The sequence below is a fragment of the Phaseolus vulgaris genome, chromosome 9 (genome assembly GCF_051622355.1).
Source record: "Phaseolus vulgaris cultivar YP4 chromosome 9, ASM5162235v1, whole genome shotgun sequence".
Taxonomy (NCBI): domain Eukaryota; kingdom Viridiplantae; phylum Streptophyta; class Magnoliopsida; order Fabales; family Fabaceae; genus Phaseolus; species Phaseolus vulgaris.
The window spans coordinates 38,504,510-38,575,707 of record NC_143506.1 but is presented as its reverse complement, the minus strand read 5'-3'; the positions used below and the strand labels follow the sequence as shown (position 1 = coordinate 38,575,707).

The 71,198-nt window shown below is 30.4% G+C and overlaps 10 protein-coding genes and 1 long non-coding RNA gene across 13 annotated transcripts in view; 6 read left to right on the top strand and 5 right to left on the bottom strand.

Annotated features, from left to right (window-relative positions):
• Positions 1-463, bottom strand: part of LOC137822657 (isoflavone 2'-hydroxylase) — a 1,966-nt gene extending 1,503 nt beyond the window's left edge. Inside the window, exon 1 of the mRNA XM_068627601.1 lies at positions 1-463. This exon is cut by the window's left edge and continues 635 nt beyond it. Coding sequence (XP_068483702.1) covers positions 1-250 — 250 coding nt within the window. The 5' untranslated portion in view covers positions 251-463.
• Positions 464-14,655: 14,192 nt separating this feature from the next.
• Positions 14,656-15,252, top strand: LOC150025307 (uncharacterized). The gene has a single exon (XM_090295719.1). It carries the CDS (start codon positions 14,656-14,658, stop codon positions 15,250-15,252), a length of 597 nt encoding a protein of 198 aa, XP_090151845.1.
• A 5,400-nt stretch (positions 15,253-20,652) lies between these two features.
• LOC137822654 (isoflavone 2'-hydroxylase) lies at positions 20,653-22,733 on the top strand. The gene is made up of 2 exons (XM_068627598.1): positions 20,653-21,865; positions 21,951-22,733. The coding sequence occupies exons 1-2, from the start codon at positions 20,963-20,965 to the stop codon at positions 22,557-22,559; spliced, it is 1,512 nt and encodes a 503-aa protein (XP_068483699.1). The 5' UTR covers positions 20,653-20,962; the 3' UTR covers positions 22,560-22,733.
• Positions 22,734-24,325: 1,592 nt separating this feature from the next.
• Positions 24,326-25,180, top strand: LOC137822656 (uncharacterized). The gene is made up of 2 exons (XR_011082955.2): positions 24,326-24,828; positions 24,911-25,180. It is a non-coding gene; the product is annotated as an uncharacterized LOC137822656 (long non-coding RNA).
• A 352-nt stretch (positions 25,181-25,532) lies between these two features.
• Positions 25,533-29,111, bottom strand: LOC137822655 (serine carboxypeptidase-like). Its single transcript, XM_068627600.2, has 9 exons — positions 28,778-29,111; positions 27,741-27,909; positions 27,459-27,578; positions 27,026-27,169; positions 26,777-26,927; positions 26,580-26,668; positions 26,236-26,497; positions 25,854-25,987; positions 25,533-25,771 (listed from the first exon to the last, which is right to left on the bottom strand). Exons 1-9 carry the CDS (start codon positions 29,098-29,100, stop codon positions 25,667-25,669), a joined length of 1,497 nt encoding a protein of 498 aa, XP_068483701.2. The 5' UTR covers positions 29,101-29,111; the 3' UTR covers positions 25,533-25,666.
• Positions 29,112-39,496: 10,385 nt separating this feature from the next.
• VSR7 (VACUOLAR SORTING RECEPTOR 7) lies at positions 39,497-45,793 on the top strand. Its single transcript, XM_068624197.2, has 13 exons — positions 39,497-40,228; positions 41,098-41,790; positions 41,873-41,961; positions 42,118-42,187; positions 42,902-42,985; positions 43,098-43,174; positions 43,303-43,384; positions 44,208-44,290; positions 44,408-44,471; positions 44,582-44,710; positions 44,845-44,948; positions 45,060-45,174; positions 45,417-45,793. Exons 1-12 carry the CDS (start codon positions 39,934-39,936, stop codon positions 45,171-45,173), a joined length of 1,884 nt encoding a protein of 627 aa, XP_068480298.1. The 5' UTR covers positions 39,497-39,933; the 3' UTR covers position 45,174; positions 45,417-45,793.
• Positions 45,794-46,619: 826 nt separating this feature from the next.
• Positions 46,620-49,204, bottom strand: EMB1025 (Pentatricopeptide repeat (PPR) superfamily protein). The gene has a single exon (XM_068624196.2). The coding sequence runs from the start codon at positions 49,044-49,046 to the stop codon at positions 47,109-47,111; it is 1,938 nt and encodes a 645-aa protein (XP_068480297.1). The 5' UTR covers positions 49,047-49,204; the 3' UTR covers positions 46,620-47,108.
• Positions 49,205-49,752: 548 nt separating this feature from the next.
• LOC137822609 (cationic amino acid transporter 5) lies at positions 49,753-51,752 on the bottom strand. The gene has a single exon (XM_068627517.2). It carries the CDS (start codon positions 51,623-51,625, stop codon positions 49,853-49,855), a length of 1,773 nt encoding a protein of 590 aa, XP_068483618.1. The 5' UTR covers positions 51,626-51,752; the 3' UTR covers positions 49,753-49,852.
• Positions 51,753-54,026: 2,274 nt separating this feature from the next.
• Positions 54,027-62,963, top strand: PTAC14 (plastid transcriptionally active 14). Of its 3 annotated transcripts, none has more exons than XR_016515626.1 (14): positions 54,058-54,222; positions 54,305-54,463; positions 55,646-55,783; positions 56,008-56,133; positions 56,323-56,451; positions 57,142-57,231; positions 57,314-57,464; positions 58,313-58,422; positions 59,696-59,767; positions 60,385-60,531; positions 61,253-61,358; positions 61,459-61,656; positions 62,251-62,293; positions 62,390-62,963. XR_016515626.1 is itself a non-coding variant. In XM_068625877.1 (13 exons), the coding sequence occupies exons 1-13, from the start codon at positions 54,169-54,171 to the stop codon at positions 62,466-62,468; spliced, it is 1,455 nt and encodes a 484-aa protein (XP_068481978.1). In that variant the 5' UTR covers positions 54,027-54,168; the 3' UTR covers positions 62,469-62,963. The 3 variants fall into 3 exon arrangements, 1 of the variants encoding a protein (XP_068481978.1); XR_016515627.1 differs by having other exon boundaries at positions 60,641-61,358; XM_068625877.1 differs by lacking the exon at positions 60,385-60,531 and having other exon boundaries at positions 54,027-54,222.
• A 1,015-nt stretch (positions 62,964-63,978) lies between these two features.
• LOC137821762 (pentatricopeptide repeat-containing protein At3g57430, chloroplastic) lies at positions 63,979-66,717 on the bottom strand. The gene has a single exon (XM_068626508.1). It carries the CDS (start codon positions 66,668-66,670, stop codon positions 64,022-64,024), a length of 2,649 nt encoding a protein of 882 aa, XP_068482609.1. The 5' UTR covers positions 66,671-66,717; the 3' UTR covers positions 63,979-64,021.
• Positions 66,718-67,214: 497 nt separating this feature from the next.
• On the top strand, positions 67,215-70,536 carry LOC137820935 (uncharacterized). Its single transcript, XM_068625281.2, has 8 exons — positions 67,215-67,572; positions 67,643-67,792; positions 68,869-69,045; positions 69,321-69,412; positions 69,497-69,561; positions 69,715-69,817; positions 69,959-70,069; positions 70,226-70,536. Exons 1-8 carry the CDS (start codon positions 67,470-67,472, stop codon positions 70,355-70,357), a joined length of 933 nt encoding a protein of 310 aa, XP_068481382.1. The 5' UTR covers positions 67,215-67,469; the 3' UTR covers positions 70,358-70,536.
• Positions 70,537-71,198: the final 662 nt, after the last annotated feature.

The window sequence follows — 71,198 nt, the reverse complement described above, 5'->3', positions numbered from 1 at the left end:
GGTACGCCGAGGGCGAGGAAACCACAACCACGAGACGAGAGCCGAACCAGAGAGAAAGGACTTTGCCATATTTCAGGGACATGCGTTGAAAAAAGCGGTGGATTGGTTGTTCGAGGAGGTTAAGGTTGCCTATAATGGGAAGAGCATTGGGACCTGGTGGAAGGTTTCTGAATTTTCTGCTTTGGAAGAGGAATTTGAGAGTGACGATTAAGACTAGGGCAAGGAGCGAGCAAGATAAGAAGAGAGACATGGTTCCTGGTTTTTGCACCAGAGAGCTATGTACCAGTAATTGCTTATGCTGATGCTATATGCAGCAAGCATGGAAGTGCCCCTTTTATAGTGCCCCACTCATAACACTAGAGTTTTAAATTTGCAAAAACATGATAACATAACAAGGCTATTTTAGCACAGTATCTTACTAAAACTTTGTCTTTGTCGTCATGGAATTAAGCAACATGTTCCTTGTAAATATCATTTTCGAGTTGAATTTTAATACAGGACAAAGACTTTTCCTTCGCCAAATAACTAAAGTTGATTTAAAAAATGTTTTTAAAATGGCTGTAAGAAGAAATAGGAGGTAGCTGAGTTTGATCCGTGGTGGTCACCACCTACCAGTCCTCCATTGCCATATCTAACATGTCACAACTCCACACACACACTTTTCTGCATCAACAGAAAAGAAACAAGACACTGTCATCATAAATGCATGGACAGAAAAAATAAAACATCACTGTCGTGATGTTGAAACCTCACATTAGGATATTTTGTAGTATTTAACCTTTTATTTCTTGTATTTTTTTTTTTTTACGTTCATTTACTGCTAAAATTTTATGATGACAAAAATAAAAAAACTATATATAATTGAAAAAATGTAGATTTGTTAAGTCAATTATGTGCATGAACTCGGATTCATGTATCATCATTAGTGGTGATTTGTGATGAAAGAAGATGGCGGCTTCAAACCATTTGCAGACAGAGAACTAGTGGCACAAAACGAGACTAATGTGGGAAATAGTTTTAATATGTGACATAATAATAATAATAATAATAATAATTACAAGTAATGAATAATTGTCGAGCAATATTTAATTAATATAATCCCAACTGAAAATATATTTGCCTACCATAAAGTATAAAATATATTTTCCCACTTAACCACCCTTATGTTGATTCTCTTATCTTATATATTTTTTATGAAACTTTACTTGTTCATTTTTATAACACATCGATTGTCTAATTCAGTTCTCTACCAATATACAAATTGTGTGTCTTTTAGTGAATAATTTAAAAAAGGGAAATAGTTTATATTTAGAAGAAAATTTAATGAAAAGAAAAAACAGAACATAACTCTTCAAATAAATAGAACTCTGTAAATATCTTATGAGTACGAATGGCTGAGAAAAAAGGTAAACAAAATCTCATCATGCATAGTCAAAGTCAGAGACTCGTGCAGTCTAAAAAGTTATTAGATATCAATAGAAAATGACTGCGATCCTATGGAAATTTGAAAATTTTTAAAGCACATATTATAATTATTATAATATTGTTATTTACAAACTATATTTATTTGTATTCTTTGTGTTTTTTCAACTATTTCACTTTGAAATTACAACTATATTTTAATTTTATATAAAGGTTGAATTCTGCTACCGCAAATATAGACTTTTTTTTCAATGCATAAAATTGTGGGCAACGAAATCAACCATGAAAATTTTCCTTATATTCGGTGTAAGGTTATATCAAACTAGTAAAATATATATAACTATTGTTTCATTACTAATTTTCTAAAAAAAAATAAAAATATTTCACACTACGTATCAATCAATCACAAATTAGTAGACTTTAAGCTTAACTCAACCCCATAAAACCAGCTCATAGGGTTGAGGTTTGCACCCACTTATATCCAATGAAAGGCTCTAATCTCTAGTCGATGTGGGATCTCCAACACACACCCCTCACGCCGAGACTGCCAACTCGTGCGTGACACTATATATTATGGGTGGTTAGATAGTGGCCCGATAGCGAGTGGCACGATAGGCTCAACAAATACTCGCTAAGATAGGTTCTGATACCATATTACGAAGTGGACTTTAAGCCTAACTCAACTCCATAAAGCTCTAATTTCTAGTCGATGTGGGATCTCCAACAGAGTAGTTTTATTAACTTTATTCAAATTAAGTAATTATAATAATATAATAAAACTCATTAGTTTTATACAACTTGAGGATATTTTAAATTGTTTTATAAAACGTGTGCCTCATCAATTTTAGTAAATGAACCGAATGTTAAATAATTGTATAGTTTATAAAACTTTATAAACATAATTTGCATGATAACAACTTTAAATAAATTTTTAACATATTATTCCATAAAAAAAATCTTCAATAATTTAATAATTTGATACTCCTGTATATTATTATTATTATTCGACCTTAGTTTTGACTTTGATGTTAGAATAATTCGACCTTCGCTGTGATGTTCCGCATGCTTGTATATGAAACAAATAATATTTCTATGTTATAATATACTTTTATGTCGACCAACACAGTACTAATTCAAATTCTTTAACCAAAAGTCTGAATTTGAGTCCAAAAAAAAAACATAGTTAGGAGTAACAGTCTATTAAAAAGTGATCAAATTAATATTTTTTTTTCAAACTAGTAATTGATGAAATGAGTGAATATTTTATAGGAATGTATTCTGTCAATAAAAAAAATACAACTTTGTATTTTTTTAATTAGATATTTATATTGCTCTTTTACTTTTTTTAGTTATGCTTTTCATGTAATACTTTAAGATCTTCGAAGATTTTTTTTATAATAATTAATCTGTATAATGTCATAAGCAGAAAAAAAATACCCCTTTATATTTATCTATTTTTTTATCAAAAAAAATAAAATAAATATAAACCATACAACCCTTTATATTTATCTATATATTTAATATTTTAACTATTTATCTCTTTCTATTTATTCAATAGTTTTCCTAAATAATTATTTAGTACTTAAAAGTATTTTATATATGACAAAAGTTTTACATTATATATAAATTTAAAATATGATTTGCATATTTAACAATACTTGTTCCCTATCAATTTTAATTTGAATATAATATATATAACATAAAAATTAGTTTATATTACGTTATATAGGATGAAATATTTTTATCATAGTATAAAAAATGTTGTTATTTATATATATATATATATATATATATATATTATTTTTATTTTTTTTTAACACTAAAAACGTCTATATTAAGTAGATTCTATTTTATATTTTTTTCTAGTATTTTAGAAATTATTACGAAGTGGACTTTAAGCCTAACTCAACCCCGGTCCGATAACGATCCGATAGCGGGTGGTCGGATATGTCCAACAAATACTCGCTAGGATAGGCTCAAAATGACTATGATACCATATTACAAAGTGAACTTTAAGCTTAATTCAACCCCATAAAACCAACTTTTGAAGTTGAAGTTTGCACTCACTTATATACTATGAATTGTCCTAATCTCTAATCGATGTGGGATATCTGTCAGAAATACACATAAAGTTTTGGTAGTTATTAGTTTTTTAAAAAAAAATATTTGGGTGGTGTTGAAAGAGGTATATTGTCTGGTCTCTTCTGTTTTTTTCCGTCTAAGTCAGCTGACGGAAATCCTATTCAAGTTCAATGCTTCAATGTTTTTTTTTAATCAGCACAATGTTTCAATGCTTATCCGTCCAAATTGTCTGTAATAAAAAATAAATTTGGTCTCTCAATGAATTTGTTCATGTCTTCAATATGACGTATGATATATCATGTCTCTTTTAATTAGTGAGATCTGTTTTTATAAGAAATTTTAAATATCAACACAATGTTTTCTGTTCCCATAATGTTTTAGTTTTTTCCATACGTGTTAATTATTATAATAATGATGTGCACTTGTGTAATATTGAATATAGTTTATGATTTTTTGGTATGAAATATTTTCTTTAGTATATTAAATATGGCGAATATATTTTCTTTTTACATCATGTTTTAGTTTCCTTTTTATACGTATTACACTAAAAAAAGAAAATCATTAAAAATCAATTTTAAAGATAAAAAATAATTAATTACTAAATTAGAGACAAATTTAGAAATTAAAAAAAAATTAAATTAATTTTTATTATTGTTAAATAATTTATAAATAATATTTAATTACATCCAAATTTTTTATTACTAAATTTAAAATCTAAATAATTGGTAGTTAAAATTTTGGTAGCTAATTAGATATCAATTGATAAACTATATAACAATAATATAAACTAATTTAAAAAAAGAAATAAATATAATCTCTAAAATAATATTTAATTTAATTAATATAATAACTAATTATTTTTTTATTTTTTGTTTTTAAAATTGGTTTTTATTTGATTATTTTTTTGAAGTGTTAGTTATTATAATAATGATGTACTTGTATAATAGTTTTTAGTATTAAATACTTTCTATGGTATAAAATGAGATTTTTATGATAATTTATTTAGGTTGTTGCAATTTATTTGTTATAATATTAATATTATATATATATATATATAATCATACATGAAATGAATATTAATAATTGATTCTTTAATCAATAATTACAATGAGAAAAAAAAGCTGAATCCATCATATTGTTATTTGAGCTAATAGAGGATGGCAATTTCTATTAAAGATATTAGATAATAAAAAATATTTTTTATTTGAATTATTATTCGACTACTAAAAAAAATGGCATTGACTCCTATTAAAATTGGTTGAATATTGATATAATACAATGAAATTTAGATTTGGTGAGTTGAGTATTAAGATTAAGACCCAATTTGAACCTAAGTTTATTATATACTTATGCAATTATTTCACAAGTTTTAATCTATTGTTATATTTGGTTTGTAAAAAAAACGTAGGAGACTTTATCGATTCTTTTATTAGAAAGTTTATCCTTTAATTATTTGTTTAACTTGTTTATTTTATTAAGTTTGATATTGTAGTTTCTTTATATCGAATTCACGAATTTATTTTATTTCTTGATTAATATGCATGCATTAAATCTCACCTTCAATTTAAAAAAAAAAATATTATATGAACTTTTTTTATGAATCTCTTAAGAACTCACACTCTCTTTACAAAAAATTTAACACGTAATACTCACACAAACATAAAAAAAACTCATTTATAAATTATTTATTTTCTCTTACAATTCCACCAAAAAAAAATTGTTTCCTTTCCTTAGAACAACTTTAAATAACAGAAGGGCGTTTATTAGGTTTTAATGCTTAAGTTAATAATTTATCACAGTTGTCTATTTATATTTTAACTTTATTTATTAGAGTATTTTTAATTGGTTGCCATTAAAATTTCATTTTAAAGGTTTATAGTTAGTATATTAAAAACTATTTCATATGTAAAATGTATAACGTTGTTGAATGTGAGACTTTATATGTTATTGATATCTAGTTGAAAGATATAATTTATTATTATATTATATTTTTATTATTATTAAATATATTGAAGGTACATTTTGGTATGTTTTGAAAATTGAAATTTCAAATCAAATTGAACTGCTCCATTTAAAAAAAATTCAAAACAATTCAAAATATTTAGACTTTTTTAATTATTAATTATTTTTTTATCCATCAGATACTTGCAACCATTCCGCTTACAACTTTTGTTCTAGAATAAATGAAAAAACTCTTCTATTATCATTGTTAAAAATTGACTCTGTAGAATCCAGAAAGAATTGAATGAGTATACAACTATTTTGTATTCTTTATTTATTTCTTCTTTATCTTTTTAATACTTAAAAAAAACCTATAAATATTTTTAAAAAATAGGATAGTATTACTAAAAAAATTATTAAATAAAAAATAATTTTAAAAATTAAAATAATTAATTATTATTTAATTAAATTAGATACTATTTTATAAATTACAAAAATTATTAATATTTAAAGTAATTTTTATTATTAATAAAAAATTATAAAATAGATTTTAAATTGATATCTAATCTTAATTATTAAAGTTATAAATTAATTTAAAATTTAAAAAATTAAAATTTAAAAAATTAATTTAAATATTATTTTAAAATTATTTTGTAAATTTTATTAATAATAAAAACTATTTTAAAGATTAATAATTTTTCAATATTTAAATTAATATTTAATTTAATTAATATAGTGATTAATTAATTTTGTTACGATAGAATTGTTGGGAAAAAAATTATTATTGATAGATGGCACGCCGTTCGGTGATTAAAATATTTATAATATTTGGTTAAAAATTTCAACTAAACTCCTTAATTATTAATCATACCTATATATTATTTATATAGTTTATGATTTTTTGGAATTAAAAATTGTGTCACACCTACTTTTGTCAAACTTGAATTTCCCTGGTGATCAATCCGAATATAAAGATGCATAAACCAACTTATTTTCAATTTATTTCAACTTTCTATTCACTTTAACTTATTTTATTAACATCAAAAAAAGTATTTGAATTTATTTCACAGCATAATCTATAAAAAGACTAATAGTACATACGAAAATAGTTTATTTTCTTCTATCATATTACAGAATAATGATTTCATTAAACTATTTTTAAAAAAAAGTCCTAAATATACATTCTATATGAAAGTGTTGACAAGTGGCTGCGATGATGATGGTTGGTGTGCACAAGACATGCTGTTCAACGCATGAATTATATATATTATTAGTTCATTGCCTGTAAGATAATATTGTTATTTTGATTTCAGATAAATTTACTGTTATTTTGATTTCAGATTGATATTTATTATAAATATTTTCAATAAATTGATAAAGTGAAATAATTTTATGTAAAATTTGAAACAAAGTAAAAACTAATTTCATATTATAATATAATACAAGAAAAAAAAATATTTAACCATTTTTTTACGTTCAACTGTTATCTTCTTCTTCTTCTTTTTTTCTGTCAAACCATGCGTATAGGAATTTTCCAAGGGAAGAAAGGATCAACGTTCCACTGTAGTTGTCATTGTGTAACTCAATCTTCACGTTGCAGAGAGATAAAAAAAATGTGGAAATGGAGTAGCCATCTTCATTGAACACTATAAAAATGAAAATGAATAACTTAATCTTTGATTATGGAGGATTAATGGATAGGAAAATTTAATTATAAACAAATTATCAATCATTATGTTTCAACTCAAAAAATTTATATTAAATATTTTTAGGTCTTTTTTATATATTTACTTTCTTATTTTTAATAATACAAGACTTTCCGTTTATATTTGGATTGATAATATTTTTTTTCAATGTTTTTTTCAACATTTTTGCTCAAAGACTGTAGAAGTGGTAGGTAAGACTTTTTTTTAATCACAATGTGGGATACACATTAATTATTATTATTAGGATAATTGATTATTATTATTATTAGGATAATTAATGTTGTAGGTTAGAAGAAAATAATGGCATGCTGACGCTGCTTCTGACTGTTTGTTTAAAGGTTGTTTTCGTTTGACATGTATAACTAAAAAATAACAGTTGGTTAAGTATGAGTATACGTACATTTTTTTTATGCTAATATAATAATTATTGTGATTTTATATTAACAGTATAATAATTATGAATATTAATTCCACACTCATTCATGACTTGTATTATATATATATATATATATATATATATATATATATATATATATATATATATATATGGTGGCGAGGAGAGACAAAATGTGATTGGAATCTTGTGCAAGTTCTTTCTTTGAATGGGGTTTTTGATAAGATCATAAATGGTGAGAAGGTATGTTTTTGAACTGTTATCAAATATCCCACAACAACACTTTTATCAAATATCCCTTTTAAAATAAAGTTTTTGTTGGAGGATTTGTTCAAATAATTAAATAATTGGTTTTGTATCAATTGCATATACTAAATCAATACTCACTTCACAATTTCACCAACTTTCCACCATCTACACATTCAAGTAGTTCTACAATTGTTCTTAAAGTTTTTCATTTTTTTCTCATGGAAACTATTGCAAGACCCTTCATGCATAATGCTTTCAAAATGAAGAAGACATTGGTTTTCACGTGCCCTTTATAAGGCATGATCTCATGAATATGATTTGAATGTCCTTGTATATGGGGCAGGAAGTTATGCAAAGTTTGTTTCTTGATTTTGCAAGTTGTCTCATGATGCATCAAGAGGATGATAAAGGTGATGTTGCATTTGATAATCATATTCTTGCCCCCTAATAAAGCTTAAACAAAATACATTTTTATATTAGTTATACTTATTTTATATTAATTATGTACTAATCAATTTTAAATCAAAGTTGGTGTGGGTTTCTTTGATATGTATATGAGTACATAATTTTATTTTTTTTTGAGTTTCAGCTACCTCCAAGTCTACTTGTCAGGTGAAGATATCTAAATTTTGGTAGGAAGTGTTTCTTGGTTAGCTACCATTCAATGTAATTACTTAGAAAATAGTTTTAGAGTATAAGTGGTATATTCTAAATTACACCTAAATATTTTATTATTAAAGTAAAAAAAAATATACAAAAAGAAAATTCAGTTATTAAGATTTTATTTTAAAATAACCATCATTTCTCTAACTTTCTGAATCTCACAGTCATCAGAATGATAATCAGAGTCTGTCATTGGATACCTAACAGTGAATACTACAATACTGCTCGATAAAAATTTTAGACAAAATAAGTTCTTTTTTGCTCCTTCTTCTTGTGTTAGTTTTGAAATTTTTAGATTTATCTTTTGTATAGGGTTTGCATGTGGTGTTTTTAGCTTCAAGACCAGTCTCTGTTAGCTCAAAGTTCTAATGATATAGTTAGATTTTTTTATCAAGATTTTGTGGTGCAGGTTAAGCTACCCTTGAATTTTTGTGGGATTGGATCTCTTAATGAGCACCTACTCAAACTCAGATAAGGGAAGTTAGTTTTATTTTCAAATACAACCCTAGGTTACAAGATCTGGGTGTGGGGGTGACGTAGTCACCAGTCTCAAATTTTCTTGCTGGGAGGTTGGTTTTTAGAAAATTAGAATGTTGTTTGAGATTGAGATTAAATTGTAAAATTTTAGATTTTATGTTGATTGTGATGTGAATATAGTTATTGAATATGTTTTGGTTGAGATTGAAAGTGTTTGAATTACAATATAAATGAGTTGAATTATTTTATGATATAATTGAAGTTAAGAAATTGTGAGTATTGGTTATTGATTTTAATTTAAAGATGTTGAATACATAGATGGTATTATATATTGAGAAATTAGCTTTATTATAATTACTATTCAACTTTAAGCAGTGAATTATCATTGTTTTTTGTCTAATATGTTTGAGTATGAAAAAATTGTTGAAAAGATTGAATTTTAATAGTTTTATGCAGTTTTAATATGCATATCTTGCTCAGACAAGGTATTTTCGCTTAGGAGATACCTTTCTTGCTCAAGCTAGCTTGAAACAATGAGTTCTAGACTTATTTTTGCTCAAACTAGAAGGAATCTCGCTCAAACGAGACCCATTTTCTCCTAAGCTAGAGAGAATATTGCTCAAGCGAAAGTGGAGTGAATTTTAGGATGCTCTCGGGCTGATTTTCGCTCAAGCGTGGATCATTTTTGCTCAAGCTAAAAAAAAAGATTTTCTTACGTGTTTCATTATTTATTATTATTTTTAATTAATTTTTATGAAAAAATTAATTATATATTTAATTAAAAATCCTTTAGTTTTTATGTGATTATGTAATTTTGTTTGTTTGTTTGCTTTCTTAGTTTTAGTATTTAAATTATGTGACTTTGTATAATGTGATATGAATTATGAAGTTGAAATTGAGAAATAATATTTTCAAGAAAAGAAATACCGTGTTCGGATTGTTGGGATATGCATTGACTAGTGAGTGTGTCTAGGAGGTATCTTGACTCTACTAATATAATGGAATCATTTAGATAAAGTTATTCAGGTAGTGAGAGTAGAAGGAGGTTCATGTGATTCTATCTGGTGTGTGAAAAAAAAAATTTGGTCTTTCAGATTGTCAAATGAGATGATTCGAGATATTGAGATTTTTATGTGCATAGATGTGTGGATTCACAATGAGGTAGTATGACAAGTGCAAATCTCTGCGTCTAAGTCAATGCATGAGTTTTCGAAAGTAAAATCAAATATCTAAGTAAGTAGGAGGCAGACCTGAGAAATATTGATTAGAAATTTTATGGACACTTGATTTCTTTGTGTATATCTATGAGCATTGATGAAATTATGACTCTTAATTGAAGTTCTATTTATATTATAAGTTTTAAAAATAACTAGTTTATCATTTTATTTGCGTTGCTTTCATTTTATTTATATATGATGATTGTGTATTTACACCTGAACAACAAATGATTTTACATGTAATAGATGAAATTGTGTTGTCTTGTATAATTATTTTAACTTATGTGATTATTAAAATCCTTAGTAAGATAAATATATATTTTAAAATATTATGAAATGTGAATATGTAAATATTTAATTAAATATTACAAATGTATTATAATATTTATAGGTGGAAAAATAGAGATAAATTTGATGAAATTCCAGTTTAGTGTATAAAGGTGGATTTTCCCCTACGATTCCCTATAACTAATTAAGGTACTTTTGCTGATCAAAAAGCATCTTCACAAGTTTGGAAAGTAAATAAATGCATTTTCTAGTATAGGAATTTTCTCCCAAAAAATAAATTCCATAGGATCATTGTAGCATGGAATCTAAAATCGAGCATAGGTTACCCTAAATACTAAAGTACATAAGTTGGATTTTTCTCCTACACTCTAGCTAACAATGTGTTATATTAATTTAAAAAATTAAAATATTATATTTTAACAACTGAACATCACTTAATAATTAGTTAGAAATAATTTTCTAATAGTAATAAAATGTGGAAAAAGACAAAGCACAACAATAACTTTTTCAATTACATAGAATAATTTTGAATATTAATATATTAGTTCAAATATTCATGTAAGCCATAATTAAAAATAAAAAATAAAAAATATGCTAAAATATTTTTGTATGTATTTTTAAAAATATTATAATAAATACATTACGTGATAAAAACTTCACTGTAATACTACTTTTCTAAAATATTTAATAATAAACTAACATATAAATTATAACAGTGTTTATCCTCATCCTTAGTCGTTGAAATAATCAAATAAAAGTTACACATGGTTGCGTATAAGTCAAATTAGGGTTTATTTAACAGAATAAAATAAAATGTGAGTGTTGTATGTCAAATTTGGTGTTATTATTTAATTGAAATGATGTAATCTGAATTGAAAATGTTACATAAATAGTGTATTGTTCTTACAGTGATGCCATCAACTCAAGCTACTCTTGGACTTATCCACCACCTACCAAAACTCAACTATGCCTTTCTTATTCAATGAAAATTATTAAGTACTTGAAATATTGCATGATATATAGTTACATGTTATTTATTTTTAAATTAAATATATTTTTTATATTATAAAACAAAATTGATTTTTATTTATAATTTAAATTTTGAATCTTCTAAATACTTATAATAAAAAATTACTTAAATAAATTATTATAGTAACAAACAAATTTTTTAGTGTGAACTATGTTATATAAAGATTTTTTTTAGGTTAAGAATGTGCAGAGAGTGTTTTTATTTTTACAAACAGAAAAAAAACACATGTATTTTAATTAGATAAAGGATTAAAAAGAAAACACCTAAAATGATATAGAAAAAGACATAAGTATATAATTGATTAAAGTTAAAATCTTAATCAATTATATATGTTAATATTTTATTAATAATTAATTTTTCTAATAAATAATTAAAATAATAAATAAAGTAAAAGTAATTAACTTCAATTTTAATAATTTGTAAAATTATTTATTTTAATTTATTATTATTATTATTATTTAAAAATAAAGTTTTTTATTAAATTTCATAAAAAAATATTTAATTTAAAATGTATTTTAACTCTATTTTATACTGTTAAAAGTTATTTTTCACATCAAATTATTTTTAAAATTTTATTTAAAAAATCAAAATATATTAATATACGAAAAAATATGTTTTATTATATCAATCAAATCAATTGTAATTCTATTATTTTTTATTATTATCTTTTCCTTAATTAAATAAGTACACTTTTTAACTTTTTTTTCTCAACTTGACCTAGTGAAAACAGTAGTGTTTCTAAATTATTGTCATTGAGTTTTCAATGTTACTTTTGTCTTGGTCTTTCGTGGGTCATTCTCATAGTGATGTAAGAGAGAAGTCAAATCAAAGACCAGTAAAAGAATTAAAATTTTATATGATATTTTTAATTGACTAACTTCTAATTGAAGAGCTAAGAATTCAGAGATAAGTACCTATTCTCTTATAAAATAACAATTATATTTTAAAAAGTAAAAGTAATGTTATTTTTCTAAGACATATATATATATTATAATTTATTTATATATATGTATGTTGTATCTAAAAGTAAAATTTACGATTTAACTTAAAATACATATTTTATTTTATTTTTTATTTAAATTAATTTCATTTTTTTAAAACAGATCAAAATAACTTGTTAAATCATATAAAATTGGATAAGATAAAGAAATTGTAAGTAATTGTAAGATAAAGTGCTTATTTATATTATTTAGTATGATGGTAGAAGTTAACTTGTTAATCCTAATATTAGTACAGTGTAAAAAATTTATTAAATAATAATTAATTTTAAGAAAGTAATTAGTTACTATATTAACTAATTGTTTTATAAATTAAAAACTATTGATATTTAAAATAGTTTCTATATTATATTTAATATTTATATTATATTTAGTATATTAGTTTTAAAGTTTAATTACTGACTATTTTATATTATAAAATAATTTTTATAATTATTAATTAGTTAATAAATTTTATTAATTATTTATTTATATTAATTTAAATAAATATAAATATTTTAAAAAAATATTTAGGCTAATATTAACTTAATTTATTTTTAATATTTATTTCAAATACGATCTCCTACCTTAAATCTGATATCAATAAAAATATTTTTTAGTTATTTAAAAAGTTAAAAGTAATTATCATTAATTTAGAGTTGACTAAATTGATTTTATCAATGTGTAATATTAAGCATATTCTACTAGTATCAGCTAAACCAACTATAATACACATGTTTTTACTATTATAAATTATTAAATTAAAATTAATTATAGATAAATAAAAATAATTATTATATTGACTAAATTAGATATTATTTTAAAAATTAAAAAATTATTAGTTTCTAAATTAATTTCTATTATTAATAAATAGTTTTTAAATAATTAATTAAATATCAATTTAGAAACTATTTATTAATAATAAAAATTAATTTAAATATCAATAAATTTTTAGTACGTAAACTAATATTTAATTTATTTTTAGTATATAAAATTAATTTTTATTTAATAATTTTTTTAATGTTTATTTATAAAAAAATTAATATCGATTAAAATTGACTAAATTATTTGTAGTGAGTAAAGCTTAATGAACATATAAAAAAAAAAAATAATCTTTGACTCGCGTTAAAGTAAGATTGGTCATATTTATACTACAGTTTATTTAGAAGTTAATTCAATTTTTATTTCTGTAGTGATATATCTTATGTAATATGAATCAATATTAGAATAGAAAATTAAATCTATTTTTTTATAATAATGAAATATAATAGCGTTGAAACTTACCATATTTTTTAAATCTATTTTTTATTTATTAAAGTTTCCGTGTTAGACTTTGAAACTTACCATATTATTGACAATAATTATTTACTACTATATGAAAAAAAAAATATTATTAAAAAAATAAATGAAAAGTATATATAAAAAAATGATATATAAATAATTTATACTTCTAAGAAAAGGAAGTTTAAAACTTAAAATAACTCAAATGTATATATAAATATAGCGTGAATCCTGCAGAATGAGTGCAGAAAAGGGATATTTTCTTTCCAGAAGATTGTGTTACAGCACCACAACTTAGACTTTTAATTAATTAATTAATTTATTATTATTGAGAATCTAGAATGTTAATTTTGCTTTGAAAATATTGATACATGATTTGAAGAGGCTATCCATTGCTTTTGACCTACCTTCAAGCCTTCACCTTAATGCATTCAACACTATGACTTCACCATACCTACCACCCTACCTCTGCAGCCATTCCTCTAGAAAACAAAAACAAACATTTTAATTCACTCAACTATAATAAAATCATAAAATAAAAATCAATTTTCAGATACCAAAACTAATTAGTTGTTATAGTTATTAAATTAGATATCATTTTATAGATTAAAAAAATTTAGTTTTTAAATTAGTTTTTATTATTGTTAAATGGTTTCTAAATTGATGTCTAATTAACAATTAAGTTTTTTGCTATCAATTATTTAGATTTTAAATTTAGTAGCAAAAACATTGGTTGCTAGACAGTAATTTAAAAACCATTTAACAATAATAAAAATAAATTTAAAAACCAAAAACGTCTTTAATTTAGTTACTATAACAACTAATTATTTTTTGTCTCTAAAAATTGGTTTCTATTTCATACATAATTTTCTTATAATGATGGTTACATTTGGAGGAGCAGTTGAGTCAGTTGCTGCAAGGGGTGAAGATGGATGTGGGAGGGGTGGATAGCTGGATCTGGAAGGCTGAGGGGTCTCAAAGTTTTACTGTTAACTCAGCTTATAGCAAGGTAAGGAGGGTTAGTGATGGGGAGTCCTCTCCGACCTACTGTAGGTTGTGGAGGTGTAAAGCCTTGCCTTCTGCTGTATTCTTGGCCTGGAGAGTTTTGGAAAATAGGATTGCAACTAGGGTTAATTTGGTAAGGCGCGGGATGGTGGTTGAAAATCCTGTATGTTGCTTGTGTGGGAAGGTCGATGAGTCGTCGAGTCACTTGTTTGCCGTTTGTGACTTTGCTTGGAGGGTATGGTGCCTTTGCTTTGAGTGGCTTGGAGTGTCGTTCGTAATCCATTCGGATCCAATGCAAAATTTTATTCAATTCAGGTTGAGTCAGGCATCTGTTTCGGTTAATGATGTTTGGGGGTCAATTTGGGTTGGAATTGTGAGTGAAATTTGGAAGCATAGGAACTCGGTCGTCTTTAATGGAGGAGTGGCAGATGCGTTAGAAGTTTTTGCCTCAGCACAAGTAAAGGTGTGGTCTTGGATTGCTGCAAAGTCCCGCGAAGTTTATTTTTCCTATCCCTGTTAGGTTCTGGATCCTTTGACCTGTATACGGCTGATTCGGTAAAGCTAGTTAGCGCTTGGTTTGATTGGTCTTTTGACCGGCGGTTTTGGGTGTCGAGTTAGGAGTTAAATTGTATGTGTGTTTGTAAAAGGGTTGGACCACCCCTGAAGTGGTTCTCATTTATTGATTTTTTATTGCTGATAAAAAAAATAAAAAAAATAATAATAATGATGGTTACAATCATTTCTCACTAATTTATTTTTCATCAATCATGTATCAAAGAATCTACCTACTTCACCAATTTCCTTTTTTCTCCTTAAGTGTATAATTGTTTTGTTTGAGTAGAAAGGAAATCGAGATCGAAATCTATTTTAATATTATTTTTATTTGAACAAAAATATATTTAAGAATAAGTGAAAATTTTATTACATTTTCACTTGAATTAAAACGGTGTTGTTTGAGAGAAAATGAATCATAGAAAGATAATTGTTTCTTTTATATTTTTTATTTAGTGAAAATATGTTGTTTAAGCAAAAGATACAAGAACAATATTTTTCCAAAGGTAGCTACTTTTCAAGGTTTTACCCAAAATCAATACTTAATTTTATAGTTTTATAAAACATACAAGATTATTAAAGATATCACATCGTTCAGAATTTGACTTGTACTCTTATTAAACTCCTATACATCAACGTATATATCTACGTATTCAAGAATTCTAAACCAAATTCATTCAAATTTCAATTCAATTAACCAACATTTATTATTGTTTAAATTTCAAACAATTCATAACATAATTCAATCACATTCAAAAATTTCTTCAACATTTAATCAAGATATAATTTACCAAATTATCAAAATCTACTTGTTGGAGATCCCACATCGACTAGAGATGAGAGTCTTTCATAGTATATAAGTGGGTGCAAACCTCAACCCTATGAGCCGTTTTTTATGGGGTTGAGTTAGGCTTAAAGTCCACTTTCGTAATATGGTATCACAATCAATTTAAATCAAATCATTATAATTCACTCAACAACAAATCTCCAAGAGCAAAGATGTTACACTTTTGCAAAAAGTTTTGTATATAAATTTGAATTAATCTTTGATAGACAAGTTTTTTTTGGGAAGAAATAGTGGCACTTTCAGAATATATTCAACTATTTTTGCCTCACGTGGTTTGATTAATAACGAAGATTCAAAATAAGCATCAAACACATCAAAGAGTCTCAGACCTTGGGAGTGTGATTTTCGTTTATTTGTTTTCAAGTCATTCAAACTATACATAACACAAATATTATTCAATTTAGTCAAAGTTTGAATATGATAAATATTATATATAATTAAGAGGGTTGGCAGATAAAAGTTGACAGAGTAAGATAAAGATATATAGAGATAAAAGTTTGAAACCTTGTTTAGTTGAACTGATTTATTAATTCAAGTTTTTTCTTTTGGGTCTTGTTACATAATTTTGATGGATGAGTTCATGTTTGAATCTATATATACAATAACAATCCTATCATTTTCACACATAATAAATCATTTGGCAATGACATAAGAAACAATAATAAATAAATATATACTTAGTTAGATTTTTTTTTATAAAAAGTTAAATAAATAAATAAACATTGAATATTTAGAATAATCCAACCTTTATAAAAAAAATAGTCAAGCTATCTAGGACTTTTATTTATACACATTTAATAAAATAAACTTGTATACAATAATGTCATTAAATAATAACAAACTAAATTTAAAAATAAAAAAGTTAATTATTATATTAATTAAATTAAATATTAATTTAAAGATTAATTATTAATATTTAATGTGATTTTTATTATTAATAAAATATTATAAAATAACTTTTAATTTGATATTTAAATTAACTATTAAAGTTTTAGTTAATAGTTAAAATCTTGATAACTAATAGTTAGATACCAATTTAAACTATGTTATAAGTTTTTATTAATAATAAAAATTATTTTAAATATTAATAATTTTTTAATTTGTAAAATAATTTTTAATTTAATCAATATAATGATTAATTATTTTAGTTTTTAAAATTAGTTTTATTTAATAATTTTCTTATTATATGTTTAGTTGTCTACAATTTTTTTTTTCTATTGCAATTTTCCCTCGCTGCACTCCTCATTCTTATCACACCACTCTTCTGCACTTTGTCCCATTTTCTAGGTTAGTATTTAAATCTTTTATATTGTTATTTGGAATTTAAGTTATTTAGAATGTGAGTTTTGTTATATTTTGAGAAGTGTTATTAGAATTTAAATTTTTTATATAGCTTTAGAATTGTCATCAAGAATTGAAGTTAAAATTATGTTAGGCTTTAGAATTGAAATTATATTTATTATGTTAGATTATATCTATTGCAATTCTTATTTACAATTTAGGAGCTTAAGTTATTTAGTTATATATTAATATTTTAGATATATAAATTTATGTATATAATTGAGGTTTAATTTAAGGCTTTTGTTAGTTGTGATTTGTAAATTTTCATGTTTTTAAAATTGTAATTGAATATATTAGTATTGCACATAGGGTATCAGATTTTTGAAAAATTGCGTCATAATCTTTATTTTTTTGCAAAGTTTGCATTTTAAAGTGTTATGTTGTCAGAATTATGTTAGATTTTTGTGTATGGACTTAATTTTTTTTTAGATTCAATACAAGTACATCCCAATTTGAATATTTCTATGATTTATTTAATCTTTATAAGAAATAAATAGACACTACTAGAAGTAATTGTAGTTCGACGGTTTAAAAAGATTAATCACTTTTTAATAATTTATTATTATACATGTTTTAATCTATATTTAATATACTTTACTTAATTTCATTATTTTATTTTATATTGATTTTTATACATATTTAATTATGGAAATTTTATATTATTATTTCCATGTCACCTAAAAATTGATACTGCCAACTTTTATAAAACATATAAAAGATGTCGATTAAAATTTACATAATATTAAACTATAAAAAATGGATTTTCTTAAAAAATAATATAATCCTAATTTTTTATTTTATTTTATTAGTTAATACTTTTGGTGACATTTTGGATGGAGACTGTATGTTACATTTTACAAAAAATCTCTATCAATGACAGTTAGTAAAAAGCAAAGTTATTTTAACCGTTATTAAAAACTTCTTTTGGGTTAGTGTGTTTCAACTCACTACACAAGTTAACCTTCTTCAATAATTTTCTTCCTTCCTTTTTTTACTTTTTTATTTTGTTTCACACCATCTCTTTACTTTCTTTTACCAAATCCTTATTTTCTTTCAGATCATCTAAACATTAAAAATATGCAATTTTAGAACTTTAGAGTCTTGCTCTATGGTGCCTCAATGAATCTAGGTTTTAAATAATTAAGGACAAAATAACAAAATAGAAATTTCATATAATTATGTTGGGTGGTGTAGGTTTGAAATAATATGGTGCAGGGAGAAATAGCCCAAAGTTGAACCCAACAAGCACTGGACTCAAGTTTCTGGTATCACAACTCAAATTTAGCTTTTACTTCCTGCACTCCATTATTATTAGGCTTCTTCTTCCTGCACCCTTACGTTTTTCTTCCTGCACTCCCACAATTTTGTAAATCCCAAAACTGACCTTCACCTTGTTTTGAAAGCAACTTGTTGATTTCCGGATTGCTGAATCCGGAAGTCTAATTTTTGTTACGGATTGATGGATTTGGAAGATTACCGGATTCATCAATCCGGAATATTTATGGATTTTTCAATCTGGAATGTAAAAAAATAAATGCGGATTTCTCATTTCGTAAAATTACCGAATTGCATTGTCTGGAAGAAGAAAGAGTAGTGTGAATTTTGTGTGTATTTTGGGGTTTTTAAAAAATAGTAGGGATATTATTGTCTTTGCATTACATTGTGGAGGTGCAAGAAGAAAAATGTAGGGATGCAGGAAGAAACTCCCTTATTATTAACTGCATCCTCATTACTTCTATTAGTAGGCTATAAGATGTATTTTACGATATCTTGTTCATACCGCACATTATGGTCTTCTTTCTTCGTAGTTACGCCAAGTCCTGTATTATTGGGTTGAGTGATGTAAACTGGGATCTGATCTTGATGATTCAAATCAACAAGTGGATATAACTTCTATATTTAAAAATATTTATTTACTAAAAATTAATTATAAATATAATTTATATATTATAAAATATTTGTTATTATACTGAATAGAGTACTCGAATGCTCGGTGCACGAACGTTAGTAGGTCAACTCGGTTGTTGGGTTCAAAGAGTGGGTCACGAGTTTGATCCATGTTGGTAAGTTCGTTTGAGACTAATTAAAATAGTATTTTTGTTATATATTAAAATAAAGTTATTGGCATAATATGTTTTTTAACCTAACAAATAAATGTGTGTGGTTGTTAAGATACCTAAATACATTCATACCGTTGTTGATTGAAAAGATAAAATTGTTAAATAAGATAAGCGTCGTAACTAAGGGTGTCCATGTAAAACAGAGTAGTTTCCTGTTGTTAGCACCTAAAGTGATGCACCGTTGGCAGGTGGTGTTTTTGTTATTATACTTTCAATAGAGATAAAATTCTCATGAAAGAAAGCTGTTACAAAAAAGTTATAAAAAGGGGTTAAGACTCTCGATAAAAGAATGCAAATTTTGAATACTAGCTTGAATACTTATCTTTGTTTCGTATGCTCTCGTTGACTTGATTGTCAGAATGTGATGAACAGGTAAAACTTTTTATCCCAATGAAACCACATTCCAGCACAGCGAGAGAAGTATATAATCTCGATCAGGTTAGAGGAGGAGCACCCACCACATTCATCAGCCGAAAAAAGTCTTTTGTAATAGAAAATTTAAAAGGAAATTTATTAGATACATTGCCGGAGCTAAATACTAGTATAACTTATAGTCTATGGTTTTATAAGGAATTGGAAATTTAAATTAAAGCTAATACTTTGATGATTTTCATCTCATGTTATCATAAAATAAAAATACACTAATATTTGTCTAAAGTTCATTAGGAGTAGCAAAATAAAAAAGTTAAAATAGTTAAAATCCATTGCGAAAAGATACATAAGGAAATGTGCAGTGCAGGGTGAAAGATAACTGTAGAGAGAGTGGCTACTTGATTTCCATCTACAATAGTTAGTCAGAAGAATATGTTATTACAGAAAGCACGACAATATAGAAACTTTCTCTTCGTCTAATATTAAGAATCTAGAATGTTGATATTATATAATATAAATATTATCGGTATTGTAGACTACTGGAGCTTATCCCATTCAACAATGGCTTCCATCACCGTTGATTTTTTTAGCAGAAGACCATCTTCCTTTGACCCACACTTTCCCCTTCACCTTTCCATGCAAAATCTTTATAATATTATATACCAAAATTCTCTTCTATTTTTAATTCAAAGTATTCTTACCTTAATGCATTGAAGATGATACACCAACCACTCCAGGTCTCAGCAGCCATTTGTGAAGAAAAGGAAAACAAAAAACACTTCAAGAACAAACATGGTGGCTGCTTCTGATATGCCATCATTAGAGGAATTAATGTTTTTTAAACTGCATGCTATGAGTGAGTGACTGCTATATATAAAGCTGCTTTGCATGCCACATTCTTCATTCATTCATCACTCAACTGCACATGCAAACGCACACATACTTCTCTATACTCCGTCTGTTACCAAATAACAACAACTGAAACATTCACCATTGCAATGGAAGTGTGTGCTTTGGTGTTGCTGGGGTGTTACTTTCTGGTTTCCCTGGTATTCATAGGTTTCAGTCTGAAGTTGCTACTGGGAAGCAGAAGAGTAAGAAATCTGCCACCGGGGCCCACTCCACTGCCCATAATAGGGAACCTTAACCTTCTCGAACAACCCATTCACCGCTTCTTTCAACGAACCTCCAAGCAGTACGGCAAAATCATTTCTCTCTGGTTCGGCTCTCGTCTGGTGGTTGTGGTTTCCTCACCCTCAGCGTACCAAGAATGCTTCACCAAAAACGACGTCGCCTTGGCCAACCGCCCGCGCAACCTCTCCGGAAAGTACATCTTCTACGACAACACCACCGTAGGGTCCTGCTCCCACGGCGAGCACTGGCGCAACCTCCGCCGCATCACTTCCCTCGACGTTCTCTCCACGCAGCGCGTCCACTCCTTCTCCGGAATCCGCAGCGACGAAACCAAGCGCCTTGTTCACAGGATGGCCAGGAACGCGAGAACTGACTACGCGCACGTGGAGATAACTTCCCTGTTCAGCGACTTGACCTACAACAACATCATGAGAATGATCTCCGGGAAGAGGTTTTACGGGGAGGAGACTGACATGAAGAACGTGGAGGAAGCCAGGGAGTTCAGAGACACCGTCTCGGAGATGCTCAAACTCATGGGTTTATCCAACAAGGGTGATTACTTGCCTTTCCTAAGGTGGTTCGATTTCCAGAACGTGGAGAAGCGCTTGAAGAACATTAGCAACAGGTATGATAACATCTTGAATAAGATCTTGGAAGAGAACCGTAGCAGCAAGGATCGTGAGAACTCCATGATTGACCATCTCCTCAAACTGCAAGAGACTCAACCCGAGTATTACACTGACCAAATCATCAAAGGCCTTGCTCTGGTAATCAATTTATATCTATATATAGAGATGGAGAAATATGTAAACTTGTGTTTCTAACTTTGAGATGATGAACTTTGCACTGTAGGCGATGCTTTTTGGCGGAACAGACTCATCAACTGGATCTTTAGAGTGGGCTTTATCTAATTTATTGAACAACCCAGAGGTGTTGAAGAAGGCAAGAGAAGAAATGGACGCTCAAGTAGGACAAGAGAGATTGTTGAGTGAGTCAGACCTTCCAAAGCTTCCTTATCTCAGGAAGATCATTCTGGAGACACTAAGGTTGTATCCCCCAGCTCCAATTCTGATACCACACGTGTCTTCAGAAGATATCACCATTGGAGGGTACAACGTCCCAAAAGACTCAATAGTGATCATCAATGGTTGGGCCATGCAGAGAGACCCTGAACATTGGAAGGATGCGACAAGCTTTAGGCCTGAGAGGTTTGATGAAGAAGGGGAGGAGAAAAAGTTGGTGGCGTTTGGAATGGGAAGAAGAGCTTGCCCTGGAGAACCAATGGCCATGCAAAGTGTGAGCTACACTGTTGGATTGATGATTCAGTGTTTTGACTGGAAACGAGTTAATGAGGAAAAGCTTGACATGACAGAGAACAATTGGATTACATTGTCAAGGTTAATTCCTCTTGAGGCTATGTGTAAAGCACGCCCTGTCACTCAACAAATTGGAACCTTTTAATTATATTTTATTTTGTATGAGTTTCATGAGGATCCACTTCTTATAAGTGCTGATCCTATACATGTTTAAACTAATAAAGTTTGTTGTATTCTACTGGGTCTGTATTAGCATATACAGTATCAATACTGTATACAACCCCAGTTTTCTTCAATAAAATTCTCTACTTTCTTTTAATTATGAATGATTCTCAATGCTTTTTAAAAACATATTTTCTGTTTTATTTCTCCTGTTACTATCATGACGCTTTCAAGTGTTGACAAATAAATCATCACTTATAAATGATGATTGTTCCTATTTGTGTTGATAATCTGAAGAAACATATATGAATGATGGTTGATTAAAGGCTTAAATAAGTGAAATTGAAGATGAAAACATATATCCAAAATATCCATGGGAGCATCTTCAAAGAAGATTGAATCTGCAAAGTCAAAGATAACTGTAGAGAGAGTGGCTTCTTCATTTCCATCTACAATAGCTTACAAAAGATTGAGTCATAGCATGTCAATATAGAACTTTTATTTTTATAATCTTTCCTATGTTGTTAACAATCTAGAATGTTTACATATAATATAGGGAATTATTTGGATTGTAGATGCATGGCTTTGTATGGCATTCCACAGAGAGTTTTTTGACCAGTTGAATACCTTACTATTTACTTTACTTAATATGTTCAAGATTATGCCTTCACCATTTCAGATCCAACCACTCCGCAGCCATTTATGAAGAAAAAGGAAAAAATATTCTTTATTCAGAACTTCTATTAGAAGAAAATATAAAAAAATAAAATAAAATTTCTGTAAACTTAATTTAATCTCAAATAAAATAATAATTGGTTCAAAGATTAACTGAAGAAAAGAATGAAAAAATAATTGAAAAGTTAAAGTATGAATTAATTTAACATTCTTTGGAATAACAAGTCATTCAAACAAAATATAGAATAAATTAATTATTCAATTTAGTTGAGTTTGAATGTGATAACTATTATATATAAATTACTATTACAATAGGAGGGTTTTAAGAGGTTGACAGGTTTGATTCTTGACCAATCTGAATGAAAAAGACATTGAAATAAAGATTTATAATTCTCACTTTGTAATCTTTACTTGAAATTAATTAAAATATATTATCAGTATGAAAAACAATTAATCAGGAACAAATACATTGATATATTGTTACAAAATGTCTGGCTGCTGCTACTGTTTAGTATAAAAAAATAAGAACAAAAGGTGGACTTTTCCCTGTTGAGATCCTGCATGTTATATCTCATATCATAGCAATAAGGAAGGAATCACTATCTAAGACACTCCTTTAAATAGCGTGTCCCGATACTTGTATTAAACATCAATACTCGTATAACACAGGTAGGATACATATTTGTGAAATGTCCAATTCAAAAAATATTTGTTAAATTTCTGACAATTCTAATACAGTTCTAACACAATTTTAAAAAGGAAAAATACATTAATTTTTTTAAAATTGTTTATTTATATAAATTGTTATTATGATTATAAAAATAAGAAACAAATCATTCTGAACCAGTCATGAAAAACATCCTTATGCTCCAAAAAATAATCTGTAACATACTTGTAAACATAAATCTTTATTGTCAATTTAAATAATTCATAATTATATAATATATAGATTTGTGTTCTCATATTCTACAATTTCTACAATTTAGAGATTTTACATATCTCTGTTCGTGTCTATATACTATGAGTGTCCAGTGTTTATTATATAAATCACTATTGCAATATTGCAATGGAAGTATGTGTTTTGGTGTTGCTAGGGTGTTACTTTGTGGTTTCCCTGGCATTCATAGGTATCAGTCTGAAGTTGGTACTGGGAAGCAGAAGAGTCCGAAATCTGCCACCGGGGCCCACTCCTCTGCCCATAATAGGGAACCTCAACCTCCTCCAACAACCCATTCACCGCTTCTTTCAACGGTGGCGGAGATGCTGCAACTCATGGGCTTGGCTAACAAGGCTGATTACTTGCCTTTCCTGAGGTGGTTCCATTTCCAGAATGTGGAGAAGCGCTTCAAGAAGAGCATCAGCAAAAGGTACGACACCATCTTCAATAAGATCATCCATGAGAATCGCAACAACAAGGATCATCGTCAGAACTCCATGATCTACCATCTCCTCAAACTCCAAGAGACCCAGCCTCACTATTACACTCTCCAGATCATCAAAAGCCTTTCTCTGTAACTTATTCATCATTTTCCTAAGCTCGAATCCTTCTCTTAAATTGTGTTTGTGAACAACAATATGTAAGTGGATGTTTGTGCTATAGATCATAATCATCTTAAACACTCTCTTTGTTGTGTTAAGTTTGTGTGCATGGTTCCACAGGCCATGCTGTTTGGAGGGACAGACTCCTGAACGGGAACTCTGGAGTGGTCGCTGTCGAATTTGTTGAATCATCCAGAGGTGTTGGAGAAGGCGAGAGAGGAATTGGAGAGATTAGTGTTCGAGAAGCCTCCTCCTCTCTACTCTCAACTTTCCTCTGATTACTTCCTTTTTCTCTTTTTCTTTCTGAAACTTTCTCAATTGCCAATAATCTTCAATGTATTTTTTATTGTAATTATTCACGTCGCTTATGATAGAAGATTCTTCCTTTCTTTTCTAGTTTTTCTTAGCTCTTGGATGAATTGAATAAAGGAAATTCATGTAGTAAAAATGTATTCCTGCTTGGTCAATGGAAACAGATAAAAGAGCTCCTTAGGGGTCTTTAAGAAAGAAAAGCTAAAGGAAGAAAAACAACTACTTCAGTTGCCTTCAAAGATGAAGATGTCCATTCCATGAGCTTTTGTTGTCTCTGTTTTAACGTTTTTCTAAATTTCGAAACTTATTCACTTTTCTGAGTCAGAACTATATTAAGTTCAATGATTTGTTCACATTTTTTTGTATGAAAGCAATATGAAATGGTGCACATTGCACAAGCCATTTGTGCGAGTATAGAGTTCAAGAACTGTTTCGTGAAAAATACAAATTCCAGCATCCAAATATTATTTATACCCGAAGTCATTTACACAAAATGATTGTGATCACTATTCATGTATGTTTGGTTTTTGTCTTTAACATGAGTGTATATATTAAGAGAGACAACTAATTATCTCTCTGTGAAGTCAGTTTCCCTCCCATCCAGCTTTTCAACATCTCAAGTGAAGCTTTTGGTTGATCCATAGGAACCATATGCCCAGCCCCATATACCTGAGATGATATCACAAAGCAAAGAGTTACCAAATATGAAATTAACAATGCCTCACTAAAGAATACAACCCTGAACACAAACCTTGAGAAAAGAGAGAGGTCCATAGCTGTTCAAAGACCCTGCATCTACACCCTCAACAACAAATTTCACTGTTGGAGATGTTCCAAACGCCTTTTGGCCTGACCACTCCATTGCATGAACCCACCTTGAATTTCCTGCCAAATGAGAACCACATCAAGAACTCAACCAAGCACATACATAACTTTTCATGAGAAATGTAAGTAACACTCTTATGAATTCATCCTCTATTGTTGACTACAGTTTATGGAGAATCACCAAAGTTTGTGGGATTCATATGTATTTAACAAGTCTCATCATGATCCATTTGTAATTTTGAATCAGAAAAAGAACATGAATAGCACTTTTCAAACAAATTTGTTCCAAATGAATGGATTATGCTCACCTAGCCAGTTGCATATGAGATCGTATTCCCCTGCATACACAAGTACCTTGATTCCATCCTCAAGAAGAGCAGGAATCCCCACTTCCAGATTTTTCATCCAATCTTGAATCATGGCATTGTACACTGTTGCACTGCATGAAACATAATCCAAGTCACTCCCCACACCTAAAGCACTCTTCACTTTCTGCAGGTTTAACAACGTCTCCACGTTGCTGAAATTATAGCACAGATCCCCCAAACACTTCTTTCTGATGTCATAGTACTGCAATTTGCATATCAGAAGATGCAGTAAGCAAACTGAACTGAGTATGAAAAAAAGGAACTGTTCTTGCATGATTACTCACGTTAATGTCCCCAGCAATGGACAATATATTGTCGAATATGTTCATACAAATATTCAATGCATTGTCACAACTACGTCCACCTTGAGTTTCTGAAAAATCAAACACAAACAGCATCACAAAGTGAAAAATCATTATAAATTAACAAAAGGGGTGTGTTTGCATGGAAGAAAAAGGGAGAAGAACTCAAGAGGTTGTACCACAAGTTTTAGCAGCTTGTTCACAACCAGGGATTAACTTGCTTATATCATCGTGTTCAGCCTCTTTGATAATTCCATTATCTAATGCAAAGTCTGGGTATGCTTGGAACTGAATTGCAGGATTTGTTAACCCATTACCAATTGCAAAACCCTGTTGTTACATCAAATGAATCAACACAGAAAAAAACAGGACAAGAAAATTATTAATTAATAAACCTTTCAAGAAATGTACTATGAACAGTGTAAGACCTTAAGGTTTATATGAATTCCTTGATTTTCTTTGTTTCCTTGGTTAACCCTGGATGCAAGAGCAGGAACATAGTGTCCAGCATATGATTCTCCAGTGATATAAAAGTCATTCTTAACGAACTCAGGATGTGCCTTGAAAAACTCCTGTCATTATAATAAAATTGATTTAGCAGATATTATTCATGCACAGCAAGAATATCTTATATTCAGAATTGACAAGATATAAATACAGTTTCCATGTATGTTCCCAATGTTCTTTTTTAATCAGATTCATGAAAACAAAAAGTACTGATATTTAGTAAAAAAAATAATACTATGTTATTAAGATGAAAAGTTAATTTTGATTACAAAAATCATTAGAAGTACTTACAAAACTGCAGCTAAGTTGATAAAGGGGATTAAAAAAGGAAATTTATATTAATTTTCTTTTTACCTGCAAGAAGTCATATAAATCATTGCTAACACCAGTTTCATCATGACGAATGTCACTATCATCAGAAGTGTAACTAAAACCTGTACCTGTAGGTTGGTCAACAAATAAAATATTTGATGCCTGCAAAATGAGAAAACTATGGTTGATGCTAGTAATAAGAAAAAAACTGGTGCAACAACTAGGTTCTCTAATCTAACCAATTTCACCAATCTTTTTGACTATGTACTTAATGGTTGAACCACAGTTTCAGTAAAAGAAAGAAACCTAGAAATTGATCATTACCTGGTCCCAACCGTAATCATTCCATAAAAGAGACAAATTATTGGCAATATGAAAAGGGCCATTCTCATAAAACAAAGCCAATTCACTGCCACACCCTGGTCCTCCAGTTAACCATATCACTACGGGGTCATCCTTGCTGTTCCTTGACTCAAAGAAAAAGTAAAACATCCTGCATTTCATAGAAGAAGAAGAAAAAATCATGATCAAACATATACATGAACATTTACAAGGATAAAGTTCAGTTTAAACAATTAAATAAAATACACTTGAATTATAATTGACCAGTTTCAAACCAATAAGAACGGAGAAGTGATAGATTGACAACTTGTACCAATCTACATCTCATTTATTTTTCTAAGATTTTAGTTTTTTTTAATGAAATAACAAAATATTTTTTCTTAATATCACAGGTTGTATAGTGAAACAAGTTTTCTTTTATTAGTGATAAGAATGTGTGTTATCAGAAATAAACTTGGAAGTGTCCAAACTCATGATAAATACAGTAACAAGGCCATTATAAGTTATATTTCAAGTCAATAAAGATGAGTGGTCGAAACTGAACTTAGAAGTTAGAAGTATCCAAATTCAAGGATGAATGCAATTAATAGAAGAAACTTGTAAAACGCGTCTGATATATATAATAATGATACAATTTCGTGTATATGACGATATTAAAATTTAATGAGAAGCATATTACTTGCAGAACAATTCATTATTCCTTTAGATCTATACTTTAATTGAATATATAACACTAATATATAGTAGCAGCTGGTTGGAAAAGAATAAAGTGCTGCAACAATTGTTGACCCTTTTAGTTAATCATTGTATCAGAAAGAGTTCTTTTTGTTGCAACTTGCAAAGATAGAACCTTGACCCATCACGTCTAAAAGACTTTTTTCTCATTGGAATGATGAGGAAATGAAAAAATCTATATTTTACAAGAAGTATAGTATGAGTCTCGATGTCTGATACGTATGTTTCACCCGTAGTATGATATAAGTGAGTATGTTAGATGAGAAGGATATATATATATATACCTTGCAGCTTTGGAACTGGGGAGTGAATAGTAACCTGCATGGTGACCAAGGTCTTGAATAGAAGGTTCAGAATCAGCAAGAAACGAAAACTTCTTCTCCACGATCCTCCCTGAAACAAAAGCTTGAGGGTCATCTTTGACAGTGTTTATGGGGTACTTTGGGAACAGGTTGAAGCTTCTTATGAGCTTCTGTGCTGGTGAGTGTGAGTTGGCACGGTGATGGATGAGGCGAGAAGTTGCATAGGAAGAAGAAAGTGAGAAGAAGAAGAGCAGAAAAAGAGACAGAGACAGTTGGAAGAGGGTTAACGTTGGTGATGGAGCCATGTTGTGTGAGTTTGTGGAAACTGTCTACCAATGCTTTTCAATTTATACTTCTCACTCAATTCCAAGGGCTCCACCACTTCTCATCATTTACTGTTTCGGAATATTTTAATTATGCATTTCATTTTCTAGTAATCATACACCTAAAACTTGTATTTTTGGAACTACCAATAATTAAATATACAAAATTGGTTAATAGTTTTTCATTAAATTTTGTGTATAATTAATTTTTTTTTTAAATTATCTATTTATATATATAATTACGTGTATTATTTCAAGAAGTTATAATGATCACACAGAATGTTTAACTCAATTATATATTTAAAACTTTTGACTAAATTAGAATAATCTTACTCTGGTTACTTTATGTGCTTCGTGGCATTATTTTTGGTATATATTAATTTGTCTGACTTCTAATTTCAGCTTTTGTCGATATGGGTTTTGAAGATAAAGTTGTTTAACTTTTTTAATAAGGGAAAAATTACACTAATTAATAAATTTATCTGCATGTTACTGTCTAACCCTTATTATCATACACTCTAATTAAACCATTCAATGTTTTAATAACCATAAAAACAAAACACTAGTAAACGCTGTTTCGTTGCATTCTTTCTACAATTTTAGAGTTATTATATTTTTGTGCATTATATTTTTAATTTTTTTTGTTCTCTTCGTCACGGTATATATTTTAGTTAAAAATCATTAAATTAATATTTTTCTATTATTGTTTAAGTCATTCAACTTAGTGATAATAAATATTTACTAATATAAATCAATTGAATGTAACTTTGTCTTTTATGCTATTTGAGATTTGATTCTCTTGGTTCCAATTGGTATGGTTTTAATCTTCCAAACGCATCATTAATATCAGTTTATCTTACCACCAATTATAAGAAAAGAAATAATGAGCTTCTAAAAAAGAACACTGATCTAGATTAGACGTAATTAGTGTAGGCTTAATAGACTTAAAATGAAGCAAAAATTTCAAATTATTTTTAATAACTAAAAGATTATTAAAGTATATTACAATTTTTTGTTAACGTATGGGTTTTGGTCTAGTCTCGTATTTTTGTATTTTTTATTTATTTTTAATAATATATTTTTTTCATGTGATGGTAAATGATTGTTGTTATCTTAGGTGTCAGCCTAACTGAGATCTTAAGTTGCATAATAATGTCTAACAAGCTTTTATTTTTTTAAAAAAAATATATTACAATTTTTTTTTCTCTGCCTAGATTTGATGAGTTTTTTTTCTTAAAGTGGTGTAATTTTAATTCAAATTTTCACAATAAATGGGCAGATTAGTTTTTTATTCAAAAATTGGATAAATTGTATTATGTAATATGATTAATTTTGAAGAAATAACAATTAGAAATACGATTTTTTAAAATTTCAAACAACATGTACCGGCCAAATTTAAGGTCTAATTCGAAAATAATTTTTTTGAAGAAATCTTAGTTACAAAATACAATTTTAATTAAGATATAATTAAACATATACATCTAAAATACAGTTTTTGAAAAAGTTCTGTATAATTGAATTTGTATTTAGCATGTATAACTTTATACCAGATTGTATTGAAATAGTATATAAGATGTATATTTTTAGTGTTTTTTTTAAGAAAAACTTACTTTTAAAATGATGAAATAATTTAAGAAAAATTTAATTATGTTATTTTGATTTAAAAAATATATCAAAATTAATAAGAGTAATAAAAATTGTAAATTTAAAATGTTAACAATAAACCAAAAATGTAAAATCAAAAATATTTTATATTTCCATCAACATTGTTGCAACTATATTATTAAAATAGCAATTTTACTTACTCACGTGGTCGTATTGTGTATAGATATAATCTTCTGAAGTAGTCTTCTGAGTGATGAGACTCAAACATTTCTTTTAAATGACGTATTTGTATTGGACACACGTATCAGACATCGATACTCGTATGACACTTGTAGGACACGTATTGGTGAAGTGTCAAATTTAAAATATATTTGTTAGATTTCTGATCATTCTAATACGGTTCTAACACAATGTGTTTTATTAATTTTTAGCAGATTTACTTTTTAAGCTAATTGGCTTATTTTAATGTCTTATTAAGCAATATTTGAACAATTTTAGTTTCTATTCATTACTCAGTACATATTATTTAATTTCTATTGAGAACATATTTTGATTTATTAGTAGAATTATTCTTTAATATTTCTTTGTGTAATGTGTTGATTTCATCATTGGACAAAATGTTTCAGGTATGCTTAATATTGGAGTTAAAACAATTTGTTACACTAATTATGTTACTTTAATCAGTTTTTTAATTATAATTGATATAATAATATAATAAATTATTTTTCTGAAAATTTTAGGTAACATTGTTTGTCTCTAGAAACTTTACTGGTATGTCAATTACGTTATACTTATTCTTCAAATACATGTACTAAATTGAATAACGAATTATTATTATTTAAATAGTTGAAAATTGAATATAATATTGTTACGACAAATTGCATGTTATGTCTAACAATGATTTGTTATTTAATCATGCTCTGTGTTTTTATTACTTATAACTTATACCTTAAATGTATTATATAAGTTACTATGGTCAGTATATATCAACATTATGCTCAACAAGATACAAGGTAGATCATTTCTTATTTTCAAGGCTTTTGTTTATTGATACATGATTACATTAAATAGGTGTCAAAATAATTAACTCAATAATTTATTTTATTCTTTTTGATATAGAGTGTGCCCTTTGTATTTTTCTTATACACTTTTTTCGAAATTTACTTGACTCTTTCTATGCACACAGTTAATGAAACAGGTAATCATTTCATCCCAATTTCCAAATTTATTTTTCTACAAAATATTTTTTTTAAAAATTATTTAAATTTTAACCTTTGGATTTACATGCTTATTATTATTATTATTATTTATGTAAAATAATTATATGTTGTCTGTAATGATTTTTTTAGGCGACTTCTTTTTATGTTATATTTCTCATCATCAAACTTCTTAAAAATGAACAAATTCATTATTCCAAAATATTTATTAAATAAAACAATTTGATTAAATAAAATAAATATTTAAAGACTTTATTTATTGATACATGCGTGCTTTCCATATATCTGATAGCAATCAACTCATAAATTTACACATAATGTAACCTTTATTTGTACTTTTTTAGATTCTATTTTGTATTTTTTAAGAGACACGTGGCTAATGTAGTTTCTCTTACACAGTTTTCAAAATATTCATTCCTCTTTCTTATCAGATTTGGTAGATATACATAATCATTTCATTTTAACATTAAACATTAATAGTTTAAATTTAAAATTTCGCTTCCCTACAGTCATTTTTTTATACAATTAAAATTTAATTCAATTTCAATATTATTTAAATTTAACTTTATTTTTATTATAATTAAATATTATAAATCTTATATACATAATATATAATATTATATATATTATATAATTATGTATTTTGTATTATTATATTGAAGTATGCCTGTTATAATTCAGTTTAATTGTTATTTTTTTAATATTATTAATTAATTAATATTAATTAATGTTTTACTTGAAATGAAAGAGACCCTCGACAAACCAAAGGTCATAACATTGTGGTGTTTTTATTATTCACAATTGTACTCTTTTCTACTTAAATCTTGTATAAAATCTTCTCCTCTACTACTTTCTTTCTGGTGTTTTCTCTATTATTCATTTTCTCTCCTACTTACTTCTTGGTATTCTTTCCATTACTCATTTAATAGCGTCCAGTGCTGAAGAAATCATTAGACTTCAAACAAGAGGAGTCTTTTGGTGCATGAACAGCCGTGGTGAAGTATGTATATTTATCTTTTTTTCAAAAAAATTCTTCTTTTAAACCTTTTCTTCATTTCCTAACATTTTTTTTTTCTTTATTTGAAAATCAATAGCTTGGTTATGTAGAACTTGGACAGGAGTGGACCCTATCTGATTCAGAAGGAAACGTCCATATAGTGGAATATAACGAAAATTTATTCTTGTCGGAAATATTGAGTGGATGGTTTAATTTGTATGGTTTCACAGATGATAACTACATTTTATTCCGTATGTGGGTCACAACGCTTTCCATATAACTGTTTATATGGATGACGTCCCTCAGAGTAGAGTAAATCGTTATTTGGACGAAATTGAAGGGAAGAAACCCTTAAGCATTGGTCCCTTTGACCATTTTTTCATAAAGTTGTCTCGATTAAGTATCAAACTCAGTTATCTGGTTAGTATACCATTCATTTATTTAAAAATACCTTGTATTATATTCTACTTCATTTCTATTTACTTATTATTTCGATATTGTTGTAGGATCTTCCTACTCCATTTTCACAATATATTCGACAAGGGAGATTCAATAAGGTTACTCTGCATAGTCTACTAATGGATGTGGAATGCAAGGTGTTGAAAGGGAAGTCTCCTTCTAGACGGATTAAACTTGGCAAAGGATGGAAAAATTTCTGTCGTCTTCATTCTTTTCGTGAAGGAGACAAGATTATCTTAGAATGTGATACGAGAAATCCTTCTTCTCATATCAGGGTTTTGTTACTTACTTCTATTCACAGTTTAAGCTATCCTGCATAATTTCTTTTATTATTCTCTTAGGATAATAGTTACCAGTGATTAAGAAAGCTTAGACATATTTATTTTTTTGTTTGGACTTTTTTGGACACATGAAGAGTTTGGTACTCTTTATGTTTATATTATATTCATTATATGTTTTTGTTTAGTAATATTCATATTCTATTTGTTCATGCATTTTTTGCAATGTGAATACATAAATTATTACAATTTTGTTTCATTATCTGGTATATTTACAATAGGTTGACATTATTACATATGCTTAACGCTATAACAATTGCCAGTATATTAAAGTCATAAAAATCTTTGATCATATTTTTTATTTTATATATTTTGTGTTAATATTATAGAATGTTTATATTCATTTTATTCTTTGTATATTGTTTATTATTAATTAGTCATTGAAATATTAATGGTTGTTGTTTTTATCTAAAAACCTGATGATGTATATATGTTTATTATTGTTGTATGGTTTTTAAGATCTTTAGTTATTTATATAAATAGTATTTCATTGTATTTATATTTCATCATGTTTTATTTGTATTTATATTTCATCATGTTTTATTTGTATTATATTACATTTTAATTTAATTTATATCATAAATGGTAACTTCATAATTTAATATGAATTTGCCTACAATATGTTTCTGGAAGAAACACATATCTACTGATAGTTTTTTGCAATAATTGTACTTGGTATAATATAATGAATTCTTTTTTTAATTGCAATAAATTTTCGGAGGGTTTTTTTTTTCAGATTAAATTACAGTATGAAGATAGCATGAGGTTGGTGAATAATTTTTAGGAGAGTTGTTTTGCAGATTAAATTACAGCATGAAGATATCATGAGGTTGGTGAAGATGACTTCATTTTCACCATAAATACGTTATGGGAACATAGTATTAGATAATTGTTTATATAATGTATTTGTTCAAATTATTGTATTGTAATGTATTTATTATGGCAAAAATTTATTCATTAATTTTTACTTATTTATGTTATGTTATATTAAATTCATTAATATACTAAAAGTATGTAAACTTATGGTATTGCACTATATTTAATTTCATTTCATCAACTTTATAATTTATATATATATAAATAAAATTATTAATTTTAATATTAATATTTACATATAAAATATTGGAAAAATTTCCATACGTTACACGAGCCAATGTACTAGTATATATATTAATTTTTTAAAAATTCAAATTTATTGTATAATTTTTTATTATAATTATAAAAGTAAGGAATAAATCATTTTGATCTAATCATAAAAAATATTTTTTTACTTTAAAAAAATCTAAAATATATTTATATGTAAACTTTTATTATTAATTTATATAATTTATAATTATATAATATAGAGATTCGTGTTGTAAAAGTTTATAACGAGTTCTGGTGTATTAGAGAAAGAATGAATGCCCCTTAATATACTCATCCATAACGGTAAAGAGAAAAAAAAAGGAGAATTATTGTTGGATTACACAAGTATTAAGCTACTGTACTGTGCAATCTACGAAACTACATGAAGAATACTTTGGACATTTCGCACATCCTATGGAGGTGCAAAAAGAAATTATGGGATGCAAGAAGAAAGAGTCTGGCATTGTTTGCATGGATTGGGCTATATTGGCATTGTTGATCCAATGTTGGGAAGGCTTTACTTTCTAGGCCTTTCCTACTATACTTTCACAAGATGCTTCTTCCTGCACCTCCTTACGTTTTTCTGCTATTTCTATAAATTTTTGTATTTCAAAAAGGTCCTTCTGTAAAATGGTTAAAGTAATTTATATTCTGATTATATAATTCAGAAGTTTTTTTCAGATTCGTAATTAGTTTTTGAATTACATAATTTGTGGATTATGTAATCCATAATATATATTCAGATTACATAATCCTAAATTATTCTCAAATCCAATTTTTTTTTAAGATTATGTAATCCTGATTGTTTTACACGTTTTATTATTAGCATTTTATCATTCTGACGAGATATCAATGAATAATTAAAATTTTATCAATTTACTTATGGATGATTCTATGAATATTAGTGTCAATGTGAATTTTTATTTGTTTTAAATGTTTCAAACTTAAAAGTCTTTAAAAAACAATGTCATGATAGTTTGGGAGTAATAAATCTTAATCTTGTGTCAAAAGGAATAAACTCATTCTTTGAGATGATGTATGGATAGCCGTCATAGAAGAATTGTGAAAACATATAAATTAGAAGATCTTTAAAAATGAGAAGATAAATCACATTGAAATTTTCACATTGACACAACTGAAGGTATGGTCATAGATTTTTTCGAAAGTTTCTTTAACTACTTTTTCTTACTCTCATCGGTGTCTGAAATCACTAGTTTGCATGAAATATATTAAAAAGTATCATATAAGTGATATTAGAATTTGCTAGACTTTCCATTTAAAATCTCTATTATATGAGTTTCTAGGATTGATGTTTTAAGTTGTCCTTTTTGTATAAGGGTTAAGATATCTTAAAATATCTCTATTATTTTTTGTTTATTATTAATGAAAAAAAAAAACTCATTCTCACCTCTTACCTATGAGAATATCTTTAATAATAAGAAAAATTGAAAGTGTAGACCGAATCATACATGACCATGAAAAATGACATTTCAAAAACATTTTAGGTACAATCTTTTAAAATATAAATAGTTAAGGTAGAAATGGAAAATATATTTTTTAATAATGAAAAGTCTAATATATATATTCTTGGAAAAAAAAATACGGGCAAGCACAATATCAAGGAGTACATCATAGAGATGTTTCACATGCAGTGCCAACACCCAATTTTTTTCGAATAAATAAATTTTATTTTAAAAAAATAAAATAAAATAAAGATAATAATTTTTTTTTAAAAAGTAATAACAATTAAAAAATATAAATCTTTAAAATTGTTTTATTTTTATTATAAATTTTAAAATATCATTTTTTTATCTTTATCATTTAAACACACTAATATTGTTGATATAGAAGACCAAATCGCTTTGTTCTATCATCATTATGAATTCAAGTATTCTTTTGCTCTTAGTTATAATGCTTAACATGATATATTTAGTTTATATAAATGATAATTTTTGTGAAACATCTTAATCTAGTTAAATTTATTCAACTTTTTAATTAACATAATGCAAAATTATTTTTACTTTTAATATAATTATTTTATTTTGAATTTATTATTATAATTATATGATGTCTTACAAGAAATTTAAATTCATTTATCGATAATGTTTTTAAGATTGGAATAATTGTTGAATATAGTACATCACAAAATTATTTTGAAATAAAAAAAAACAAATCAACCCAAATTGTAAAACTTTGATTTAATTTTATTCGAAACATATATAAAACCAATCAAAATTGTAAAAAAAAATGGTTTAGTTCAGATTATATGATTAATTTCAACTTAACTCCTGTTGAGTAATATTTAAGTTTATATATATAAAGGTTTTGCGTGAGTGTATTAAATATTTAGAAAAAAAGTTTGTAATTTATAATACTATTATTTTTCATAAAAATTACATGTTATTTATAAAAAAAATAATTCCCACCTTATAAATGGGGTATTATTTATATGGCCATTGTGTAATAATAATATTGCAAATTTTGAAGAAAGAAAAACCACTACGCAGTTGACTTGTATAATATAATGGTCTTCTACACATATTTTTTTTTTAAAACCAACTTAACAGTATTTTAAGTATAATTTTAACATGTCATTTTCTAATTCAACATTCCATATTAAATTATAGTTCATTTTCTTAAAGAATCAACTTGTCATTTTCTATTTTCCATTAAATTTAAGTTCTTTTAAATTAATCACTTTTAAAATTATTTTTTCCTAAATCAAGTGTGTAAAGTTCTTTTTATAATTTTATTAATTTTTAATTGTCCTTTTTATATTTTACATAAATATAAAGTAGATCTAACGTCATACAGAAAAAAGTTATAAATAATTTTCAAGATTTGAAGTCTTAGCTTGTGAATAATATGATTAGCCCCAAAAGCGCTTAACGTGCCTTCTAAGGTGTACTTTTCAGTATCATTGTTCCACATTGACTATCTTTTTCCAGAAGACTTACAAATGGAACCCTAAAATCCAAAGAAACTTTTCTCTCTTTCTATTTTATTTTATTTTTTCATTGACTTGACCCAAGAAACCCTAATGGCCTTTTGTTCTTTGCAATTTCATAAGGGACCAAGTAAACTTCTAGGTAACTTTCTTTTGTACAAGAAAAGGTACCATTAACAATTTTGTCTTATAAAAAAATTAATATTCTTTTACCACATAATATATATAATATTAACTACACTGACTAGTAACAACAATTATTTCTTATCAACTAGTAACAACAATTATTTCTTATCAACTACACTGATAAGTAACAATCATCATCTGTTATCCTAATATATATTGTTATCCTAATATATATTAATATGTTAAAAAAAACCAGAAAGCTAAGCTTTTTAATTTTTTTATTCATGATTTTTCAATGAGAAAATATGTGTCTTCATGTCTATTTAAGTGATTCCATAAAGTTGAAAAGACAATGAAAAGAAACTTAATGGGAATTGTGATTAGTGTCTTCATTGAACTAGATAAAAATATCCATAATACTTCATTGTCACCCTAGACTCAGTCCATTCAAAATAAATATAGATTCATACTAAAAAAATACCCACTTGAAAACCCACTTTAATAATATAATAATATGAAATACAATTTTAAATTAAAAAATAAAATAAATATGAATCAAATATTATTTTTTGAAGTTATTAAATGGGTTTTCTTCTCTCCCTCTTAGATGTCAAGATATTACTTTTAATATTCCATGAATTAGATTCAACTAGAATTAAATTAAGATAGTTTAAAGCAAAACTAAGTTAGACTAATATTATGATACAGATGAATTTTAATTTAAAATAATTCAATTCAATTTGTTTGTTTTGACTTACCTTAACTATTAATAGTAATAATATATTTCTTAGATTTTGCAACTGGTGAAACTTTTTATTTATAAGGAATAATTCCATTTCTATTAACTTTTTAGGCGTATTTCTATTTTTCTATATCATATTTTAAAATATTTATTGAGTTTGTCCATATCTAACTCTTTTCTCACACTCAAACCAAATTGTTGATAATTTTTGTATTAACACTAGAATCATAAAAAAACTAATAACTCGTTAGTTGTTAAGTCAACAGAAAAGAAAAATCCATACAAATATTTTTTTGATAAAAAAACTTGTTGAGAAGTTAGATAAGATTACTCAAGTTGGGGTATTTTTGACTCAGAATTAAATAAATCAAATTCTAAATTTCTGATTAGATTAAGACAGTTTTACACACATTTACCTGTATATTTTTTCAGTTTCAGCTTTTATTTCTTATTTATTGTTTTATCAACAATTTTTTTAAAAATTTATGACTCAAAACACATACCTATTATATAATAAAAAGATAAGACTTATTTATTAATATACCATAAAAATCGAAAGTGCGATTAAGATTATAAAATATGACTAAATGTTTATTAAATTTGTTTTAATAATTTCTGATTGGATAACACTCACTAAAACAATATAAATAAGAAAAAAAATTCATAATAAAAATAAAATAAAAAATAATATTATGTTGAATTCTGAACTAAATCACCTGGCCTTATCTATTAATAAAGGATATTTGATCTCTAATAAATTGTAAAAACATTTATTAATAGTTTATAGTTAAAATAAAAACACTTGAGACAAACAAATAAAACAAGTAGAAATTTATTCATTTTATTAATAAATTGTATTAATTAAAATAAAAAGGCGACAGAAACTTTCCCTCCACTGAGAAAATATATAAATTCGGATTGACACAAGAAAAAGAAAAAGAAAAAAAGGAAGTGTGTGTTGTGTTGGCGCGCGCGTGTGTCTGTTTGTGTAGAAGGTAGCTGCCCTGACTCCGTCCACCACCTCCTCTTCCTTTCACCTGTCGTTTACCCTTGCTTTACGTCACCGTTTGATTGCGAAACGCAAACCTCCGCACCATTAAACGACACTCTCTCTCTCTCTCTCTCTCTCTCTCTAAGCAAAGTTTTCCACCGGTACGACCTAGACAGTTACACAATCTTCAACCACACGCCTTCTTCTTCTTCTTCTTCTTCTTCTCTTTCCTTCATTTCTTCACTAACATCACCACCGCAAATCAACCATGAAAGTGTGCGTTGCTGCGGCTGCGGCCGTCACTCTGTTTGCGGCGTGGCTGATTCTCGTCGACGCGCGGTTTGTGGTGGAGAAGAGCAGCATAGCCGTTCTTTCGCCGCACAAGATGCGGACGAAACGCGACGGCGCTATCGGTAACTTCGGCCTTCCTGACTACGGAGGATTCATCGTTGGCTCTGTGATGTATCCCGCCAAAGGCTCCCACGGTTGTAAGGTCTTCGACGGAGACAAGCCTTTCAAACTTCAGTCCCATCGTCCTACTATTGTTCTCCTTGATCGCGGAGGTACCTATCTGTCCATCTATATATGTATCTATCTGCTTCCTCGGTTTTGTCTTCGTTGACTTTGATTCGTTCTTCTTGCGTGCTTCATGTTTCATTCGTGTCGTGTTAATTTACTGTTACATTATCCTGTTTTTTTGTATGGTGTGTTCTGTTCTGAAACCAGTTATGTTGGTTGATAGTTTATACGTTGATTCTAGTATGGAATAGGTTTATCTGTTAATTGAACCTGTTTTTGTTTTTGTTAATTATATTTTCTTTTTTAATCGAATTTCTTATCTTTGGTGAAATATGAAGAGAAATGAAGTCCTGCTCTTTCCTTTTTCGACTGTTAGTATTGTTTCTTCTTAATTTGGCTTTCCTTCCCCGTTTGGATAAATAGCTTAATTAAGTGCTTACAACGTAAGTTCATTTTGTATGAACTGTTTATATACTGGAGGAAAAAAGGAAAAATAAATCGGGAGTTATCCTGGAGAAATTGTTCGTGTTTGGATGAATTTCTGCGAAAATACTTATAAACATAATAAAATATGAAAAATAAAATAAACTCATTTTATAAGTTGAAATTAATTTATATAAAATAATAACTTAATTTACAAAGAGTCTCTAATATTAATTTCTCATAAAATTGATTTTTAACTTTTGTAATATTATTCCAAATGTTTACACAATTGTTTGTCTATGATAAGTCCGTATAAACTATAAATAAGCTTTCTAAACAGGTGTTTGGATGTTTATTTTAATGAATCCTAAAGGCAACAGCAGAACTAGGCTCAGAAGCTTGTCGTGGGAGCTTCAATAATTGTTTTCTATCATTATTCTTCATAGCCATATTTTGTGATGCTTACTGGGAAAGTTATTTGCACTTGTAGAGTGTTATTTTGCCTTGAAGGTTTGGCATGCACAATTAGCTGGTGCTGCGGCAGTTTTGGTGACCGACAGCATTGATGAATCTCTTATAACCATGGATTCTCCGGAGGAGAGCTCTGATGCAGATGGATACATAGAGAAGATTGTGATTCCATCAGCTCTGATAGAGAAATCCTTTGGTGATTTGTTGAAGGACGCTTTGAATAACAAAGATGAAGTTTTGCTGAGAATTGACTGGAGAGAGTCCGTACCTCACCCTGATAACAGAGTTGAGTATGAGTTTTGGACCAACAGCAATGATGAATGTGGAGCTCGTTGCGACGAGCAGATGAGTTTCGTGAAGAATTTTAAGGGTCATGCTCAGATTCTTGAGAGGGGAGGTTACACCTTGTTCACTCCACACTATATAACTTGGTTTTGTCCACCGCCCTTCATTCTTAGCAGTCAGTGTAAATCGCAGTGTATAAACCATGGGAGATATTGTGCCCCGGACCCAGAGAAGGATTTTGGAGAGGGCTATGAAGGAAAGGATGTGGTGTATGAAAATTTGAGGCAGCTGTGTGTCCATAGGGTTGCCAATGAGAGCAACCGTTCATGGGTCTGGTGGGATTATGTGACAGATTTCCATGTCAGATGTTCTATGAAGGAGAAAAGATACAGCAAAGATTGTGCTGAGGAAGTGATGAAATCATTGGGTAAATACTGCTTTTTGATGCTGTTGTGAATCAAATAAGTTGTTTTTCTTCTATTGTGAAAAGTTAAATATTAATACTACAGATCTGCCTTTGGAGAAAATTAAAAAATGCATGGGTGATCCTGAAGCGGATGTGGAGAATGAAGTGCTAAAGAATGAGCAACAAGTCCAGGTCACATTTTAATATTTATTGCCATATCTTTAGAATTAAAGAAAAAAAAATGTTATAACTGTCATCATAAAGGCTTCCGTATAAAATGAAGTAACAAATCCAGGCGATTACATAATTCAATAGTTGATATACTTGCGTTTCATTTGTGATATTCAGATCGGTAGGGGATCTCGGGGTGATATCACCATCTTGCCAACATTGGTTTTAAACAATGTCCAGTATAGAGGTTAGTTACTTAAATCCCTACATGAAATCAAGTAAATTGAACACGTCATGCTTTTACTGATCTTCAATAATGTACGAGTGACCTGTGCATTCTATTATTGAATCTGGCTATCAAAATCCAGTTTTAAGGGTCAAGAAAAAGTGCTGTTACTCTATACCTATTATGACTTTTGGTTCTACATGTTTCCCGGGCTTGACCACTGAAAAGCTCTGTGAATTTCAACTATGCAATGCTTCTGTCTAAAACTAGAGCATCAACCATCGTGATCATCTTCCGAACATTTTTCTGTTAATGTTTAGACATGTCTGGTTGTCCCGAAACTAGTTTAGACTCACGGAAGATTTTAATTTGATTTTTGGGCTTCAGCCTAATTCTTACTTAGAATTTAGGGTTTTGACTCTGCCTTCACGTTATTGAAAAACTGGGTTTTCTTTTACACTCGAGGCAGATTGGTGAAGTTTAGAACTTCTTTAGTTCTCTCTAATGCACTTTTGTTCTTCTGTGTGATCTTCTTCCATTCCTTAATCTATTCCCGGTATATTATGGGCTTTATTCTTTTTATTTTAGTTGATTGGTTAATTGAGTTTCTAAATTTGTTATTGGTGTAATGTAGTGGATGTATGTGTTACATGTCAACTTTAACTACCCTTTATATGACCATATCTGATGTTTCACGTATCAGATTTCTGAATATTTTATTTATCTTCTCTAAAGGAAAATTGGAGAGAACTGCTGTACTGAAGGCTGTATGTTCTGGATTTAAGGAGACTACTGAACCTTCAGTTTGTTTAAGTGGAGGTTAGTGTGCCTAATATCGTGTTATATGAATTTCACTGATGATTGACTCTTTTAGTTCTAAAAATCTACTGTTTAATATTCTAAACTATACATCCTGGTTTGAGTTTATCAGATGTTGAGACTAATGAGTGTCTTGAAAGAAATGGAGGATGCTGGGAAGACAAAAAAGCTAACATAAGTGCTTGCAAGGTATAAAATAAGGAATTTCTGTTACCATTCCCCTCCCCCATAGTTAGAATCACTGGACATGATGTATGGCGGTCCATGTGTGTCTGCTTATGATTGACTAGAAACTAAGCCTTTATACATTTGTTCAGGATACATTCAGGGGAAGAGTTTGCGAGTGCCCTGTTGTGAACGGTGTTCAGTATAAGGGTGATGGTTATACTACTTGTGAAGGTATGCATTTTCCAATCTAAAACATTATTTTTTAATATCAAAATATTCTTTTCTCTTTTCTCATACAACAAGCTGGCTAAGGGAGCCAGAGATTAAAACATTTCCTCTATGATTTGGAAGTCATCCATATGCAACTCTTTTTTAATAAAAACTTTCATCTTAGGAATCTATCCATATGTAACTCTCATCATTGAGAAAATTTATTTTATATTGGAATCAAAATCCAATTACAAATGGATGTTTACTCATAAATTTGGATGAAGATCAGTAGATCCTCTCCCCCTAAACATTCTTATTCGTGCTCTAGACTGATTTACTTAAGGAAAAAAAATGCCAGGGAATATGAATTCATGTTGAAACACTGTATGAGAATTACTATTTACTATTTATGTGTTAATCATTATGTGGTCAATTTTCACTTTAATAAGCACTTTCACAATGAAAAGATCCGTTATTAAGTTAATTTTTTCTGAACAACAACAATTCAGTACTGGGTTCTTGTGGGATAACTTATACAGAAAACTTTTGAAAGATATAAAAGCGCCATTTCAGTATTGCTAGGATTGTTTTTTTTTTCAAGCCAGTCATCTCCGTTTCTCTTTGAAGAGCCTTGTATGTCAATGTTACCTATGGCTGCTCGGGAATAAGTTAATAAAACATTCGAATACCTATGGATGGGTTAATGTACATTTAGAATGACCAAACTATTAAAAAAGTCGTTGCATGGTCCATAATATGAGGCAATTGTTTTGCTTCTATATTCAACATATATGTTCTTTTTCATGATGTTTCTGAAGTTTATATTCTTTTCCTTATTTGACAGCTTTTGGACCTGCAAGGTGTTCTATAAACAATGGTGGTTGTTGGTCAGAAACTAAAAAAGGACTAACTTTCTCAGCTTGCTCAGTTCAGTACTGCATAACCTAACCTTCATTTTTTCTTTTGATTATTGAAAAATATTTATTGTGCCACTTTCCTCGACATCCCTCTTGGCTAACTGAATTCCCTTCTGTATAAATGAAGGACTCCAAGGCAAATGGCTGTCAATGCCCGGTTGGGTTTATTGGGGATGGTAATAAATGCGAAGGTAAGATTTGATTTTACTCTGGCAAGCAATTGAGCACATGTTGTTTTCTTTGTATGATCAATTTTGTAAAAATATAAATCTATCTAAAAACATGTTTTGATCATATTCAGATGTTGACGAATGTAAGGAACGAAGTGCTTGTCAGTGTGATGGCTGCAGCTGCAAGAACACTTGGGGTAGTTACGATTGTAAATGCAAGGGAAATCTTCTATACATAAAGGAACAAGACGTCTGTATTGGTAAGATATTAAAGTCCATCTGTTGCTCTGCTATTATTACTACTGTCAATTCGTGATCCCACCACCATAACTAAAGTGTTTTAAAGAAAATTCAGTTTGTTTATGATTAGAATTTTGCTTTTTCTCTCACGCAGAAAGAAATGGATCACGATTTGGCCGGTTCCTTGCCTTTGTGGTCATAGCAGTTGTTGTGGGCGCTGGTCTAGCTGGTTACGTGTTCTACAAATATAGGCTCCGGGTAAGCCTAATTCATTCTCAACTAGAGATAACGTTACACATCGTTCACATTAAATTGGAAATCCAAATTATCACCAATCACCGTATTAATTTACATGTCTCCTTTTTGTAGTCTTACATGGACTCTGAGATCATGGCAATCATGTCACAGTACATGCCACTGGACCAGCAAAATAATGTAGTGCATGCTGAAGCTCAGCCTTTACGACAAGAAGGCACCGTGTAAGGTATATTCAATATTCATATCTCTTCACCTTTTAACCAAAGACAAAAATTTAGATGCAGTTCAAGTTTATCTGACATTGTTCTTTGATTAGAATTGATGTTTTACTTAGTAATTTACGTTATAAAAGGTTTGCATAAGTCATGTAAGGAACTGCATTCACATTTCGTCCTTCAACTAATTTACTGCATTTGAGACAGCTTTTATGGGGAACAATCTTCTTATTTTGCCATTATCTATATTCAGCCTGCAGACATACATAATAAGCTAAAAGTAGTCAAAGGAACTCGTTGCACTATAGAATCCATTTGAGAGATGGATTAAACAGGTATGGCTACGTGGATTTGAATCCATTTCACAGCGAGGGAAGATCAGCACTTTACTGTAGCCTGTAGGATAATTATGCGAACGATTGGAATGCATACAGAAAATTTCTGCATAGAATAATTTCCAATTTCCACAGTTTGTAAATAGAACTTTTGAGATGTACATGTATACCTTAGATATAGAATAAGGATCCATGTGATGTTAGAGATCAACTTATGACGACATTGATACCAAACTCTGCTTCTTCTTTGTGGCCTAAATACAATTTTTGGTTCACCAATCCAATATTTCATCCACCATTTTGCCTAATAAATAGTAAGTTCGTAAGGGTGGTTAATCAAATCTGCTCAAAGTTATCTTCAATCTATCACGTGCTTTTCGATTTCTTTGTGTGTTGCAGCCATGTATTGATGTCTTATAAAAATAAAATAAAAAACTTACATAAAAACACCTATTATACTGGCATCCAATCACAGTAGGAGTTTTACTTTGGTAATTTATATTGATTAATTTATTGATTAATTCTAAATAGGTGCTAAAAACAAATTTTAACAAATACTTAATTGAACTGAAATAAACTATAAAAAAAACTGAATCATTTTTATTAAAACTAAACTAAATTATTATTTTTAATTCAATTTATAAAAAACTAAAATACTAAAAGAATAGTTTAGAGCACTACTAAACTATAAGAGTTGAAAAAAAAAAACTTACATGATCATCTACTACCCATTCTTGAAGTTATGGGTTCTTTAAGATGAATTTTCAAATACGATTTTTTATCTGTAAAATTAATATAAGTTGTAAATTTTGTTCGTTAAAAATTGTTCCAATATTAAGAATCTACTGCTAAACTATTATGAAGAGTTGAAAAAATTATTTACATAATCATTCACTGCTACTTGTTATTCTTTGGATGAATTTTAAATGCAATTATTTTATCAATTAAATTTTATCAGAGCATATTTTTGACGGAGTACATTGTAGTGTGGAAAAAACCAAAAACTATAATCTGGTAACGAAGCTTTTAGAAATGAAGAATGAATTACCAAAACAAAAGCTGATTATTCCTTATACAACAAGAACAGAGCATGTTTAAAAAACTTAACATACACATGAAATGAGTGGATAAACAACAATTCTTGATACTTTAACTATTGGTTTCATTCATCACAGCCCCAAAAATTTTCTCACTCAATCATCTACAACTGTGATAGTTAACTTACAAAGAAAGATAATTCTGGTCCTATAGACAACCATTACCAAAAAATTAGTCTTTCATTCTGTTCCTGTACAAATACATCAGTCAAAATATGGTGCATTTACAAACACATCATAGCCAATTGGATAATGGAACATTTTAAGCTTTTAGGACAATGATCCCATTGTAAGTTATAAAATATTATGGACAAAAGCAAGATTTTGGATGGACAAAAGCAAGAGGTTTAAACATCTAAAGTGTATACTCACTTGTCACCTGTTTGGCTCACACCAACATCTGGCTTTATGAAAGTTCAAGGTCTTTGGCTCGAGGGCCTCAATCAAGCTCCCTGTATCCAAAGTTGCTAAGATCCAAGAAAATTGTGATTGAATAACATATCTTACCAGATATCAGCCACTTAGCTTGCTCCAACATTCACTGATGACTTTTCGAACCCTTTTGGGTTTGCAGAGCTGTTGAACAATCATTGCCCAAGTAGAAGCTTTTGGCAGCAAAAACTTATGCAGCATCACTTCGATAATTTTGGAAGCACCTATGGTTCTCTGTCGCTTAACTAACCTTACTACAAGCTCATCTAGAAACTCCCTACCATCTTGAGGTGGATTCACATTTTCTCTTAAAGTCTTCAAGAAAACGTCGCACGTAATAAAATCAGGATCACAACCTTGATCTAGCATAATATTTAGAATATCAATGGCTCGAGAGATGCTATTGTGCATGCACAAAGCATTTAAAATTATGTTATACGTTATCACATCCGGCTGCACCTCCGGCTCCTGACAAAGCATCTGATTGAAAAGTTTCAGGCCATGTTCTATTAAGTTAGCATTACAGAAGCCATGAATCATTGAACTGTAAGCCACAACATCTAATTTAATTCCTCTGCTCAGCATTTGCTTCCACACCATTAAAGCCTCCATAACCTTCCCATCCTTGCACAAGCCATTAATGAGTATACTGTAACAAACCTCATTATGATTACAATTATTGTCGGCCATCTCTTTCCAAACAAGAATAGCTTTATGGCTAATGCCTGCTTCAAAATAACCCCTCATGAGGGAACTGTAAGTGAAAGAATTGGGCAAGTAACCTTTACTCTTCATTTCAGATAAGACCTCCCTTGCTTCATCTAACTTCCCTTCTCGGCAAAGCCCATCAATAAGAGCACTATAAACAACAGTATTTGGTTTACATCCCTTTCCAACCATTTCCTTCCACAACTGCATTGCATGGTTGAATTTTCCCTCCTTGCACAGGCCACTGATAAGGGACGAGTACACATACTCGTTCCCACAATGGTCCCTCTCTTCCAAGGAGACCAAAACTCGAGCCCCTTCGGAGGCTCTACCTTGCTTAACAAACCCATTAATAAGTGTTCCAAAGGTAACATCATTAGGTACACACTTATTCAACACCATCCTGTTCAACAAACTCACTGCCTTCTCCAACTTTCCCTTGAGGCACAAGCCATGAACAAGTGCATTATAGGTCACTTCATTCGGGACACAACCCTTAAGAAACATATTATCAACCAGCTTGGCTGCACGTGCCAAGTCACCATTCTTGCACAATGCACTGATCAACACATTAAACGCAACCGGGTTAGGGAAGGTGCCCTCAACTTGCATTTCATCCAACAACGAAACCGCCTCGTCGATTCTACCCTCCTGACACAACCCATGCATCAAGGTAGAATACGTGTAAGCATCAGGAGCACAATTCCTCAGTGGAATCTCTCTAAAAACCTCAACTGCTTGATCAACCAAACCAAGCCTACACATGGCCTTAATGAGCAAGTTAAAAGTGAGTGCATTTGGGTGTATGTTAAAACTCTTGGATGCAACAACATGTGAGTACAACTCCAAGGCCCGATTGAAAAGACCCTCTTGAATAACAACACTAAGAACCGAATTGAATGATTTCACAGTTTGTTTACACTGAAACTCACCCCCCATTCTGAGGAACAAGTCCACAGCTTTCTCAGGCAAATGAGCCTTCCCATAAGCTTTGAACATAACTATGAAATTCCTCTCTACAAAAACCCTCCTTTCGCGCTTCATTTGCTGAAGGACCTCTTCCAGGGACCCAAAATCGAGGGTAGAGGCGTGGTTCTGAATGAGGGAATAGAAAGACAAATCACCCAATTTGTAAGAACCCATTTTGGTACCGGATTTGAAGATTTCAGCCGAAGGGTGAGGTTGAGGTACATGGGGAGAGGAAGAGTGAGAGGGAAATGCTAGGGTTTGGGAGAAATAGCGATGGAGTGTTGTTGGAAGAGAATGTTTGAGAAGGTTTCTTGTGGAGAACTTGGGCATAGCATGGATCATTCCAAAAGGTGGGGTTTTGATGTAATGGGTAGTGTCAATGAGTTGAGTTCACAGTTTTGAGAATGTTAATGTCATCTTGTCGGAGATGGAGAAGCTGCTACATTTTCATGGGGACGATGACTGTATATTTGTTCAGGAAGCAAGACCAGACCATATATTAAATTTAAGACCTAACTATTATAAAAAAAATATCATTAAACTATGTTGATTTGCCATAATAAAAGCATATCTCATGTAAAAGATCTTATATTTTAAAAAGAAAAATATTTCATTATATAATAAAATTAATTTTTAAATTGTAAAAAGTCTAAATCAAAGAAAAGTATTAGAGAAACTCATTATATTGAGTTGAATAATGAATTAATTGAGTTGGGTTGTTGTAGTTAATTTTTGTAAACGAGTTCAATTCAAGTACAATTTTTTAGTTGATTCATTAATTAAAATTTGAAAAGAAAAGAAAAAATTGTCCATTATAAATACAATTAAATTTTATTTTAATATTTATTTTCTGAACATGATAAAAGTAAACTCTGGATTTAAAAGGGTGGTGATTAATTCATACACTTGTTTTTAGATTAACAACTGTTAATAAACAAGGACTTTTTTAAAAACAGTTTTGGTATTTTATTTTAAAATTTTGTTTTGTTAATGGTTGGGATTTCAAAGTTTTTATTACAAGATTGTCAAAGAAAAAAAGAAGACTAAGTTCCATGAAACAACTATACAAATTATTATACATGTTTCCAATAGTCTCAATCTAGCACCAAATATGATTCAGAATACAAACAGATGAGGATACACTTTATCTATGGCCCTTCATTCTTGATGGTTTCTGTATGGTGAAGTTTTGATTGCAGCTTTTCTTGTTGATGAGCCATATCATAAGTTGCATGGAGACCAAAGAGAAAATAGTAGATCAGCATTACCACTGTGCACACTGCAAATCTTATGAAGGCATCATACTCCAAAGACCCCATGAGGAAGACATTTGTTGCAATTGACAAAGATGGCAACCATGGAACAAGTGGAACACCCCAAACTCTTGGCACCCTTTGCTGAGTCAAAAACAGTGACATTCCTAGAGTTGCCAAGAACCAAACAGGAATAGTCACAGTGTATCCTAACCAACCATTAGGCTTCAGCCCCCAAAAGGCTGAAATTCCTACTGAGGAAGCAATAATGAGCACCAAGAAGATAACTAGCTTTAACAGATTCTCCCTTGGTGTCACCCCTTTCACATAGTACCTCCTCACCAAAAGGGCAGCAGATATCATCATGAACACAAAGAGTGTGCTCACAGATATCAAGCCTGACAACACATCCAAGCCTGTGAAAAAGGCTATGATGGCACTTGCAATGGTGATCAAGAGTGTAGCATTTATAGGGGTTCCTGTCTTAGGGTGCACAAGAGCAAACCATGGTGGGATCATGTGGCAACGTGCAATATGAGTAATATAGCGTGCCTGTGACAATCTAGCCACCAGAAGCACTGTGGTCATCCCCTTCAATGCACCAAAAGCTACCACATATTTTGCCCACTTCATTCCCACACTCTGAAATGCAATTGAGAAAGCAGCACCAGTGTCTATCTCTGTGTACTTCTGCATCATGCTCAGTGAGAGTGCCATCAAGCAATAAATCACTGTGATCATGGACATTGACCCAATCAAACCTATTGGAATGTCCCTTGATGGATTCTTGGTTTCTTCAGCCATGGTTGCAATACTGTCAAACCCTCCATATGCAAAATAAAGAATTGCTGCAGCCTGAAACACCCCCTTAGCACCATAAGGTAAAAAGGGTGACAAATTTGATGTGTCTGCATGAAGAAACCCTGCAACAATCACAAATATAATAACAGCAGTGTTAATGGCAGAAGCTATCCAATTGAGAAATGAAGTTTTTTTTGTGCTGATCATTGTGATCACTGAAGCAATCACCAGAACCCCAGAAGCTATTGGGTCCAACAAGTTGTACCCCTCTTTGAGATTTGTTTTAATGCGCAATGAATTCTTTGGACGGTTCAAAAGGTTTGTGAAGTAAGAAGTCCATGATCTGGCCACTGCTGCACTTCCAATTACACTTTCAAGAAGAATGTTTCCAGCTGTTATGAAAGCAACAAAGTCTCCCAATTCAACTCTCAGATAAGCAAATGAGCCTCCTGCTGATGGAACTTCTACAGCAAATTCTGTGTAGCAGAAAACAGAAAGCATTGCTGAGAAGCCTGAGGCAACATAGGATAAGACAATAGCTGATCCAGCATGGTCATGAGCCTCTTGACCAGTGAGCACAAAGATTCCTGCTCCAATCACTGCACCAAAACCGAACCATATCATGTCCCACCAGTTGAGGCAACGTTTCATGTCATGCTCACTTTGTTTCTTGAGTTCTTCTGTCTCAGTGGCATCGTCTGATCTGCTGAAGAGACGATCCTTAAACCTTAGCCATGTTTGTGAGAGTGCAGAAACGTAGTTGTTCCAGCTTTGGAAGGACTCCTCCGGCAAGAAATCTTGCTTGCTCCATCTCCAATACCCTCTTTGAGGCTCGGTCCCATCACTGTCTCTTGTGCTAGTAGCCATTCAAAATATTGCTTCTTTTCTGAAGCTACTGAGTAGATTTGAGTGGAGGACTGATGATAAGCAGATATTTAGAAGTCCTGAATAGAGTCCTTCTTGCTGTCTTAAATGCTTGCCTGTTGGTGAGGAAATTTCACTTTCCATCAACTGTTTTCAATAGAAGAATGGCCACATCACATGGTATATAAGAGGGTGTTCTATTCTCCAATAAGCGAGAGTTTATTGGTCTTATCAAGCCACCCGCTATCGAACTGTTATCGACCACTCATAATATGTTGTTTCATGCACGAGTTGTCACTTTCGGTGTGAGGAATGAGTGAATGCAAATCTCACTTTATAAACCGATTTTACGAAGTTGAGTTAGATTAAAGTCCACTTCTTAATATTTAAAAAAATAACTTAAAAATGTAAAGTTTGCTTTTATCTTTATGTAATTGACACAAACATGTGAGACCTTTTGAGCAGATAAAACAACCAACATGTCTAACAAGTATTTAAATTACTTCCCAATAATTGAAATAGGCCATGTAAGACTTTCCAAGGGTTTAATAGTGTAAGATTCGACAGTGGAATGAGTATTTGATATTGGAAGAGAACTTACCAAGAGTAAAAGCGACAGCATACTAAAACTATGTTGGGATTTTCGCCATGTCGTTATCAAATTAGAAATTAAGGCACCATGTCTTTGGAAAAAACAATGAAGTTGTCACATTGTGGAAACTAACATGAAAATTCCATCATTTATCACAAATTTCATTCTAATTTAGATCTAACTGTTGTTTGTCTCCAAATTCAGAGAGCATTAACATAGACTAATTAGAGTGCCACATACATTAACTGATATGAAAATTCTATTGATTCTTTTCTTATCACTGAAATATCAATCACTGTCCATTGCAGCATGTAGCTTACTAGTTATAAGCTTGCACAAGTCAACACCATTAAAAGATAAACCTATCCCTTCCTTTTCCATGTGCATTCTTGGATAAATTGTGTCATCTATTTGTTCACATTTGATATATGCAGTGTTTGCTTTAGAAAATAATGAGATTTTGCCAAGGAAAATCTTGTGTTAGATGGTTTTAATCTATACATATTTTAGTTATAAAAGTGTGTCTAACTAAAACTAAAACAGCAAGAGTATGTTGGAGAAAAATTTATAAACATTTTTAGCGGAAAAAATTGAACCAGAGTGAATTTATTTTTCCACAAGTTAAAATTAAATTATCTTAAAAATATTTTTTTTAAAAAGTAATGTGAAATAGCTTTTATAGATTAGTGTATATGTGTAGTTTATTAACAAATTGTTTTTTTTAAGTATTTTAGAGAAAATATTTTGTATGTGAGATTGCAAGAATGGTAAATAAAGAAAAGTGAAGAGTTGGTTGATTGAATTGGAAAAATTGGGACGAGTTTATCATTTTCGCTTTTTTATATTTTGAAAAACATAATAATTTTATATCTTTGATTGTTATGGATGCCCATATAAAGTCATATCGAGTTTTCGCATATAAAATTATTAAGATAGTTTCTTAAATATTAATTTCTTGCATATTTATAAAAACTCTTTATCCTTTAGAGTAGATGTTGATAGCAATTAATATCTCAAATTTATTCATTCCTTAAACATGATAATACTAATCATTAATCGGGATTATGTACTATGCCTTCTATTTAACCTAATCGGATTTGAATCAAGTGAAATCTTTATTTATAATATATTTATATGTTTTATTTCTTCTTAAATTCCTGAAAATAAAACACAATTGAGAATAAATCATTTTTATTCATCTCATAATCTAAAAATATGTAAAATAATTTCAATTAATAAATTAGAGGATTTGTATTTTAATATAAAATATTACTGAATTATGACACTTATTTTATTTGCGTGATACAATACAATCTATAGAATGATGATATTAACATATCTTTAAGAAGCAAATTGGTAATAAGAAATAAGTTTTAGTAACTTATATAAAAACAACTGAAAATTACAAAGGTTTATATAATTTTTTTAATTTTAAATACTAATAGTATCATAACATGCTACATGATCTAGTTGTTTACTCAAGTAAATAGTAAAATATTATAGCATATGGTTTGAAACAATAATTTAAAACAATGTGTAATTCATTAAATACTAAAAAAATAACCCAGCATAAAAATATACTCATAAAAAAGAAAATTTTACAATAAAAAATCCTACTAAAGAAAACAAAATTATTAAACACATGCAGAAGTGTAAAAAAGATAGAACAGTGAATTTGGTGCTTGAAAATATAGCAAAGTTTCAGTTTAATTCGAAAATAATAATAAAATAATAAAATATAAAAATATATTTTTATATTCATATTAATTTTTCATTTCAATATTAAAATGCAATTCAATATCTATTATTATTATGATTAAAAGTGAATTTACATAAGCTGGTGGAACCAAAGAGTGGATAACGTTCTCTCTATTCATATTGTTCTGCTCTGTGTTGCTGTCACTGAGCTCACATGCTTTAACTTTCTTCTTCTTCTTTCCATTTTCATTATCCAATGGCTTCTTTTCCTCTTTACCAGCCAACCCACTCCATTTTCTCCAATACCCAGGTTCCAATTTCTTTCCTTTTTCCATCCATTTTCTGTCTCTTCACTCTCCACCACTTTCCAACATTGTTTTCTTTCTCAACAGGTCAAGGGCTTGCACTTGCACGGTGGCTTTTTCTGGCGACCCACTTACTCCTTTGGGACTCTTGCTGAAAACAAAGCACGACCCATCAAAGCTTTGGTTGCTAAATCCTCATTTCCCCTGTTTCAGCCTCCCCAAGTTGAAGAAGAGTTACCGTCTGAGGTAAATCCCATTTTTTGTGTTTCCTATTTTGCTCCTCGCTTGTTTGCAGTTGGTTGTTGTTTTGATGGTTTGGCACTGACTGACACCTATGAACAGTCTGTGTATGCTGTTTCCTTGATTTGATGTGCTTTAATGTCCTCAACACTAGAGCATGCTTGGATACAAGAACCATTTTGTAGTCTTATGTAAAAATTTAGAAAAGTAGTTTTTATAAATGAGATAATCTAATTTTAACTTTTATAGAGAATCTCATTTCACAAGCATTTTTCTCTCATATAAGTACTTATGGAGAAGCTTGTCAAAATATACCTTAGTCCATCATTTTTGAGAGGTGAGGTGCATAAGTTGATTTAGCTAATACGAGAAGCTCAATTCATTTTACCTTTTTTTTTTCTCTTGTAGAAGTGATTAGAGAAGTTTATCGAGATAAAACCTATGTAATGCTTTTTCTGTGACCAGTTAGATTGTGTTTGTCTTTATGCATGTAACAAAATGGATTTAAATACTGTTATATTGTATATTCCAACTCCATCCATATAGTTCATGACTGTTATTAAGAAGTTGATATAGATACATGTGCATATTGAGATTAAGAAAAGTAGAAGAATGTGGGAACAAGATAGGGTTTAAAGTGAGAAGCAAAAAAATGTGGCAAGAAAATAGGGCTTACACTGAGAAGCAGAAAAAAGAGAGGGAAAATAAGGGTTACCCCAGAAGCAGGAGAACCTGAAAAAAAGATGCTGGGAAAAGGTGAAACTCAAGGGAGAGAAGTTTGAAATGGAGAACTACAGATGACTATGACCATTGGAAATCTTGATTAACAAAGTAGGGGGAATGGGCTGGAAACAAAATTGATCGGGAGCTGGGACATTTCTAGTTAGAACATTGTTTTAATATATATTGCAAACAACTAGGTTTTAATATATAGTAAATAGATTTGATACTTTTATGTTCACAACATTTAATGCCTTACAGTGAATGTTGTTTGTATAATTTGTTTTTTTTTATGTGTATAACTCTTAATTTGGTAAAGTAAGGGTTGTTTCTAATTTGATCTGCTTTTATGCATATTGAGACTCAATATCTTCCTTCTTGAACGACCAGCCTTTGAAAGAATTCGTCAAGGGGCTTCTGTTTGATGAAATGTTTCTTTCTTTTTTGTTAATTTATTTGTTCCTCTAGTTGGAGCCTGTGGATCCTGACTTCTATAAGATTGGGTATGTCCGAAGCATGCGAGCTTATGGAGTTCAATTTAAAGAAGGGCCAGATGGTTTGGGTGTATATGCTTCCAAAGATGTAGAACCTCTTCGTCGAGCAAGGGTGAGTGACTTCATTTAATATTGCTCGTTGCCACAAGTGCTGGTACATCTCTTAAGCTCTACCAGATTTTTAGCCTTTTCCAATCGCTGGTAGTGGAACAAGGGAAAATGATTGCACATAATGTCAACATCTATAATTTTTGACATAGTTATTTGTATAATATCCATTATGATTAGTTTTAGTATCTTTCTATGGATGATTTCCCTAATGATGATGTTGGGCAGGTTATAATGGAAATTCCTCTTGAATTGATGTTAACCATAAGCAAGAAGCTCCCATGGATGTTTTTCCCGAATATAATTCCCTTGGATCATCCAATATTTGATATTATTAATTCGACAAATCCAGAGGTATTTGCAATTCTCCTCTAAGTTCATTGGTTCATAGTAAGATATAACCAAATTTACTTGGTTGTTTTGCTTTTCATGATAAATACGTATGTAACATGTCACCCTTTGTTTTAATTGTTGAACCTGCTACAAAAGTAAAAGATGTTCTGGTCATCTGCCTAATGTAATTTGTGCAAATCTTTATGGCAGACAGATTGGGACTTAAGGTTAGCATGCCTTCTCTTATTCGCATTTGACTGTGAAGGCAACTTCTGGCAATTGTATAGCGACTTCTTACCGAGTGCAGATGAGTGCACTAGCCTACTTCTGGCTTCAGAGGTGTGTGTAAAACAAAATGGATTTAGATCATTAAACCATTGTTAGATTGGGGAATTCCATTTTTGAAATTATTACTGATCAATTCTTGATATCAAAGGGAGATCATGTACACAGTAGATGTTTCAATTCCCATTTAAAGAGCTATTTCAAAGTTTTCTCCTTTAAAGTATTTTGATGAGCAGATTCTGTGTTGAAGTTGGACTATGTTGTAAGACCAGGAAAAATAATTATTCTTATTACTATTAGTACTAGTTCTATCATGTGTTACTTGCCTATTTTCTTTTTGGTGTTCTGCGTAGATTTTGAGGGACCTTTAACTTGGTTCTAATATTAAGATATTTGATTGGTCTACACAAAAATTAGGTTGGAGCAGCGTAGTCTAGCAACTAATTTTACTACAGATTGCACTTAAATAAATTTAGTTGCCTCCATTTACAAATATTTGTAATTTGTAACTCGGGTCATTATTGGTTTCTATATTTTGCCTTTTTTTATGGCAACCTCAAAGATAACATAAATTTTGGTTGAGCCACAAGATACATATAAAGTCTTAGTTAGCTTGGATTAATCCCTTGCAATTTTAAGATTTTATTGTATGCATTGACACATTTGAATTGCTTTATATTGGAACTTACAATAAAGTTTTAGTAATAGTTTTATGTCATCTCATATATTGATCTGTATCACTAGGAAGAACTTTTGGAGCTACAGGATCCCAATCTTGCTTCCACTATTAGAAAACAGCAACAGCGAGCCTTAGAATTCTGGCAAAATAATTGGGTAAGGTTTTATTGATTAGTTAGTCTTTCACTTTGCAAAAACTTATGAAGTATTCTTAACAAATTGTGTTAATCTTGTTTAGCACAGTGATGCACCTCTTAAAATAAAGCGTCTTGCTCGTGATCCACAAAGGTTCATTTGGGCAGTAAGTATTGCACAGTCACGATGTATTAACATGCAAACGAGAATTGGTGCTCTAACTCAAGACGCAAACATGCTGATTCCTTATGCTGGTGAGCTCAGTTCACCCTAGTCTGACTAAATATTATACCTTCATTTCATGCAGTCATATAGTCAAAGGGGTCTTATATCTTTGAATTTCGCTGAAGTTCTATTTTCTTCAGGACTTTGTTTATTTTGATGTCATTTGTCTGTTTCAGGAGAAAGTCTAGAAATTGGAAAAATATAAAACTGGAAAAATAACCATACAAAGGCATCTTTCATTATTATAAATTTATAATAGGAGTATACATTACGAAGGACGACTTAGAAAATTTTGCTGTTTGAGTTTTTCAATATGCATGGAATAGATTTTTTTCTCTGCATTGCATAACAAAGCATCAAACTTTGAGAAGAAGAAAAAATTGTATAACATGTATAGTAGTCTTGGGGGAATTTATTTCTTTTCTTTTTTTATTTGTGAATTTTAGATATCAATAGAAATGAAGTTTGTTGAGTGATTGGAACTAATATTATGGATTGTGAGTTAGCTTTGCCCTTTCATTTTTTCAATGGATTTCTTTTATATTAAGTTTGATTTTATTTCTAGTTCTAAATAAATCTTTATCCATTCCTTGTCATTGTTTAATTTTTTCTTCATATTGTTAGAAATTAGAACAACTGTCACATTTTTATGCAACAAATTATACAAGTGAACAAACACTATTAGACAGTCCTTGAAATTGTCTTTTTCTTTTTATATCAGTTTTGTCATCAGAAAAAAAGCAAAACAAAACAATATGGTAGAGGTAAAGAAGTGGGCAAAAATTTGTAAAAGTTTATTTGTTTATATTGCATGTGGTGGCAGTGTTTATTTTTCCAACTTAAAACTAAGCTCATTGATTAGCATGTTACTTTTCAGATATGCTGAACCATTCATTTGAGCCAAATTGTTATTTCCATTGGCGTTTTAAGGACAGGATGCTTGAGGTTCTCATAAATGCTGGACACCGCGTTAGAAAGGGAGATGAGGTAAACTATTTGATTCTTCTGTGATAAATATGTTCGATGTATTTAAAGTTTATTGGAACTTCTCTTAGGAAACAACCTTAATTAGTATTGCATGTAAATTATCCTAATTGTTTACTTTATACAGGTGTCGTTTATCTCCTATTTATGATCTATTTTTTATCATTTGATTGTTAAGGAATAACATTTTTTTTATCTTAATCTTCCAATTCTGTTCATGGTAGTTGGGGATACCTCCTTAATGAAGTGGTGATTATATCAGTACACTTGGGGATAGCTCTTCAACCTTTGCTACTCATTACTCTAATTATCCAAGGCATATGCTTGGAACCTTCTAGAGGTTCCTTGAGAACGAAGACACACGTAGTGTGGTTTAGAATGTTATTGGACTCTAACCATTCATAGTGATGTAAAATGTTCTCCAAGGTGTAGTCCTGTAACAATTAACTTCATTTAGAAAAAAGAAAGGAAAAGAAGAAGAAGGAACAGAAGAAGAATAGGATGACTAAGCCTCCTAAAGTTACAAAGCAAGCACTCAAACAGATACAAAATTAACAGAAAAAACACATGAAAGGAAATCATCATTATTAGCTCAAGAGGCTCTGCAATCCCTTTGCATATTTGTTCAAGAAACCCCCATAACAACTTGTCAGCCAAAATGCTCATAAAAAGCTAGACGAACAACTCATCTAAAGAGGATAGCTGGTAAATGAAAATTCTCATGTTATGCTATATATGCATGCATCTAAAACAAGAAAAGAGAGCAAAGGCCCCCAATTTCTTCAGTTGGAAAGTAGGTGTAGTTGCATTTAGCCCTGCATCAAGTAAATATATGACTTAGTTACAACTTGCAATGCATCAAGTAAAGATATGATTTAATTACAACTCACTAGCCAGTTTTTGAGGTTGAATTAAGTTGAAAACCAAATTTTAGGATCTTGCTATAGCCAGAAGCACTAACTGAATGGGGAGGAGGGAAATCCATGTTGCCCTATAAAGTTAAACATCTTACTCACAAATTCATATTGATGGCTAGCATATAATCGTGTCTTTATGTTTTGTACTTATCTTTATTATTGTGGTCTAGACAATGGAGTATTATTGTTCATAAGCTTGAAATATTAATTAGTTATTTTATTTGTTAGATTGGATTCTTTTAGAGCATAAAGGCTTTTATGTTGGTGTAACTAAAATATTTGCTTCCATGTTTATTTTATCATATGTATTATTCACCAAGACATGGACATCCTAATGATACTGTAAAAAATTGTAACAGATGACAGTTAATTACATGAGCTCGCAGAAGAACGATACATACATGCAAAGATATGGATTTTCATCACCTGTGGTAATTTTCTTTCAGTTAAATCTTGTTGAATGGAATTTCTATATCCTGTATATTTTAGGGTAGAGACCCACCATGGATTTATGCATTAAATTGAGCCCATTACAGAGCTCACTGTCAACCATGCTAGAGTGTTGGTTGTTGAACCATCATGTCAGCCTTCCTCAATTCTACCTTTAATCAACATCAATAGAATCTAGCTTCTGCTTCATAGTCTTTCTAACTCTTCCCACCATGGTTATGCTGCCACACTTTATTCATTCAATACTCTCAACCACATCTTTCACTCTAACTTTAACCTTAGTCTCAAAGTTAAAAGAGTTAGTTTTCCATATGACTGTAGGAAAATTCAATTAAATTATTTTACTTTGATATAAGATTTTAACCATTCTGATATGTACTTCCATTTGCAACACGCTACTTTGTGTGTTTCTAAATTCAACACCTTTAACATGAATTTTGTTTATATCGTCAAACAATACTCAAGCATAACAATTGATATAGCAGTAAAAAATTCATGATAGTCTTGATCAGGTAAAAGCATAATGTTATTTAATAATATACAAATCAAATTATCTTTTAATTCAAAATAAAAAATTGTCTCTCCTTGTTCCCTGCAGCACTTTGAAAAGCTATACTGGCATCTTATCTTATGAATCTCCATTGCTTATTGAACCTGGTGTTAAAAAATACTTGTTACTCTTACAAAAGTAATTGGCAAAAGCGGCAGTGTATGTATATCATGGCTCACTAGAAACCCAGAAAAGGTACCAAATGATTTGCTTCCATCGTACATAGTTGACGCAGTGGCTTCATGTTACAGATATGTTTAACTTTATTACTTGGGAATGACTTAATAGAAATATCTGCTGTCAGTCTGTATTCTCTGCACAAAGGTATAAAGGAGTCCTTGATACAACTTCTAATGAAGTGAGAAAAATCTCAATATTTAGTGCTCTCATGGAACAATGATTTGATGCAATATGGGGACCTAGATTCACACAAATGCTCGTGTGATAGATACTCTTGAAGCCAGCCTTGTTGGAGGTTTGCTAATTGGCACAACAAAACCTGTCCACAAGTAGTTTTGAACCATTGCTCAGTACTTTTCACTCAGTTAAGACGCTGCTTTTTACTTCTTCAGGAAGAAAAAAACCAAAAAATAATTAAAACAAGATAGAAATTTTGTAACTATATAGAAAGGATATAAACTGAAGCAAACCAAATACGCTAAAATTCTTCCCACAAACTACGCTTAAGTCAATCACCTATCCACCATAAATCCAACCTAATTCATTCATGTTGTAAGACTTCTGAATGGTCACTTTAAAGTATGACACATGCAAGTGCTTCTTTAAAATTATTTATATTATGATTTCGTTAATTAATTTTTCCTGTAGTGAACAATTCATGTAAACTTCTACTTGTTCGGTTTATAGATCTACTGAGTTTTTGAAATGTAGTTCTCAGAGTTGCTTACAATTGCAGAATCCATGGGATGAGGTACAATTCTCAGGCAATGCACGTATTCATTTGGATTCCTTCTTGTCAATCTTCAATATATCTGGCCTTCGTGAAGAGTATTACCATAACAGTATGGACAATATGAATTTTCTTTCTAGAATCTGCTATGTTACACTTATGTCTATTCAAATTGGCATTATTTAGATTATTAATATGATATTTTTTGGTAGATGGTCTATCAAAGGCTGGCGATACTTTTGTTGATGGAGCAGTCATAGCTGCGGCACGAACATTGCCAAGTTGGTCAGATGGGGATGTGCCTCCAATCCCTAGCGTGGAAAGAGAGGCTGTGAAGGAGTTGCAAAATGAATGCCAAAAGATGCTCGCAGGATTTGCTACAACCTCTAAGCAAGACCAGAAATTGCTGGGTAAATTTGACGTTTGTAGCCTTGTTCTAGGAAGTATATACACACAACTGATTGTCATAATGTGTTATGCAATATGATTGCTTTGTGAGAATATATATATATATATATCATCCTGAAAATGGTGTGCAGAAGCCTGTTAAGTTTTCTTCTATATCAGTAATGCATGCGGGCTTGAAAATGTTTTGGGGTGTATTCTGGTTAACTTGGAGCAGTCTATAAATATTGCCAAAACAAGTTACAACTATACATGGTTAGAATTATATCTTCTACCAAGTTTCATCAGTTCTATGGACATCTAGATCCTTGGAACGTTCATTAACCCTGCAAATTCACTATGTATTACTTTTGTCTAGAATTTTAGTTTATGCATCTTGAGTCAATTGCGTAAATCCAATGGGCAAAATGCTCAACCACGTGTAATGGAGCTCTTAAAATTATCATTAGGTTTATAAAATAGTCATGGGTTCAAGGATGGGCTCAAACTTTATCAAAAGTTCCAGGACTACGTGACTATTTTGACTAACTCAATTTACCAAAATTTACCCAAAGCTTCATCAGAAAAGCTAATTCTTAGCTTACACATCATGATTGCAGATTCCATGACAGATGCCACGAGGACACTTGAAGCTGCAATTAAGTATGCCATATTTACATCATATAGCAGTTTCAAAAGTTTTTTTAATTTTTACTAAACCCTCTAATTATAGTTTCTCTGTGAATGCCACATATGCAGGTATAGATTGCACAGAAAATTGTTGATGCAGAAAGTTAGCAAAGCATTAGAGATGTACCAAGAGAAGATACTGTTCTGATCTCCAATCTACTAATAGAATAGTGAGGAAATTTTTTTAACACTGCGGTATAGTCCTGTTGTACCTTACCATTTTTTGTGTTGTACCTTGGTCAAGTTCTAAGCAAAGGAATAGAAAGAGTGAAAGCAAGTCTTATAAACCAGACTGAATGAAATCAAACCGGTGAGAAGACTGAGTTATCAATTCACTTGCTTGACCATGTATCGGACAGTTCAACTAGAAAGACAACATGAAACCGTTTGATGAGAAGTTAAAATCCAAAAATTTCACACAAAAGCAAATGACAGTTTGGCAAGTGTTTAAAGACGCATGACAATATTAATATTGTGAGAAAGCAAACACGCCAACCCAGAATAGTTTTGTATTTCGGGCCCACATATAAACAATGGGTTAAAGCTTCTTCTGGAATGTATCTTGATGTGTTTTAGAAAGTTTGTTTCTGGAAAACTTGTTCTGGTAAATTCAATTTTGAAAGCATCTCATATATTCTGAAAAGTTTGTTTTGATGTGGCCTTTGTGAAGAGTAAAATAATCATTTTAAAGATTATAGGATGCAAACTATGATGAAACAACAATAAACCAAGGTTCTTCAACATAGTTTTATTCAGTTAAATCATATATTCGCTCTAAAACCAAACATGAAATTAGTATCTCCAAAAATGTATTAGATCAATACACCGCCAGAACATGAATTATGGCATAGCCACGTCAAAAGTTGTCGAGTAAAGATGCTTAAAGATAGTTGCAAGTAGAGATTAAAACATTTCATAATATATATCTGAATGCAAACTTCACTTTATAAGTCGGTTTTATAAGATTGAATAAGGCTTAAAATTTACTTTTTTATATGATATTATAGTCATTGAGTCTATTCTAACAAATGTTTGTTTGGTTTGGATCTATCATGTTACTAGATTCAGTTGGACTTTAAAAATATAATAACCATTAGTTACAAATATGAAAAATTGATGAATAGAGATAAGCAGTTGGACTTTAAAAATATAATAACCAGTAGTTACAAACATGGAAAATTGATGAACAGAGACAGAGCTGGGAGACTGCAATTAATGAAGAAAATTTCCAGGATTCATAATATGGAATTTTAATTTATTTTTCTGGTTCTGTGATGTTACTTAATTTTTTAAGACTTCCAACTCTTTTCTTATGTATGGATTCTAAAAGATTACTTAGACTTGATTTAAAAATATTTAATTATTATTATTGGTCACTGTGAATGACTTCTATATTAATTTTTCTGAAATACTTTTTGCACAAGTTATTTTAATAAAAAAATATTTTTTATTTCTACAATTTTAGAGTTTATTTAAGATCCGAATTTTAAATGTATTATCATGTAAGCATATTTTAGCAAGAGGATGTTATAAAACCCATATTTTAAACTTATAATTCTAGGTACAATTCCTAGAGATGGTCTTAGTTACCATGCAGTTATAAATAATCCCTTCTCTCAACTTCTGGTGGAAAAAGGTAGTTAGTTGTGAGGCTGAGATGAAAAAAATAGTAAGAATTAATATTTTAGTATTCACTTTGTTTTACCAATAATCCCCACAAGAGCAAGTTCCATTTCTGAAATGATGGAACCTTCTGACATCTCTAAGAATGATTTCCCTGTCCACAATCTTTGATATGATTTTAGTGGCAATATGGCAGTCATTGCAAACCCTAAGGTTTTTGGCAACCCTGATGGTAGTCCCTGGGAGGGTATTTAAGAGGCCAAAAGCTATTGCCAGTCTCTCACTATGCCCACACAGCATAGTTTCTTTCTCTTCATCATCAACATTGTGAAGGACACATGAAGTATCAGGCACATAGCCCTCCTTTCTCATTCTTTGGGAGAGTGTTTCAATATACTCATGAAGTTCTTTACTCTGTGGGTGTGAAGCATCCCCTGCCAAAAACTTATGAACCTCATCACCATGCTCAATCCAACTACAACCAGGTTCCTTTCTTACTCCCATTTCCTTCATTTTCTTCCGTACCTCTATTGCCTGTTCCCAGAGCCCCGCTGAGGAGTATATGTTAGACAGTAGAACATAATGGCTGGCTACATTTGGCTCCAAGACAAGCAGGTTCTTTGCTGCAATTTCACCAATTTCTACACTCTGGTGAATCCTACAGGCACCAAGCAAACTACTCCATGCATCTATTTTGTTCAAACTGGATGGCATTGTGTGGACCAATTCACAGGCCTCTTTGATCCGACCGGATCGGCCAAGCAAGTCCACAAGACAAGCATAATGGTCAGCTCTGGCTTCAATCCCATGGCTAGCTTTCATTGTATGGAATAAATGAAGGCCTTCATTCACCATCCCAGAATGACTGCAAGCAGCAAAAATAGCAATATAGGTCACTTCATTGGGCCTTATTACTTCCCTATTGCTTCCTCCTTCTGTCATTCTTCTGAAAAGCTTCAAAGCTTCTTCCCCTTTCCCATGCATCCCATAGGCCATGATAAGAACATTCCAAGTGATAACATTTCTTATAGGCATTTGATCGAAGACTATCCTAGCCAAGTTCAGGCAACCACATTTTGCATACATGTCAACTAATGCACTTCCGACAGCAACATCCATTGCCAGCATTTCTTTAATAGCATAAGCATGAATCTCCTTTCCTTTGCCTAACGCTGCCAAGGCAGCACAACCCGGAAGCACCGTCATTAGAGTTACCGAATTCGGCTTGAGGGGGAGGCTCTCCTCATCCTCACAATCATCAAATGTGTCACCCCCATCTTCTCCTTGACCTCTCTGCATTTCATGCAAAAGATTAAGCGCATCCTCGTACTGCCCACAAACAACACAGCCAGTGATCATCGTGTTCCAAGACACTATATCCCTTCTACCCATCCCACCAAATATCATCTTCGAAATTTGAATCCTTCCCATCCTGGAATACATGTCCATCAACGCATTCTTCACATACTTATCCTTCCCAAATCCCCTCTTCACAATGTAACCATGGATCCCTTCTTTGTCCAAAAACGACTCGCAACGCACACAAGCAGGCAAAACACTCGACAAAGTGGTGGCATTGGGACAAAACTCAGACTCAGAAATCATCTCAATAAACAGTCTCAACGCTTGATCATCAAACTCATTCCGAGCATAACCAGCAAGCATGGCATTCCAAACCGCCACCGTCTTCCTCCACACCCTATCAAAAACCAACCTACCCTTAACAGCCTGCTTGCAATTACAATACATGTCAACCAACGCAGTCCCAACAAACGAATTCTCAATCAAATCCCCATTTTTCAACGCATAGCAATGAATTTCCCTCCCAATCCTCAACCTCTCCAATTGAGAACAAGCTGGCAAAACACTCGCCAGTGTAACCCCATCTGGCCTAACCCCATCAACGATCATAAGGTACATATACATCAACGCTTCCTCAAACCTATCATTCTGAGAAAGAGAACTGATAACAGTGTTCCAAGACACAATGTCTTTACCATCAAACACATCAAACAATGCCTTAGCATCGTTAACTCTCCCCAATCTCGCATACATACTCACCAACGCATTGTTGGTATAAGTTCTCAAATCATCGTTTCTCAGAGTAAAAGCGTGCACTTGCTTCCCGAGCCGCGTGCCACCGCGCAAGTACGAGCACGCGTGTGCCACGCTGACCAGCGTGAACGACGAGGGCTCCACGTTTTCCGACAGCATTAACCGAAACAAGTGCAGGGACAGCTCCCACTCCTCGAACCGACACAGCGTCGCGATCATGGAGTTCCACGACACGTGGTCTCGTTCGGGGATTTCGTCGAACAAGCGGCGCGCGGCAGCGAGGTCGCCGCATTTGCCGTACATGTTGAGGAGGGTGTTAGCCACGGCAACGGAGGGCGCCTGGCCAAACTTGAAGACGTGCGCGTGGAGTTGCTTCCCGAGGCTGAGGTCGTGGACGGCGGTTGCAGCCTTGAGAACGGCGGGGAAGGCGAAGTTGTCGGGGGCTGCGGCGGCTGCGAGCATGGCGGCGTAGGTGGCGATGGCGTCGCGGAAGGAAGAGGATTGGGTTTGGGAGCGGAGGAGGTCTATCCATTGCGACGGAGAACGGCGTTCAACGGCGGCGGTAGGTGGAGGAGAGTGTTTGGGAGTGGGGATAGTGAGAGTGTGGTGATGGGTTTGGAGGGAAAAGGGATAAGGTAGTGACGGTTGGGTAAGGGTAAGATAGGAATGCATTTTCTACCAAACAATCTCAAATTTCATCCCTCTCTATAAATACTAATATGTTAAATTAAAATAACATCACCAACACATTTTCTAACAATCTTTCTCTATTGCTACCGAAAACATAAGCTTTTCCAAATTGGTCTTATATGTAAAAAAAATGTAATAAATTCTATCTAAAAATAAATAATACTAAGAAGACTTAAATACATTTCATTTTTTCTTTAATAAACTACTGAATTTTGTTTTAGATGAAAGAAAATTGTAGATAAAAAAATACTTCAAGAACCTTTTGGAATACATTTCCAAATTTAAATTTTTAGAACACTCTGAATTTCTGAAACCCTTTTCAGAATGCATTAATAGATTTTGTGTTCCTCAATTCTTTTTCTGAAATATATTTTTTGCATTCTGAATTTAATTTTTTGGAATAAGATTTTTATTTTCAAATTATATTTTTTGAATTTTAGATTTTTAAATTAGAAATAAAGGATATTTTAGGCAATAATGTGTTCAAGAACAAAAGTATTTTAGGCAATTTCACATATTTTGAAATGAGAATTTTGTGTTTTTTCTTGAGCTTCTTCATTAACATCTCTATTCCTCTTCTTTCGGATTGTAAAATTTATAACAAGAATTTAGAACACAATTTTATTTTCTAAATTCTAAAATTTAAAAGTTATTTTTTGCGTTTAAAAATACATTCCCAAGGGAAACGTGTGTAAATGTGTCGCAGATCCTTGTGGGGGTTGTTGAGTTGTATAAAAATTGTACCCTTTGTGATGGTAACTGAGAGAGAGGATTAGCAACAATGGAGTCAGCAATTCCAGCACCCAAAGTTTCAAGGCTCTTCATATACCCAATCAAGTCATGCCGTGGAATTTCTGTTTCCCATGCTCCCCTTACTCCCACTGGTATCTAACTCTTCTTTCTCTCCTTCTTTCAACTTTCCTAATGTTATTCATATTATATGTTATGTGACAGGACTTAGATGGGATCGCCAATGGGTGGTGGTGAATTCCCAAGGGAGGGCATGCACCCAAAGAGTTGATCCAAAGCTTGCTTTGGTTGAGGTTCAACTGCCACCAGAAGCACTTGTTGAACACTATCAACCTACCAACAATTCCTACATGGGTAACCTCTTCACTACATATGATTATTTTCTTGTTCTTTATTTATTTCAAATTGGATGTATGAATGAGGAATGATGGAAATTAGAACTAGCTAGAGGATAAGATGTGCTTTGAAGGAAGTGGGGCTGTCTCCTTTAAAAAATAGGAAGTTGGGCCATCTACTGAACTTGTCTTTTATAGAGATTCTTTTCATTTAACTTCTCCAAAAGTTAAGGTGGGTAAGTTGATTTTTGCTTATGGAGATGCTAAATGCATTTTAGCTTCATATTTTCTTATCATGTAAATTTATCGAAATAGATTTTGACTATACTTTGATACTGATACATACCCAATAGTTAGACTTGCAGAGCTGGTCTCTGTGGTTTTGATGCTGGTAAGGATAAATAGAATGGACAGAACAAAACCATTAAAAGACATACCCTATAGTAAATTGTTAGTAATTAGTTGGTTAGGGAGTTGGTCAAAGAAATATCTGGGTTTATGTTTTACTCATAGTAGAATTGAGAACATATTAGGATCAATTTAACCACCAAAAGCTTGCTTCTCAAAGGTGGACTGTTGCTCCAATCATTGTAAGAAAGATGTACTTAGTTCATATTCTTGACCGATTTGGGATATGTCTTTGGTGATCACTCCCCCTCTCATGTGTTAGATCTTCCTAAGATCATCATGCTTTATTGCTTGGTTCTTAAGCTTTACCTTTTTGGCCTTCTTTTCCTTTTAGTCTTTATGTTATTATCTTTTACACTTCATAATTTCTTATCCGGTGCTTTGGTATCTGTCTCTTCATAACTTCATAATTTTTATTTAAGAACGCTGTGCCTGTTGGACAAATTGTAGCCTTCTGGAATGGTTGTGAGCGGCAAGCATACCATTTCATCAACCCTCCTATACTTTGTTAATAAATTCACTTTTTGTTGATTCCTCATTTGACAAATGCTTTCTCTGTGCTCTTTATTTTGAAAAATAAAATTGCAGTAGTTGAAGTGATGATGTACTTTGCTTTTTCACATGCTTCATTATCATGATTGTTTTAACATATTTTAGTATATAAATATTAAGACCTTCATATTACAGTGTTGAAAGCACCTGGGATGGAATCTCTCAAAATTTGTTTGAGTAAACAGCATGAAGTAACAGAAGCTATCACAGTCTGGGAATGGACTGGATCTGCCTGGGATGAAGGAATAGAAGCCTCACGATGGTTTTCAGATTTTTTAGGAAAACCATGTCAACTGGTCCGCTTCAATGCTGGTAGGTCATTGAAACTATGAAACCTTCAATATTAAGATAATGAGAACAAAATTGTCGAGAAGGTGATGTTACCTTAGACATGTAATGAATTGGTAGAGAACTATAACTGTTTTAGGAATATACCAACATTACTCAAAAGAACTATTAACTTGCATTGCATTGATTCATTAAGATGCATACATGTTACATTATCTGGAGCTCTTATTGTCAAACATAACTCACAGAAAGAAAGAAAAAATCATTATTATGAACCTCTTTAATGTTTCCAAATGAAGCTTCGGAAGTTAGACAAGTGGATCCTGATTATGTTGGGGGACAACATCGGACCTATTTCTCTGATGGTTATCCATTCTTACTTTTATCTCAGGTCAGTCCATTATAAAAATGAAGTTTTATTTTACTTAAATAAACTCTGATTTTCTACTCAGTATGTGACATTTATGATTTTCAGGAATCATTAGATGCACTGAATGAGCTTCTAAAGGAACCCATACCTATCAATCGTTTCAGACCCAAGTATTGATTTTTCAATTTCTGTTGTTCTAGTCCTGCAATTGTATTGTTTCATAATATTTTGTTACTAATTTATACCTGAAATGAAAGTAGTGTTTTATCTAAATGGGTTATTAAATCACATAATTGAGTGTTTTTTGCTGCTTCATTATGCAGTATCCTTGTTGAAGGTTGTGACCCATATTCTGAGGACTTGTGGACTGAGATAAAGATAAGTGGGTTTTCATTTCAGGGTGTCAAGCTGTGCTCCCGTTGTAAGGTGAAGAGTTCTTTCATAATTTTCCACATCTTATGCTCATTGGAACATTTACCTGGTGACTTGTGTTAACAACTTTATTTTCTAACATGTAACAGTAGCAGTATCATAAGCATATATAGATTAAAATGATTATGGTTTCAGGTACCCACAATAAATCAAGAGACTGGGATAGCAGGATCTGAGCCAACTGAGACTCTTATGAAAACAAGGTCTGGCAAAGTGATCAGACCAGATGCAAAAAATAAAAACAAGGTCAGACACTTAGCCTAACCTCTCATTCCAACTATGAGGTTCACACACTAGTTCTGTTTTTTTTCCTCTCTTTTTCATTCCAATCCAAACAATGCCTTAGTGAAGCTTTGGTTGAGCATTCCTTATGTTTTATTGACATGTTTATTGCTTATGCAGGTGTACTTTGGTCAGAATATGGTATGGAACTGGATGGATTCTTCTGCTGAAGAGAATGCAAAAATGATTCAAGTTGGAGATTCTGTTTATGTTCTTAGAAAGGTCTCTTCTGCAGTCGAAGCAGCTGCCTGAACTGTGTATGTAGAATCTGCAGGATTCCAATTCCACCAATTAAAATGCTGCAATTACAAACTTTATCAAATAAATCTTCCAAAGTATCTAGACTTTTAAATTTTCATCATTCTTATAAAATAATAATATACACTTTAGTTTTGTTTCTCTAATTTGATTCCAATATATATCTTTGTACACGTGTTTGTGTTTCCATGTTCTGGATTTTTAAACTTAAAATTTACACAAATGTTGTCTTTTTCATTGTTCCGCAGGTACATGTTGTCTATTCTGTCTTATAACAGACATGTGCAGACAGCTACACAAAATATATATAGAATAAGTTATATAAATTTGAAAACTCTACTTAAATAGGATTTGGTTTAAAGAAATTCATTTTAATTTGTGTTTGTATGAATTTGTTAAAAAAATACAAAGTAAAAACAACTACAGGGTACTCCCTCCATAGAAATGTTCTTCCAACTCCTCATATTTTAGATTTTTTAATCAAAATTATTATTATTATTATTAAAATGTCATAAGTATGATCAAAATTTGCAATTAACCTCTCTCTCTTAGTTAATACATACATATATATATATATGGAAAATTTTAATAAGATAATATAAGCAAAGTGTCTAATTATATATATATATGTGTGTTGTTTTACATTTATAATAAATGGTTTAAAATTTGATACAATGTAACTTTTTGGGATCATTTATTTGGAAAATGATTGAATTTCATTTTAAAATAGATATACAAAAGGTAGATTGAAAGGTATAATAATAAAAAATAAATAAATTTGGTACTAAATATAAAGAATAATGGTTTGAGATGATAGAGAAAAAATATTGACATG

Coding starts and splice junctions, on each gene's coding strand:
- LOC137820935 (XM_068625281.2), top strand. CDS start 67,470: ATGGAGTCAGCAATTCCAGCACCCAAAGTTTCAAGGCTCTTCATATAC. Junction 67,793..68,868: donor TACCAACAATTCCTACATGG/GTAACCTCTTCA, acceptor TTCATATTACAG/TGTTGAAAGCACCTGGGATG. Junction 70,070..70,225: donor ATGCAAAAAATAAAAACAAG/GTCAGACACTTA, acceptor TTGCTTATGCAG/GTGTACTTTGGTCAGAATAT.
- LOC137822654 (XM_068627598.1), top strand. CDS start 20,963: ATGGAAGTGTGTGCTTTGGTGTTGCTGGGGTGTTACTTTCTGGTTTCC. Junction 21,866..21,950: donor TCATCAAAGGCCTTGCTCTG/GTAATCAATTTA, acceptor TTTGCACTGTAG/GCGATGCTTTTTGGCGGAAC.
- LOC137821762 (XM_068626508.1), bottom strand. CDS start 66,670: ATGCATTCCTATCTTACCCTTACCCAACCGTCACTACCTTATCCCTTT.
- EMB1025 (XM_068624196.2), bottom strand. CDS start 49,046: ATGATCCATGCTATGCCCAAGTTCTCCACAAGAAACCTTCTCAAACAT.
- LOC137822609 (XM_068627517.2), bottom strand. CDS start 51,625: ATGGCTACTAGCACAAGAGACAGTGATGGGACCGAGCCTCAAAGAGGG.
- PTAC14 (XM_068625877.1), top strand. CDS start 54,169: ATGGCTTCTTTTCCTCTTTACCAGCCAACCCACTCCATTTTCTCCAAT. Junction 56,452..57,141: donor GCCTACTTCTGGCTTCAGAG/GTGTGTGTAAAA, acceptor CTGTATCACTAG/GAAGAACTTTTGGAGCTACA. Junction 61,657..62,250: donor GCAAGACCAGAAATTGCTGG/GTAAATTTGACG, acceptor TCATGATTGCAG/ATTCCATGACAGATGCCACG.
- LOC137822655 (XM_068627600.2), bottom strand. CDS start 29,100: ATGGCTCCATCACCAACGTTAACCCTCTTCCAACTGTCTCTGTCTCTT. Junction 26,669..26,776: donor ACAAGCTGCTAAAACTTGTG/GTACAACCTCTT, acceptor TTGATTTTTCAG/AAACTCAAGGTGGACGTAGT. Junction 25,988..26,235: donor TCTCATATGCAACTGGCTAG/GTGAGCATAATC, acceptor CTCATTTGGCAG/GAAATTCAAGGTGGGTTCAT.
- VSR7 (XM_068624197.2), top strand. CDS start 39,934: ATGAAAGTGTGCGTTGCTGCGGCTGCGGCCGTCACTCTGTTTGCGGCG. Junction 43,175..43,302: donor CTAACATAAGTGCTTGCAAG/GTATAAAATAAG, acceptor ACATTTGTTCAG/GATACATTCAGGGGAAGAGT. Junction 44,949..45,059: donor TCTACAAATATAGGCTCCGG/GTAAGCCTAATT, acceptor TCCTTTTTGTAG/TCTTACATGGACTCTGAGAT.
- LOC150025307 (XM_090295719.1), top strand. CDS start 14,656: ATGGATGTGGGAGGGGTGGATAGCTGGATCTGGAAGGCTGAGGGGTCT.